Source organism: Ambystoma mexicanum, chromosome 3p, assembly GCF_040938575.1.
Source record: "Ambystoma mexicanum isolate Mex_15411 chromosome 3p, UKY_AmexF1_1, whole genome shotgun sequence".
Taxonomy (NCBI): Eukaryota; Metazoa; Chordata; class Amphibia; order Caudata; family Ambystomatidae; genus Ambystoma; species Ambystoma mexicanum.
Window position 1 is genome coordinate 451,905,461 of NC_090925.1, and position 72,089 is coordinate 451,977,549.

Here is a 72,089-nt window from a genome sequence, read left to right on the forward strand (position 1 = left end):
TTTAGAATTCCTGTGACTCTTGGCAAAGAACTGCTTGCATGCAATAATATCTATAAGGAGTGTCCAAAACTGGAGCCCAAATACAAATTTGCATTTGTCAGCTAGTAGTTTTTTCATCCTTCTTTGTCATTGATCATGTCTGCACATGCTGAAATTTGTATTCTTGTCTTGTTTCTAAATTGAAAGTTGGGGGTGGTATGGTCTCGCCAGCATACAGTTTTACGTCATTAAAATGAAGCCACGCTCTTCTGCCTTGGACTTTTACTGCTGAGGGAGTGACATTTTCAACACAAAAAGGAATGTTAAATCGTAGCTCATGCCACTTTCTGGTAACATTTCTAATTAGCATTGTGTCTCTAATAAACAATTTTGATGCCGATAATAGTTCAATTGATACGGTTACTGAATGGTTTTCATCTGTGTTCTCAGGCCGACCCCCCTGGTGCTTGAGAATTCTTCACATTTTTGTGGTCCTTTGGGCAACACTTCTACTTCAGGATGGAGGTGTAAAAGGTCTGTAGAGCTAAGTGCAGGCAATATAGCCACCCCTTTTTCAACATTAGCTTGGCAATCCTTTCCTTAAGAAGGCCATTGCGTCTCCCACATAGCCCATTTGCTTGCGGGAGATAAGCTGAAGAAATGTATTAATGTTTAATAAAAGCCCTGTCTGTTCAAATACTGCACTGACAAAATGGGTCCCATTGTCACATCTCAGCACTTCACACACACCCCATCTTGGAAAGACTTTGCACACTAAAAACTTTACCACCACCAGTGGCATCAGGGTGTGTACATGGATCTGACTCAATCTACCTGGAGAAGGGACACACCACCAGTATCAGATACCTATATCCACTACACACCTGCAGCATATCAACATAGTCAATATGTAAATGCTGAAAAGGACCATTACTCATCTAATCAATCTCAGTGTTTGCCCAGCAGTAAATGTTGACATCCGATGCAGTTTATTACATAAAATGCAACGTGTTCTAACAGATTTGGAATAAACCAGTCTTCCGCAATTGTTGCAGCAAGACTTTCCCTGGTTAGATGTGCAGGGTAATACAGCTGTTCAAGTGTGATCTTTAATAATGCTACTGCATCACCGGCTCTCCAGTACTATCTTGTCACCATAATGCTTCTGTGGGGACAAAGAACACCCCCTTCACTTCCATAATTCCTGCTTGTCCTGTGGTGCACTTCCTTGAATCTCTTTTTATTGGGTTATCAGTAATTTACTAAACCCTTCTTGCATCACCATAACTGTGACTACTTTTTCTTTAATATCTGGTGTGCCAAAACCCAAAAAATATCTGGACAATATTCAACTCTCTTGGCTTCACCCTCTGTGGCTTTGTTCCCACAAAAAATAAAGTCTGTTTGCTTAGTGTGAGCAGCACATTTAACGACTGCTATGGCTACTGGGAGTTCTAGTGCTTTAATAAGCCAGTCCAAAAGGATGCCATCCGCGGAGGGGTATCCCCTCCTTTTACAATGTACTAACCCTGTATGTACGGTTGATGTTACATCGGATGAGTCACTATATAGTGTCACTTCCTGCCCTTCGTGTTTCTCGAGTGTCACAATGAGCGCTACCAATTCGGCTGCTTCTGCCAAAAAGTGAGATGGTAGTCTTGCTACCACTTCAAATTCCCCATTCACTCTATGCCTCAGTACAGCTGCGCCAGAATGCCTTTCTTCACTAGTTTGATCAGTTTTTGAAGGAACATTAATAAAGAGCATTTTCCCTCCTGACAATACATTCTCTTTTACACGCAGTATATCATCATAGAATTCAACATAGCTGGCACAGTCATGTCACTCTCTGTCACTGGCTCAGCTATAAATGTGGCATGGTTCACAATTTTGATTTTGACAATTTTGATCGTCTGGTTCGAAATCATTACTTCATAGGCAAAAGTTCTCTGAGATGTCAATGTACCTTTGGGTTTCTCTGAAATGGCAAACAGAGCATGTTCCATGAATAGAGTCATAAAACAGCCCATCACAATGCTTGTAGACTTGTCAATTGGGAACGTGGTGGGTGCCAATGATTGTTCGCAATGGAAGTGTTCTTTCATAACTGGAACTAAAATCCCACTGTAATACGCTAGAGGATTGTACCCTAATGCGCTCCTCTGTGTAAGCACTGCAGTCATACTGTCTCATCAGAATGTCAGAATCAGAAAAACTCCTCAGCATTATTGGGAATTCCCAAAACAGGAGCTCTAAAAATTACTTTTTTCAACTCTTCAAATCCCTCCTCCACCTCCTCAGTCTATTCTATAGTAACTTTGCCTTTTTTAAAGCCTGCAAAAGGTGTGTTATGTATAAACTGCAATCAAACACCCAGGCTCTAACATAATTACATAGTCCCAAAAACTGCTGCATCTGTTTCACTGTGTGTGGTTTTGCAGTTTTCATGATTGCCTCAGCTCTTTCAGGTGTCACCTTCTTTCCCTTATGTGAAATCAACAGTCCTATCTATAACACCTCTTCTTGGCAATGCTGCAGTTTTCCTTGTCTACCTTGTATCCCTTGTCATCAACTGAATCGAGTCGTGTTTGCACTCATCTTCTGTAGTGCTAAAAATTAAAATGTTATCTAAGTACTGTATCACTGTGCTTTTCAAATCAACATTGCCTAGGTCCATCGGGAGGACCCTGTTAAAGATCGATGGAGACTCACAGTGCCCTTGAGGCAAACCAGTGTGTTTCAGACGAGTTTGGCAAAATGTAAAAGAAGTCAAGTCTTGTGAGTCCTTGTGCAACAGGATTCAGAAAAATGCATTTTCCAAATCGATCACCATGAAATATCGAGCTTCCACTGGTATACTGCATAGTATTGCCTCCACGTTAGGAACTAAAGGAAACTCAGCGTCTACAATCTGGTTAATCGGTCTCATGTCTTGTATGAATCTCCATGACCCTCCCTTAGATTTTTACACAGGGTACACTGCGGTGTTGCACAATGATTCTAATGGCACCAGAATGCCTTGTTCCATCAGTGCTGAGATGGTCTTGAATATACCCTCATCGGCCTCTCGAGACATGGAGTACTGTCTTGCTCAAGGTAAAATTGACCCTGGCTTCCGCATTATTTTAACTTTCTCTATACCCTTTAATAAACCTATATCATAGGGGCCTGTGGTCCAAAAGATGCTTGGCACTTTCTCCAAGTCTTCAACAAACATTGCTGGACATGCTGCATTATTACCATTCTCTGTGGGACTCCCCTTTTCTCTATTCTTATCCAGTATGTGATGCTCATAATGAACAACACTTCATTCTCTGTTGAGTCATCTCTAAACATGTCATCGTTAGTAATGTCGGTCAACCTATACCCTTCTTCGAGAGTTATCACTGTCCTCCATGGTCTACCCTTGTCATCCATTACTTCAAGCATTGCCATTTCCCTTTGTACTACGGCTGATTCTAATTCTAGAGGGAAAGTCTGCCCCCCCACTTTGTCCAGAGGTATCTGTGGTCTAAACAAGAAGTCATCAGGTATCCTCAAAGTCTTCTCCACTAAGCCAGGTAGCCATGTTAATGGAATGCTTCCCCCATAAAGGAAAAACTCTGGCTCAACTGGAATGCCTCGCAGAGCCACTTGGCCTGTGAAGACTAGTATAAACTCACCCACGTTTAAATAGTGTATTTCCCGGGAGTGGAACACACTATCACTTCATCAGTAAATTAAATCGTCATATTAAGTTTGGTCATCAAATCTCTTCCCAAAATGTTAACTGGTGTCTGTCTTGAATACACCAATGGAACAGACATATCACACTCTCCTATAAAGACTGGTATTTTTCAGTTAAAGGAACTCTACTTGTAGCTCCAGAGAAACCATGAGTATTCATGATAATTCCCGACATTGGATATTTTCCCTCTCGTATACACAAACGAGTAGCTCCAGCGTCTACTAGAAAAGAAGATTTGCCTCCTGTTGTCACATCAACCCTTGGTTCCTCTTGGGGGTCTGGTGTCACAGATAGTACTGAACACATCAAGTCACCCCGTGAGCGGTCCTATTGTGGGTATATGCATACCCCTGTACCTGTGAAAGGATTCCATCCCACTACAGTGGCATCTCCTTTTCTACGTGTTAGTAATGTTCCTGTGTTTGCATACTGTTGTGTCTATATGAGGGCATGTTGCGATTGCCCTTGTGGTGGATTCATTTGTACTTGCTCTGGTAGTGGCGTCTGTTGCATTCACAACATATGTGTTTGATACACTGTCAGACATTGGGCAAACCCTTCCCTAAGTGTGTGCTATATGGTGGAGTACAGGCTGTCCCCCTCTTGTGTATTGTCCATTCTGTACATTCCCTTGACTCCCACATACACATGCCATGTGCCAACATATGGGGGGAGACGGTTTGAGTAGTCCCCCTTGGTTAAATCCTCCTTGCACATTCTGATTCTCATTTTGCATATTTTAAAACCCACCTTGCTTGTTTGGAAATTCCCCCCTTCTGTTTCATCCCATACCTTTGCATCTTGGTATTAACCCATTTTCTCCTTGATCCATCGGGGGATGATTACTTGCCTCAGCCATTCTTCACTTGTGAATACCGCATCTTCTATGGCATATTTTGATAATTTCTTCTGAACTAATTTAGCTTCCTCAGTTTTCCTAACCTCATCTCTCTTCTTGTTTTTCTCCTGCAATAGCTGATAGTGATGCACTATTGTCAGCTGTATCTCAGCCCATGGCTTGGCTTCCATTCCCACCAGTTTCTTCATCTGTCTCTGTACTGGCTCGGCAACCCTTGACATAAAATGTGGTAAAATAATGCCACAGTTTTTTTCCACGGCTCTTTAGTTTCAAGAGTCCAACACTCTTGAATATCCTGAATGTAAGCATAAGGTCTTCATCTTCTTTCATTTTATGTGTCATAATTGCACCCATATCTGATGTGTCAGGATACTGCACTCTGAGAGCCGTCCACACATCTGCTCTACAATTATTAAATGGTGCTCCATCACGTGCAGGGTTCTGTGCTGTCACAGTTGAATAGCCTGCTCTCCTCCATATATCATCAGCTCTTTTCCCAAGAATAGCTGCCAAAACATCCTTAATGTCTCCAATGGTCAACGTAGTTCCTCCTGTCATTTTTTCTAATTCATGAATCCATTTTCCCACACCTGATGTCAAACTTGGGAGTTTACTTCTTAAATTATCATTATCCATCTGTGGGCACGGAATTATACAGTGGTCTTGCTCCCCCTTTTTCCAATAATGGAAACTGTGTGAACCCTAACCCGCAACCAGCTCCCATTGTCTGCCTATCAATGATGGGTACAACCATTCCTGACCATCTCCTGGCAACGATCTTGACCTGGTCACACATGGCGGTGATTCTCTTTTTTTATCTTATGATCATCATCGAAGACATTCTGCATATGGTATGGGATCTGGTGTCCTGTCCTTATGTTGTTCCAGATCCAACCACCTTACTTCCTTATCGGTCTGCAAACTACCTTTGTGGGTAAATGCACCTCCTCCTTCTACCCCACGGAAGGATTCTCTCTCCTCATCTGACATGTCTAGTCCCAAACTAGTGTGATTCCCGTCTCCTTCATCCTTGCCTATGCTCAGTCCACTTAAAGACAAAGCTCTATATTAAAAACAAAAGGGATTTTCTTCGTCGTTTCCTGGTTTAGATACTGGGGACACATCCCCTTTCCCTCGACTTTCATAACTGATACTTCCCTTTAATTCCTAATAGGCTTTATCATTCCTATCTCTGATACATCCTATGTCAAAGTTTTTCTCTTCTAATACTATTATAGATGCTCCTGGCGTTGCTACCTTCATTGGAAGAAACGCTTCTTAACGTATTTTTGGACTAAGCTCCATAACTCCCTTTGAATGTGATTCATATCAATTTCCTGTTGTCTCCTCTTACGTTCTAATTATTCATCAAATTTACTTTGTTTTCTTGCCTCCCTTCTGATTCTCTCCTCCTCTTGTCTTATCTCTTCTCTCCTCAGTGCTGCTCTCCATTCTTCCTCTTCTCTTCGTCTCTGTATTCTTTTGACTCTTAACTTCTGTGCGTCCTCCTCTTCTCACTTCCTTTCTCGTCTATCCTTATCTTCCATTGCTCTTTGCCTGGTGTCATACTTCTTTTGCTCCTCTGCCCGTTCTTGTTTTTTCTCTTGCGCCTCCTGATACATCTGTTCTTGTCACTCCTTGCTCTTTCTTTTAAGTTCATCTTCCTTCATGTTCCCTCTCTTTTCTATCCTGTTCACCCTTGTCTTCTCTTTGCTTTACTTCCTCAATGCTTTTCCCATCTAACTTGAGTAATATCTGTCCTTTCATTCATTCATGTATTCAGTCTGTACAAGTATTATCTCGTCAGCTGTATCTCTCCTTTCCATCTCTTGATCTCTTGTTCTATTTCTGTAGATATATTCGATCTCTCACTTTTTTGTTCTTTAGCTTGTATAGACTTAAAGTGTAATGCTTACCATGTCTCTGCAGAAGCGTCAGGAGCCTCTGGCTGATGGGTGCTGCTGGGGCATGCATACTGAGGCCTTGTATAGGGGCTGCACCTAAGGATCAAATATTAGCTTTTCATCCTAACCCATGACCCTTCACCACCTCCCTGTCCACCTCCTGGTTTCTAGTGTTCCCAAACATCACTCTGCTCACCTGGGAGTTTATAACGGTGGGGTCTCTGTCCTGCTGTGTCTTGCAGAGGAGCTATACTTCTTGCAGTTGTGCAATGTGGCTCCAGTTACTTCAATGGGGCTCAAACCAAGTCCAGCTGCAGTTTGAGGATGCACTTTGTCTGCCTTATATTGCTGAGGCTTGTTGGACCGCCCACTGGGGCTTAATGTCCTTCTTGAGGTCTTGTGAGCTGCTTTTACTGTCTCTGGAGTGGATAAGAGCGCTGTGCTCCTCCAACGCTGCCGTGACAATTCCTGTGGCATGGTCTGCAGTTGGATTGACTGCAGAATGCTGTCCACTAGGTTCGTAGTGAACCCGAATGATCAGCTGTAGTATGCGGCTGTTTGTGGCATACGTAGTGACAGTTGAGCATTGGAATGGTCAGCTTGGAATGTTTGTACTGGCAATGTTCATATCTCTGCTAATCTGCTCTGTGATGTTGTCCTTCATCCTTTCTTGCAGGTTGCTCAGGAACGGAGGTGGAATGTCAGTGTCATTGCAGAAATTTGGGTGAGATTGGGGACAGGCGAGGAACCGGGTGAGGGATGAGGTCCTGAACACCTGGTGAAGAAAAGCCCCCAATGCACTCGAGAACTTGGAAGAGGCCACCCAATGCAAGGTATGTCAAAGTTAAGGCTGGCTTAGATAATGCTGCCTTGTTCATCTTTAAAATTGTTTTCTCCCTGTTTTACAGGTCATAGAAACACCAACACGCATCATGCTGTAGCTTGCAGAGTAATGCAAAGCACGAGAGCACAGCTGGGCATGGCTTATATAGCCAGCCACTCCCAGCAACTAGCAATGAGCTCCCGTAAGAGACTCATATCCTGTTGAACGGCCATCTTGGTGGAAACCATGAACTCCTCCTATCTACTATGCCTTGACAATGTTCTTGATTGTGACAAGCGCCATGTGTGCCAAGAATGCACCCAACTAGTTCTTGCACCTGTTTACTTTGGCCAAAAGGTGACAGGTCTACCAGGATAACTACACTTGGATGGTGAAATGGTGGGTGTCTGTAGGGTCACACTGCTGGTGGTCATGACATAAAGATCTTTTTTCTTACTCTCTTCTTGGCTATCGTCACTGCTATAAGCGGATGGTTCATATATCAGATCACTGTACCCTGCTGCCGCCTTCAGTTTCTTTAACGGATACAACCCTACGTCTTCCATGTCAACGCCTTTCACTTCAGGCAAGGCAAGGGGAGCCGAAGGTTCGACACCTTCCTCCTTATGCTGGCTAAGCATCCACTTCTCAGGTGGCAGATCTTCCCTCTCTTCCTGATACATTTTCCAGAGCTCTAAAATAGTTAATATTTTCCCTAATTTCTTGCCCTTATACGAAGCATGCAAGTATGATATGATATGATATGATATATGGCATTTATAACGCACTTATACACAAGCCTTTCAAGGTGCAACGAGGCAAGCAAGGGGCACAGAGGGAAGACAGACAGCGATCCTACTAGCCCAAGTGTCATGTATGAAGTCATGTGTTGCAATACCACTTTTGACAGTGATCCCCCTTGTGGCCACGGCATGAACATCTTATCTGCCGTGCCTTTCACCTATATCTGTTTGAGCTTGGGCATGTGCTCTGGTAATGTTTTATATATATGCATCAGAGGAGTGACATCTCCCATTTTGATGAGTCTGAATTGAATGTCAATTCTTACCAGTTTTCACAAAATGGCTTTTACTGCTTTCAATACTTTAAAAACAATAAATATGAGTGCAATCCAACAATTGCAGCTCAAACCTCGTTCTATCTTTGGATTGGTACGAACCACTTCCCTAGATAGACAATATAACTCCTTGAATGTTATCTCAGTTCTTTCACAACTGTTTGTGTCACTCTTCGACACCTTAATTCAACACAATTACACAAACATGCAGACTTGTTGACTTTTTACATTTAAAACCTCAGTGATCACCCTTTTCACTTTTTGTCTCTAATCAATACTCTGATCACAGAGTCTAGCTCATCTTCTTATATGAACCTTTTCATATGTAGTTTAAGGACCCCCACTAAGATGTAAGACAACCTCTTCTGCAATCTCTTGAATCAGGACTCTTTAGGCACTATCTCCATTTCTTCACACAATATTTCCTGTTATTCCTGTTACTTTCATTTTTTTTTTAAATTACCACAAACCTGTTCCCTTAATTTGCCATTCCCCTCAATCTACTCACCGTTCAATTGTTTGACTCAAGGACTTCGGTATCGTCTACTCCTCCAACCGACCACTTTCACCTTCCATCCGCAAAGCGCCTGTGGAAACCAGGTAGGGATTTCATCAAAGACGGACCTTGTCCACCGTTTTGATTTTCTCGCAAGAATTCTATTTGCCCGCTCTGCACAGGAAACCCTGCAATATTCCGGCAAAATGGCAGAGGATGTCCGATCGTCCAAAACTCTGGAGCTCAATCGGTCAATGGGTCCGAACCATCTGACATTGCTTCCAAGTGAACTTAAGGTCCTTAATCAGTAACATGCCATGTCAATGAATAGGATGCAGAATAACTCCTACACCAAATAAAAACACCCACTCAGGAAGTTGGCAAAAGTCTCTTCTGACTGTTTTAATATCAATTGTCTAAAACAGGGAGTTACACCGGACATCAATGGACGTTCACTCGAGCTCTCAACGCATTTCATAAAAACTACATTGATATAGTAAAAACTCATCATACGTGACATCATTCTACGTGGCAAACAAGAGAAACCTATGGGGTGTTGTGGTTGGCTCAAGGGGAATATCTAAGTATACTTTCTATACAGGAACAGGTTGTGATTGTGTCTCTACAGTTAGGTGGACAAGCTATGCCCACCCCTAGTGCAAGTCATCTTCAACACTCATTTGACACACAGCTCATCATTGGCTATCAAACTGTAAGGCTCTTCCTTATATGGCCTCCTATAATTGGTTGGCATGCTTGTGCCATGTCTGGAACATTTGCCCTTTTGGCAGCACGTGAGACCATACCCAGGTTTTGGGAGGTATATATGACTTTTGCTTCTCACCCAATTAATCCCTCATCTGTCATCGCCCATGCCTTCTGCCATAAAAAAGGTCTTTGAACTTGGCCTTGCAGTAGATTCTCTTCTCTTGGGAATAAGAGGGAGTACAGGCACATGGTTATCACAGTTCTGGTCTGCACACTCAACTCCTATTTCCATCCTTGGCCCATGTGACAGGGGACCGCATTTCTGCCTGTTTTGCAGCATTTAATTATCTTGAATTAATAAATTTGGACCTCATGGTGTTCTTTCTTTCCACCTTAACACAAGATGATTCAGCATCTCACGGTTTCTGTTCTTCATGGATAGATAACCAGTTCTTGGCTGTTTCAGCTTTGATATCAGGCCAAACAGCTTCACCTTTCAAGTCTGCGATCTCCAGCTAATTCTTTGCTGCGACACACAGAGCTCTCACTCCCTCATTCTCTGTGGATTTGAACGTACTAAAACTATGACATCAATGTCCTGCCACTAATCAATGGCGGCTTTGCCCCCAGTCTATTCGCTACGTATAGGTCGTTTCTAAGATTCCTTGATCTACTTGCCTTGCTGCGTCTGTACAATTATTAAATGGCTTGCATTTTCTACAGTGCTCTTCATGAATGCAACCTTCTTCTTGCATAGAAATGTTCACTTGATTCATTTTTACGTCATCAGGTTATTTAAGGTCCATACATCCTCTTCTTCAGCCACCCTTGTTAGTGTCACTCTCACTTCTTGTGACGTCACCAGCTTCTTTTCCTCTTGTTTTCATATTACTTCAGGGACTTCTTCCAAAAGATTGTCATCTCTTTGGGCATACTTTTGGTATGGCTTTCTCAGTGGCTACCTTTCCATGAACACTTGTTGCGGTATGGCCATAACTACTGGTGTCAAACATGGGCCAGTTTCAGACTTCCACATACAGGCAGTAGGGGGTAGGACTTCCTGCAGAGGCCTTCAGATGCTCCTCTACACTTTCAAAGGTATAGGCCTTCTTGATGTGATGACTTCTAGTTGTTATAGTTTCCTGGGTGCTGTGCATTGTTTCATAAGCAGACAAGAGCCGGTATATACTTCTCTGAGCTTGTGTCTACAAATGAAAGTAAACATATTTACAGATTTAATGACCCCTACATGAATGCTGTATAGTGAGCTTTGTCAGTTAAGCATTGCAGAGACATTTATTTTTAGATTTTCCTAAATTTCAGGTGATCACGACGAGTGCAGACTTCCCATGGCACACATCCTAGTGTTTGCCCACCACAGTGGAAACAAGGAGACTCTCTATCTTTCTGTGCATTTGTTTTGGTTTCTAATAACCTATCATTTCTCATTCTCAGATCTCTAGCTGGCTGCTAGAATAAGATCGCATTTTGGAAGAATCCTGCTCCCTGAACTCCAAGATCATTTTGTTTTATTTGTAGACAGTGAAGCAGTCTGAGTGTCTCTTTCATATGTTCCTTACTGTTGAGTCTGTCTAGCAATTAGCTGCTCTGTGAGTTAGTCAAGTATGCCTAGGAAAATGCTGTTTGCATAGTCAATTTTTGAGAGAACCAAGGAGAAGACAGGCAGTGTTCTATGTGAGAATGAGAGGTAGGGTACAATATGTTCAATAGAGAGAAGGTGGTAGAACCAATTTTTGACTATAGCTTTGACTTGGGGTTACAATATGAGTCCGCTGTCCATTGATATGCCAGGTTCTTAAACACTTTGGAACGTTTAGGGTAGTTACTCATTTCCAGAGTCCATGGTAGAGGTGTTTCAGGTGCTACATGAGGTGACAGTAGCATTAGTTTTGCTTTGTCTGGGTTGATATTTAGGTTGTTGGCTGTCATCCATTTGTCCATTTGTACAAGGCAGTTGCTGAGGCTGGTGCTGAAGTATCCTTTGTAACTGAGTTGTGTGTCATCAGCATACTTGGAACAGGTGAGCCCAAAGAGATGTTGATCTTCATCCAAGAGGTCCTTTATATGTTGAAAACGAGAGTTGAGGATAATGATACTTGGGGGAACCTAATGTCTATTAATTGATCATGTTTTTTAACTGAAAGCGGGGGTCAGGCAATTTCTGTTTGGTCCATTAGGAACAATCTCATCCATTGAAGAGTGGTGTCATGGAGTCCTGTTCCTAGTTATTGTTGTTGTTAAAGGTGTTGAAATAAAGTGAGATGTCAAATTGTATGAATGCATAGGAATTGTTCTCATCCGCCAAGATTTTGAGATTGTCTCAAATCGAGACTCATTCCAATTCAAAACCTCTTATAGGCCTACAACCAACTTGCTGACAGTCGAGTAAGTTGATGGAGTGTACATGTTCCAAGATTAGGCTGCATATGGAGCTTTCATGACATTTGGCTTTATATGGTATGTTTGAGATAGGTTGAAAGGTGAGGGGTCTCCAGGGTCTACAAACATATTTATTAGAGGAGGTTTGATTTAGCAATCATTAAAGGTTTTTGGTATGATTCTTGTTTTGTACAAACATTTCATTGAAATTGTGAAAGACGAAAGATGGTGTTTCCTTATTATGGGTCTCTTTAAAGATGTTTGCAGGACAGTGGTAGATCGACTTGCATGTGTTGTGGCTCAGTTTTGCCAATTCATTAAAGTTTGGTTCAGTTATTGGTTTAAAACTGTTCATCACTGAGGGCTGAATTTGCAAGAGACTTGACTGTTTATTCCAGTTCTGTTTCTTATTGCATTATTGATGATATTTGTATGTTTAGTGCTTTGCTCCCAAGCTGTTCGGTAATATTTTGAAATATTGTTTGGGAAGTTACTGGTATTTTGATACAAGAAGCAGGGGTTTTCAATCTCATTAATGATCTGTTAAAGTTCTTTCTCTGGGTGAGGTGCATTATTGATTCTTTCTGAACGGTAATATTTCTTTACTTTAAGGATTTCTGTTTTGTAATGGCGGATCTGTCTTTGGTAAGCCACCTTGTCATGCAGATTGTAAAGTTTTCAACATGTTATTTTTAAGAATTTGATTTTTTTTTTAGTACATGTTGGTGGGGTGTGTCACAATTTGCTGATATATTTTTTTCAGAAAGTTTGATGAGCTTTGGTTATCCTGTTGTCTAAAATCACTAAAATGTCATCCACTAATGAGAGTTCAGGTTTGTTGGAGTTGACTGTGTCGCTTCGAAGATGCCTTTGAGTTCCTCCAGGTTTGGAGCTTTGCAAATTCTTCTTGTGCTTCATTATCCTTTGAGTTGGTAGTTAGCACATTGTTGTGTTGATAGTAAAGGGAATCAAGCAATAATCGCTTCATAGTACTTGGATGAGGATAGACGTTTTTAGGTCTACCTCACAGAAAATTGCCTAGAGGATGTAGCCAGCGGTTCCATGTCATTTCATCGCCTGTAATGTCATCCCCTGTCATTTTATCATGCACATTCCATCGAAAATGGTTGTTTTTTTTTGTTGGGGGGGGGTGGGCTCCCCATACCCCCCACACTTATTTTTGCTATTGCTTACCTGCCCAAAACCATATTTGCCCTTCCCCCCCCCCTAAAAAATTTGATTAGCACATTCGATGGAATGTGCACATTAAAATGCCTGGGGATGAACATTCAGGCGGTGAAAGGACGTGTACCTAGCCAGCAGTGTGTGTTTCCCCTTTGACCAATTGTTTGAGATAAAAGCTGGCCATGTATCAGCTAAAGTGTTTGGGTGCCGATTCTGTTTGTTCCTCGAACCAAATGTTGAAAGACCCCAAAGTCAATTAGTTGTTTGTGCTCTATTGCTAGGTTAGCAACTATGTTTGAGACGAATGACCATGGCGTGTAAATGAGTAGGAATGAGAGATTGTTTGGTGTTTGAAAGTGAGGTGCATCAGGATTCCTTCACTATCATGGAAGTCCCTGTGGAAAAAAGTTGAGATGGTTTCATGTTCCATGTTATGTTGTGTTAAACGACAATTGTACTGCGCCCATCAGAACGTTAATAGTCTTACAATACCTGACCTTATCCAAGAGGAGGCATATTCTGACCCTGCCTGGGTGTCTACAGGCCCTAGGGTGAGAAGGAAGGGGGTGAGTGAAGGAAGGATTTTGCAAAGGAGGGTTAGAAAAAAGACAAGCTGGTTCAGTGTGAAAGATAGTAAGGGATTGTGTTTGTAATAGTAGAGATTCAGGTTTTTTAACTGTGGTTACAGATCTGTGAGAAAACCTTTAGCAGAATCTAGCTTAATTTGAATTGAAGCTTTAATGTGATGCCACTATCTTACCAATATGATGCATGGTACTAGATGCATGTTCAATTTGGTTCAGTTGAGATCGCGTTTATTTGGCATAAACATAACAGCAGTGCAAATTAAACAGACAATTACAAGAGTAAATAGATGTCATTCACATCAAAAGAGTAATTCGCAATCCATTGTTGTATAAAGCGAACAGAGAATTACTGTACAATTCAATCAAGTAGTAGTTGATTTCAAATATGTACTTATTTTGTTCCAGGCACTAATTAGGAAATCGAAAGTTGCAGATGTTCTGAATAGATGTACTGGTGATGTGCAAAACAGAAAAGCTGCAGCCTAGATATTAATATTATGAGTCCTAAAAATAAAATATTATTTGTTATTGCAATTTACTTTACTTTTCTCACCTACATTAGTGTAATAGTACCTACGCTGTCTCTCTAATTACAATCACTTCACTTCACAGGATGTCACAGTTAAATTGAAGCAATCAGAGCATATCTCTCCAGAGTTCCAAGCCCTAAAGTGGTTGCCAGCAAAACATATTTGGCCCATAGTGCAATAATTGGTTCTGCTACAGACTATGACACATGTTTCCCCCTCTACCAGCATTCTATGGTCAGCATCCCGAATCATCGCCTCCTGCCAGGTCAAACACAAACCCTTTCATAGTGGAACCATACCCACAGGGCTACCCCATCGTGTAATGCCTAGCAATTCATCTCTGGTTCTAAACAGTTCAAAAGAAGTTCCCCAAAGGCCCCTTGTGTTCCATGGTGATAATGCCTCCTTTTTTCAGGTCCTGTGGACATAGATGAGTTACAAGTTGGTGGGTCTAACAAATTATATACTTTGTAGTTTTCTTACAAACACATTTCTGTTATAAAGTACAGGTCAGTTCCTCATTTGCTTCGAATTTTGTGAACCGCTTTTCTGTGTTTAGACATGGAGCAGGCTTTGATCAGACCCAAATGAATCATGTCTCTTGCCTCTTGGTCAAGCCTCAGCATAATTGGATGTGTTGTGCTGGTTCTAAATTCTGTTTGCAAGCCTGGGTCCGAGTTGTCAGAGGGTTGGATGGTTGTGGGAATAGGTGGTTGCATTGATTTTGATGTTTCATTGTTAAAAAGGTCCAGTGGGTTGCGGGTTGGATCATTTATTTCATCGGGTTCTCTCCATTGTGTAACTGTTGTGTGGTTTGTAGTAATGTAAAGAGTGTGTAGGTTCATGATTCTTCTCATGGTTGTGTGGTGTGGGGCGGCTGTGGTGTGATATGATTGGCTAGGTTTCTAAGGTTTGTGATATGATATTGTGTTCATGAATTTGAAGTGTGTAATGTTGACTGTGTGGGATTTTACAGAAGTTTGGCTCTTGTCCTTTTGTATCTCTTTGTCTCTGTTGTTTCTTGCAGAGTGATCCATGAATTGGATGGGGTGTGGATTGGGTGTGTCAATAAGTGGAGAAGTAACATGACAAATAACAGGTAATGGATCTGGTTTGTTCTTTGTTTCTCAGAATTAAGTATGCAAACCAGTCAGCAGTGTGAGAGTGTATGGTATTGGTGATGCATCTGTAGGTTAATACTTGTCTGAGTCTCTCGTCGTGTATTCGTTGTCCCATTGTTGCTGCAAACTGGTGTCTGCTTAGGCTTGGCCAACTAAAGAAGCTGATGTTGAAAATATGTTCTCAGTGTTGGGTATCTCTTACATGCGGGTGGTTTTGTGCATGGAGTGAGGTTGTAGACCACATCACACCCTTACTCAGAGATATTAAAGTTATGGTAGGCCATATTGTAGGGTAGTATGGTTTTGTCTGGAAACCTAGGAATGGCCAGATGGGAGAACCAAGAGGGCACAATAGGTTTCAAGGTAATAAGCCTTTTAGAGAAGCATATATGCAAGCACGGAGGAGTCTAGCATTAAATAAGTGGCATTTACTCCCAGGGACTCAAAGATGTGGGAATGTGTGCAGCACACCTTATGAAAGGAAAGGAAACGAACAGAGAAGCACCTAGGTATACTAGAACATTTGACATGATCAGCTGATGTTCTTCTTTATAGTTTTCATGCTACAGCAAGGAGCAAGGGTCTAGTGGATGAAAATGTGATTGACATCAGCTATGAATAGGGGTGGGGGGGTAATTCAGCCTTAAATATTTATCCAGCTCTCTTGCTTGAACTCCATAACATTAAGTATATTATCTTGCTAATATCAAATACATCACATCATAGTATTATGTTTAACAGAATATAAGAAATTAATTTGTAACACACAACTTCTGAAGCAGATGCAGGTGTATCACATCTCCCACAAGGTATGAGGTATGAAAACAAATTATCTGATGCCTTCAGTTAGATGGAAATATTTACAATGAATCCTAATACAGATAACTCCGCTACTTACGAACATTTTCTTATCAACATTGTACCTGTGGTAAATGAAGCATGTGGGTAAGTATGAATGACATATGTGTAAAAGCCGTACCTTTTTGAATTGTAACAATAACAACATGATGCAGGGAATTCCAACTCAGATATGTTAGACTGATAACCACACCCACCTTCCATCAAACTCCATGCAGAATGCATATTATGTATTTCTACCCTGATGCACCAGAATCCTGGTATGCAGCACCTGATCTCCAATGGGACAGAACAGGTTCAGAGATTACAGGTTCCGAGATTACAGGTTCCCTGCTTGATAGCTGGGGTGACAGCAAAGTCACAGAAGTTGCATAAAAATATGTCCCAAAACCACATAATTATGATGAATTACCATCCTGGTGGAAGTTCATCTACAAACAATAAGGCATACCTGAGATGGGGCATGGTGGCTGGTAATTCACATATATTTTTTTTTCTTTATTGTATATTGGTTTAAAAAAACCTTTACAAATGTTCATTATCAAAACATATCGTGATAAAAATACAGTTATCATTTAACACAAACATAGAAAATCATCATTTTACACATAGAATAAAATTCATTTCAAACAACAATACCAATTTCTTCATAAAAAAGACTTACAATCAAGTCTTCAATTCATTTCTTTCAACTAAAAATAGTTAGGTTTCCATATCTAGCAATGATTCACACTTTCCACAGACCAAAGTTAAAAGCATATACAAGCATGTCCTCACATGCCTGTCCTAACTCCTTTTATGTAACTTTGCAAACATTTGCCAGAAACGCTATAACCCTTATTTTCAATATGATATTACGACCATGAAGCATTTCGAACCATATTTGCTCTGTGGATACACAAGAAGTGTCAAGTACATAGTCGGCAAAGTAAGCAAGTCTTTCTTTCTTTAGCATGGGACAGCCTAATAACAAATGTGAGAGTGATTCCGGGAAATCTTCGTTCATACAGAATCTGCACACTTTCATATTCTCAGGAATCAATTTCCTAATAGCACCTATTTCATTAGTATTCATCACATTAAGTCTAAATCTCAAGATGCTATTCACATAATTATTAAAGCCACATGTGGTGTGTATCATAAATATGTCAACACTGTGAGCCCAGGCCAGCCATGGACAGGCTCTGTGTATTCTCCATAGTACTGTCTGTACTGCAACCAACAGGACAAAAGCCAGTGTTAGCTGTTTCTCTTTGATCCTTTGTGAGGCTGTGTTAAACCACTCTCCAGCAGGGCAGGGCAGGCCTCAGCAGGAGCTACACTAGGAAACATAATGAAAAGGGCACACACAATCAAAATAACTAGCCTCACACCAGAGTTTTGCATACCAAATGGCCTTTTCTGTCATGGGTCTGAGAAGGGTGTGGGGTTAGTGTAGCAACAGGGAGCTAGCATTGTTGGGGAAGGATTTGCCTATTTGTTTTTCTAAGTACCTCTCCTTCCTTCCTGTCTTCTACTCTTCCTTGGGTATGATGCAACCAAGCAATGACCACTTATCACAAGGCCAGGGGTTGGACCCCTTAAAACAGACTTGTTTCCTCCAATACCGTGGAGCCCTTTGCCTATAAAAGAAGTTGTCACCCACCCATTCTTTGGTTCAATTTTGGACCATCCATGACTTAAGAAATAAATTGTTTGGATCACCTTTGACAGAGTTGATATCTTCAAAGCCCTCACAATTGCAATGAAAAGGGAGAGCTCCAACTGGGAGGAAAACTCCTCTTCCTACCAAGCCCGAAGGCACATTTTGGGTAAATCTTGCTGATGGCCAATCCCAACCACTCAGTTTGAAGACTTCCCTAGACTGGGACAGAAGTACCTGAATGGCCTCCTCTTGTTCTGGATCCCACTGCAGTGGGTCTTGTAGGGTATTTTGTGGAGATTTGGGGCCTGACGGTATTTTATTACCGCCGAGAAATAACTTAGCAATAATCACTCTTTGTATTCAGATTTGGCCATGTGCAACAATAATACAATGGACATGCATTATTTCAGCACCCAGACCTGCATATTTGGTATACGTGGTTGGTGGTATTTTTGTGAGCATAATTCCCTTGTTTTATTTGTGGCCCCAATGTCCAGAATCCCTTATCTTCGCTTAGATTTTTCGTGTGATCACTAAAGAGACCTCAGACCTGCATTCTAGGGAAACCACAATTTCCAGGGATAGTGTTGGTGCGCCACCATGGGCAAACTCACTGACTTATTTACGACAGAGAGCTATATGTGGTAGTCTTGTGGTAATTTCCACTACCTTATATACGGTAGGGAGCTATGTTCAGAGAGTCTCTCTTCCCGTTGGCTCATGTACCTCCAACAAGTTATACTACAGTCACTCACAATTATTCATACTGATTCTGACATACACACATCTGTCTTAAAATGACCATTGCACTTTTTTAAAAATCTCCCCACATCATTGGCATTGTAATGGTAAATAGAAAATAAACCACCCGTCTGTTTTCAAATATTTTCTGTATTATAAAATTTGCATTTAGGCATGATCTCATTTTTACAGCAATAAAAGGGAACAATCAAAGCATTTTCAATGACACACTGCAATTATAGTGGCGAAGAACAGAACTTAAATTGCAACATTAGCACTTGATAAAGACACGCACGGGACTTTCATTTTTCTAAACTGACTGCATACTTTCGTGCACACACACAGCTCCCCCAGTTAGGTAATTACCTTATCTGTTCAGATTCTTCTCTCTGTGAATGTGGCTCTCTTGGCGTAACTCCAATAAAAAGGAACGCTTGCCTTCTCAAGCCGGGGTCATTGCCTGGAATTCTCAGCTTTTTCAGATAGGACTGCCTCTGCCAGTGGAAAGGTAATTCTTTCAGCTTTCCCCAGTCTCGACTGCAGCAGGACACCCCCACAGCCAGGTCTTCTCCCCAGTAGTGCAGAAAGATGTCTGCCTGTCTTTTTCTCTGCTACTGCCCACTAAAACTTTCCTCTCAGCCCTCTTTATGACGTGTTCCAATGAAATCCATCATCTCTCATCCTCCTACTTTTCAACAATAGCTTCGCTTATACATTTGCAATTGTTGCAAATCTGACTTCCTCCTTCCTGCCGTTACTGTGCACAACAACACGGATAATCAGGCAGAGAAGAGAAAAATCTGCACACTCATTTAAATGGTTTTCAAAGTATGCCTAATTCTGCAGTAGAGAACACATTTTATTAGTGGGTTATATTAAAATAAGGTTTTATTAGTCAGGTTAATTGTTAATATGTTAGCTGTTAATTTTCAAATGTGTCTCTAGCAATATAGGCATTTCAGGTGAAAAATAGTGTGCATTTTTAAATGAACACGTGTGCTTTTAACTGTAAAATAGCTTTGCATCTTATATATTAAAATCGTTTTTTGACTGAATAGCCTGTCTTTCCTTGTTAATCTGCTAACCCATATAGCAATGCACCGCACCCTTGTGGTGGTGCTGCAAAAAAAAAAAATGCTACTTGTGCAGTAGTGCTGTAATGCTACTTGTGCAGTAGTGCTGTAATGCTACTTGTGCTGTAACATGCCAAATATCCTTACATATACCCTCCTTTTGTTTTTAGAACTTGGCTATAATCCAAGCCAATTCCTAAAAACAACTTGTTCTATTTTTATTTTTACAATATAGCAATCCAACAAAATGAATATTCATGTGCATCAATGAAAATTTGCAATTAACATTTCATCTGAGTCCATCAGTTCATAAAATGTTCCACATTTGCCTTCTCAGTGGAAGTGGCATTACTTTAAGTTTAAATTTTCCAAGTCAATTAAAAACAATGAAATAAAACAACTAACTAAAACAAATAAGTAATATAACAAGTTAAAATAAATAATTAAAATAATAAATACGTGGAACTTCATATGCCGGAACTTTTGCTTTGTCTCTTTTGGTATGTCCCGACCAGCGATGTTATTCGGTTCATTCGAGTACTCTTTCATCTTGGCAATCTTGAATCCACAGTATTCATCTCTTTTGGTATTCCGGTTATTTTGTCTTCACCTCCACCTGGAGGCAGGCATCTTTTGGTCTTCATCCAGGGGACTCCAGGACTCCATCGTCTCCCGTGGCCTCTGATCCCGGAACCTCCGATCAAATAATGTTAATTGTCTAAATCAAAATAGAAAATAAACAGATTAAGTACATAGCACAATACTAATTTCCACCTTTTTGCCAAAAATAAAACATGCTTGGTAAAAATACTTCTTTTTTTTTTTTTCTTTTTTCTGAAATTAAACACAAGTTAAAAGAAAACAAACACATATAAAACAGCATTCAATATTTAATACACTTTCTCTCTGTACACCAACCACGAGCTTCCGTTATATGTGCATTTATTTATTTATTTATTTATATTATATATTTATTTATTTATTTATTTATATTATATATTTTCACATATATTACAGTGTTTATGTGCCATCATAACAATCAACTTTTTTTTTAACTTCTTTGTCACTGCCTCCTGATTACACCCATTTATTTTCTCAATGGACTCTATCCGTTTCCACATGCTCAAGCTGCCTGATCTCATGTCTGGGATGGCATGGTTTGATTTGATTTACATGGACAAACTGCTCTATTGCTGTTTCACCTTCATTTTTCAAAATTTTATACACTACAGGAGAGACTTTATCTATAATTTGAAATGGCCCCTGCCAGGCTGCCAGAAATTTAGAATTTTTCTGTTTACTTTTTCCAAAATGAAACTTGTACACCTGATCCCCTACATTGTATTCCTTTACTGATGTCTTTTTGTCATAATATGACTTAGCACTGTCAGCAGCTCTTTCCAGATTTCTCTGCACAAAAGCAAATGCATGTTGCAAATGCCTCCTCAGTTCATCAATATATTCATGAACTGTGGATGCACTCACTAGAGTTTGCTCATGTGTTCTGTATAGTAGGTGTTGTGGTAACACCATTTTCCTACCTGTTAAGACCTCATGGGGGCTAACACCTGATGCTTTGGCAGGAGTCGACCTGATTGCCATCAAAACCAATGGTAAACGCAAATCCCAGCTGGAACCTGCTTCTGCCACAAATTTCTTTAAAATGTCCACAACAGACCTATTGCTTCTTTCAACTGTACCTGAAGACGCCGCCCGATATGCGATATGTAGTTTCCTTTTCACACCTAGTATTTGCCATACCTTGCTCATTAGAGTACTTGTGAAATGACTTCCTCTGTCTGACTCAATTCTTTGTGGCAACCCAAACCTTGAGAACACATGGTTCACCAGCAATGTGGCTGCTGTTTGCGCACTACAATCTGGTGCGGGAATGCACTCAATCCATTTTGACATCAAACATACCACACTCAGAATATAGCGGTGTCCCCTGCTCGACCTTTTTAAAGGACCTACATAGTCTATTTGCAAATCTGACCATGGGAGAGTTAGGCCTCTTTTCATCAATGGTGCTCTATGCATTGGTGAAGCAGGTTTAAATTGGGCGCATACTAGACATCCTCTAGTATATAATTCCACATCTTGGGACATATGTGGCCAGTAAGCATAATCTTTTAGTATTTCTAATGTCTTTTGTGAACCTCTATGGCCTGCAGTTATGGCATCATGTGCATGGTGTAGCATTAGTCCTCTGAATGAAAGGGGTACTACCCACTGTATTTGCCCTGTTATGGACTCTCTAATCATGAGTCCATCCTGTAATCTAATTCGTTTTTTGTTCTTTAATAGCACCCTCAACTCTTCTTTTCCCATACAATCATTTTCTGTTAAAGGATTTTGTTCAGGATCCATCAAATGATTATAATAGATTCCCAAAATTTGATCATTCTTTTGTGCCTCAATCAAATCTTGGTCTGGCGTGTCATGACTCCACTGCACCACCGGTTGATCTACCTCCTTTGGTGCTTTAGAACGTGTGACTGCATCAATTTGTATTTCACCCATTAAATAATCAATAGGTAGCAATTCTCCCATCACAGCCCCAATCTTAGCCAGATGGTCTGCCTTATCATTTCCCTCCTTATCCTCTCCTGGTGTTTTTAAATGCCCACGAATTTTTCTCCAGTATATTGTCAAATTATTTTTTGACACCAATTTGTCTATGGCTTGTATCATTTTTCCATGTTTAAGTGGCTTTTTGTTGTATGTAACCATGCCTCTTGCTTTCCAACCAGGCAAATACTCCACAAAGCTATTCCGTGCATAGTCAGAATCAGTCACCAGGACAATTTCACTGAACTTTTTATCAACTGCAGTAGCAATTGCTTTATATATGGCTGCCAATTCCGCCACCTGACTGCTCCTATCTCCAATCCTCATCCCTATACTAGGAACGCCTTCACATTTCAACCAGACATTTCCTATTCCTGCCACTAATTGTTTATTACTGTCATTTTCAATGTGAAAAGCACAACCATCCACGTATACAGTTGGCAAATCCTTGCATGTTTTTTCATCAAAAGCTTTGTGTGGTGATTGTTCAAATTCCTGTAAACTAGCTTCCACATCCATTTCATTTGTTATTTGTTCAGCTGCACAGTCATGTAAGTCAGCTAACCCTTGAGCAATTGGGCTCTTTTTATTTTGTCCATATCTTACTTCTACGGGAAAACCTTGTAATGCCAGCGTCCATGAAGTGATTCTGGATTGCGCTAGATTGCCTGATCTAATTCTTTTACTTTCTAAAAATTGCAAAGGTTGATGATTTGTTTCAATAATCACCTTTTCTCCCTGAACAATGGGGCGAAAATGTTGTAGCGCCCACACAGTGGTTAATAGGGCCTTCTCACATTCATTAAATTTCATTTCAACTTGGGAAAATGCCTTACTTGCATATGCAATGGTTTTGTGATTCAAATCGTGTTTTTGTGATAACACTGCTGACATACAATGTTCAGAAAAGCCTATTTCTATAAAGAAATCCCTATCCTTTATGGGGTATGCTAAACATGGTGCCTTTACAAGACATTCCTTCAATCTAGCCACTGCATCAGATTGCTCTCTTTCCCATCTCCAGGGAGTATTTAGTTTAAGCAGTTTAGTCAATGGTTGAGTGATTTCTGCATAATTCTCAATGAACTTTCTGTTATAGCCTGTCATCCCTAATAAACTTTTTACTCCTTTCACATTTTTAGGATCTTTTAATCTTTGTATGGCCTCTATTTTCTTCCTTTGTGGATTTAGCCCATGTTCAGTCACTTCATGCCCTAGAAAGTTCACTTTTTTCTTGCACCATTGTGCTTTTTGCAAAGATACTTTGGCGCCTGCTTTCTGCAATTGGCCAAGCACATGTCTTATTTCATCAAAATGGCTTTTAAGGTTTTCATTTTTTATCAAGACATCATCCACATAAACTATTGTCCCTCTTTCCGCTGCATCCGGCATGGCCTTTCTCAAAAATATGCCAAATTCACTCCCACTATTGATGTACCCGAACGGAGCTCTAAGCCAGGCATATTGAGTCCTGTCAAATGTAAAGGAAAATAGGTGTTGTATCTCCTCTGCCAATGGCACACACCAATATCCAGATGTGAGATCTAACGTGGTAAATACATTTGAACCATGTATCTGAGCTAGGCCCTGATCAATGAATGGTAGTGGCCATCTAGATACTGGTACTCTTTTATTTAACTCTCTTAAGTCTGCACACAGCCGCCATTGACCATTTGGCTTTAACACACCTAAAATAGGCGTATTGGATGTGCTATGAATGGGCCTAATTATTCCCCGTGATTCCAAATTTTTAATAATCTCTGCCAATGATTCTAAACATGCCAGCGGTAGTCTATACTGGCGTACAAACACTGGATTTCTGCTACAACCTTCTGGTAGTGTGGCCACATGTAAATCAGTTAAACCACAATCATAAGCATCTTTTGCAAATACATCCTTGAACTCCATAAATATTTCCCTCAGAGTGCGTCGATCCTCATCGCTGTTACATGCATCCGCTAAGGAGATCTGCTCTTCTACCATTCTGGAAAATTCTGGAAACTCTTCTGGTAAAGGAATCTCAGCGCTTTCCTCTAACTGTGTGGCTGTGTCTTTTTGTAGAGCTGCCACTTTCAAATATTTTGGCATATCAGCTTCCACTTCAATGGGCTGATTTCCTGTTTCATTTTCATTTAAATTAAATATTATGCAATCCTCTTGATGGCAGCACACTGTCTCATTTGAATCATAAGGATACACAGAATGAATTTTAAACATTCCTTTGGGCTGAGAGTCCAGGTGTTCTGGCAACTCGCCCTTGGCATCTACATATTTTTCAGGAATATTCCCAATCACCATGTTATTTAAATCTGCCGTATAATGTGATTTTTGTATGGCCATTCCTAATGGGAAGTTTTCCTCTAAATGAATATCCTGACAACCTTTATTATTCACCATGATTTTTACAGATCCCTCACCAATGTCTACCAATGGAATGTATTCATAATCCAGGCCTTGCTGTTTTATGGATTCATTCAGGCATACAAATGCATCAGAGCCTTTCATCTGCTGTCCATTTTTGCATTTCAGTATTATTGCAAACTGTTTTGTAAATGCAGGAACAATAGTATTTTTCCTCATCTGTAATTCGACTGCATAAGGAACTAGTTGTGCACAATGATAAGCCCTTCTTTTGTCTTCAAATTCAGGCGCCGGCCCACCTAGGCGCGACCATATTTTTTGATTAAGGAAATCTAACACCATACACATTCTGTGCATGATGTCATTGCCCATGTAAAATTCATTTTGTGCTCCACTCACTATCCATACATTATGGTAAATTGCTTTCTGCCCAATGCTAATTTTAAGCATGCATCTGCCTGTAATTCGGTTTTCAAAGTCTGGACTGTCCAACCCAGAAACATATTGGTTTTTAATCCTAAATTTCGGGATTTCTTCCCTCTCCATAATTTTTTGCAACAATTTCTCATTAATGAAACTCCTTTCATGTTCAAGCGCTAAAGTGGCTTTTATTGTTTTAAGATAATCATTTATACCAGCGTGAACCCATGGTTGCTCATCTTCCATGTGTATCTCTGCCAGAGTGGTAATGTGTTTTTCTGAATCTGTTTTAGGAACAATATTCTGTTTGCATGTATTCTCTTTTAAATAGAAACGTAATGTGTGTTCGTCTATGGCAGTCTGCCAATCTTTCCTTGGGTCCAAGTATATTTGTACAGGTAGTTTTTCATTGTCGCCCTGATCTTTGTCTTGACACCTTAATATAACAGTGACACTAGGTATGCAGCTATTCTGTAGATATACCTCCACAGCATCCTTTGTTTTGGCAACGGTGTGACATTCTTTTATATTGCTGTTTTGTGATTTTAGTTTCTTAGGCCTCAATGGTTTTTTGGTTAAGGACCACAGCACTCCATTCACCCCATCTATGAGAGGAGACAATCTTTTCAGGCAATCTGTCCCCATCAGAAATGGAATTTCACTAATAGATGTGATCAATACCTCTTGTTTCATTCTGTGCTTTCCTATTTTTATGTCAACCTCAGTTACACCTATGATGGGCACCTCCTCCCCATTAAAGTTATGCACTGGGCCTTTATTTGCCTTCACTGTGATCTGACTCTGTGGAGGCCTCCCTTCATTGATACTCTTTACCAGCTCCTTGGACATAATTGTGGCCTGCGCGCCAGTGTCAATCATAGCAAAGGTGTGGCATTTTTCTTCTACAGTGATGGGTGCATAATATCTGTCCTCAACTTCCTCTAATACACATAAGAAATGTGAATTCTTACTGATTTCAGGGCTCACCTTTCTCAGGCCTTTTTCACTTTTGGCTAAGCACATTGGTAAATGAAAAGACATTTTTCCCTCCTTTTTACCCATTTCTGTGCGAGATATTTTATTCATTTCTCCATGTTCAGAGGTTTTTTGGAGTGTGGCCACCGTTCGCCCATCCATCTGGGTAACATCAGAGACCACATTACAACCTTCCAACTGAACATGTGTCACAACATCATTCAGCAATTTGTCATTTTTTAATTCTGTGCATTTGTGATCATTTAGTGTAATACCAGCCCTTTCAGCCTCTTCAAAAATATGTGGCTCAAAGAATTTTTCAGGTGATTGACTTGTACCCTCCTTGTGAGTATTTCCTTTTTCTGTCTGTGTTTGGTAATTGTTTTGCTTGCCCAGGGAAGGAACTATGGCATCCCCACTTACTCCCTGTTCACTGGTATTCCCCATGCATGAGTCAATTTTCTTAAATCTGTCCCTTTGTTCTTTTGGAATTCCTAATGTTTCTTTTTCATTTGTGCAAACCTTTACTGTTTTATTTAGCTCTAAGTTAAACCGTACCTCTTTTTTAGAAGTATTTGCACTTTCTGTCACAATTTCATTTACTGGTACTTTCATTTTTAATCCATTAGACATCTCAGAGTCGTTATGCAAAATTATATCAGAGCAATCTGTCATTTTGACACTGCAGTTATCATGAGTACTTAGTCACTTTTCGGAAGCCCCCCGGTCATTGCTATGGCCATCAGCCCCCTCTTTGGAAGGTTGTTTTTGCGCTGTATAGAGCTTTCCTATTTGCTCAGCTAACATTTTCACTTGGGCCTCAAGGCATTGGAACCTTTCCACCTCTCTAGGATCCTCTTTCTGTGGCCTAGGTCGATATTGGTTGTTTTCCCCCTGATTGGATCTATTCTGATACCTCTCAGGTGATTGATACCGGTTGGGATGGTTTCTGAATTCTTGATTCATTTGTGGAGGGGAGCGGTTTGCACCCATCCTTTGATTATAGTCCCCTGGTGGGGAATCATTGTACTGGCGTGGACTGTAGTTCACGTTTTGCCTCATGTCCTGTCTCTCAGATTGTGGGTACTGGCCCCTATATTGATTTCCATTATCAGTAAATCGATCCACATATCGGGGCCTATCCTGATTACCATATATCATGGTGCTGGGATCAAATCTGCTCTGTGTCCCCAATGACTGGTAGGGACCATCATTTCTTTGATCTTGATTTTGTCTCTGGTTATTGTTCATACCTGCCATATCAGACCGGTATCTTACCCGGGGTCTATCTCCTAAATATCTAGGGCTGATGTAGCTCTCTCTATTACTAGGATCATGTGATTGGAACATTGGTACAGGCAATGGCGATCTTTGTTGATTACCCCTTTGTTCAGGTGTCACATTATTTTTACCTTGGCTTTGAGCAGACTCAAGGGACATTTTGGCTGACCTGATTTCCATTACTGTGGCTGAGGGTTCTTTAGATTTAGGCCTAGTATCTTTCATTTTATCACTTTCTCTACCCTGACAATAGAGTACCTCATATAGCTTGGTGCTTTGATGTACAATCCATTCAAGGGACTTGTCACGGTCAAATTCACGGACCAATTGGGATATGATGTCTTTCTGTAGCCCATAGAAGTATGCGGTTTTAAACTCATTGGAATTTGAGTCAAAAGATACATCAAAGCGAGAGAATGCTCTTTTTAAGTCTTGTAAAAATTGGCGAGGTGATGTATTAGGTCCAGCAGTAATAGTGTACGCAACTTTCTTTGCCTCTTGCAATGACTGAAAAGGAGAAAAATGACGCCTAATTTCTTTTTCAAACTCCAGCCATGTCATATTCTGCTGTTCATTTAATCCCCTTATGATGCTGGCCGTCGGGGCATCTAAAGTTAAATGAAAATATTGTCTGTACTGTTCCTTAGGTATCTGGAGCGCTTTAAAAATGTCATGCACCGCTTCTAAGTGATCCTCAATGCAGCATTCACCTCCCTTTTTAAATGGTTTGATCAGGGCTTTAATGGATTTCATTATTTTTATGGGGCTACTTGTTGCAATGCATGGAATTGCACTATTTTGTGATTCAATCCTGTTTTCAGGTGTATGAGATTGGTGGCTGCCCCCAATGGGAGTATCAAATCCCCCAAGGGCGCTGCAACCAAGTTCAGTCACCGGCCCAGTCACTGGGGCACTAGCTCTTTGGGCAGAGCTAGAATTCACCTCCACTCCATTGAATGTGGTACCCTGCCGCCTCTCCTGTGACCTGGGAATGCACATTTGCTGTTCTAAGTCCTTACACTTTTTAAGGAGTCTGTTGGCTTCATCATGCAAATAATTATTTTCATCACTCATTTTATTAATTGCCTCCTGCATGTCACACATTTGAATTTGGCATTCATTGAACTCTTTATTTCTTTTGTCTCTTTCTTGAATCATTTTAATCATTTCTTGTTCTACACTCTGGAGATCACCTTCTTTTTCACAATGTTCTTTTTGTAAAATCTGCATTTCTGAAACAACCTCATCTTTATCCTGCCTAATGTGATCCACTAAGGCTTTTAAGTGTGTCAATTCTTGCTCACTATCTTCAAATTGTTTCTTGCTTTTGGATAACTGAGTATCAAAGTCTCTGCATTTTAATTGCATGTCTTTTTGGCATACATCCAATTCTGCTCTCAACATTTCCTGATTTTTACTTGCCCCATCTATTTCAGTCTTTAACCTGTTAATTAGCTGAGTATCATTCTCTTGCATTCGCAGTGACTTGTTTAAAATAAACCATATTTTGCCGCATAGACGTATTAAACAGTCTTTCTCTGCACTTTTATCGGCTGCATTCAATAATCTCGTAAGGCAGACCTGAATTATGCTGCCTTCTGCAAAAATATTGTCTAGTTTTTCTTTCTGCACCTCACCCTGAATGCGGTTACTCCATTCTAAGGTACTGTTCGAAGACCAATTCCCATGTGCAAATAACTTTGCCTCTAAATATTGCACTAGATCTGAGAATGTGGTTTCCCTTTGTGACATTCTGAAATTCGTTTTTAGTGGCACACTGCTATTATAAAATGGGTTCCCTTTAATGTGCAAATGGCAGTGTGAGACACGCTTGCCACGCCCAGTAGGTACTCTATGATCACTTTCCCGGCCTGCAACGCACCATAAATATGTAGGGTATTTTGTGGAGATTTGGGGCCTGACGGTATTTTATTACCGCCGAGAAATAACTTAGCAATAATCACTCTTTGTATTCAGATTTGGCCATGTGCAACAATAATACAATGGACATGCATTATTTCAGCACCCAGACCTGCATATTTGGTATACGTGGTTGGTGGTATTTTTGTGAGCATAATTCCCTTGTTTTATTTGTGGCCCCAATGTCCAGAATCCCTTATCTTCGCTTAGATTTTTCGTGTGATCACTAAAGAGACCTCAGACCTGCATTCTAGGGAAACCACAATTTCCAGGGATAGTGTTGGTGCGCCACCATGGGCAAACTCACTGACTTATTTACGACAGAGAGCTATATGTGGTAGTCTTGTGGTAATTTCCACTACCTTATATACGGTAGGGAGCTATGTTCAGAGAGTCTCTCTTCCCGTTGGCTCATGTACCTCCAACAAGTTATACTACAGTCACTCACAATTATTCATACTGATTCTGACATACACACATCTGTCTTAAAATGACCATTGCACTTTTTTAAAAATCTCCCCACATCATTGGCATTGTAATGGTAAATAGAAAATAAACCACCCGTCTGTTTTCAAATATTTTCTGTATTATAAAATTTGCATTTAGGCATGATCTCATTTTTACAGCAATAAAAGGGAACAATCAAAGCATTTTCAATGACACACTGCAATTATAGTGGCGAAGAACAGAACTTAAATTGCAACATTAGCACTTGATAAAGACACGCACGGGACTTTCATTTTTCTAAACTGACTGCATACTTTCGTGCACACACACAGCTCCCCCAGTTAGGTAATTACCTTATCTGTTCAGATTCTTCTCTCTGTGAATGTGGCTCTCTTGGCGTAACTCCAATAAAAAGGAACGCTTGCCTTCTCAAGCCGGGGTCATTGCCTGGAATTCTCAGCTTTTTCAGATAGGACTGCCTCTGCCAGTGGAAAGGTAATTCTTTCAGCTTTCCCCAGTCTCGACTGCAGCAGGACACCCCCACAGCCAGGTCTTCTCCCCAGTAGTGCAGAAAGATGTCTGCCTGTCTTTTTCTCTGCTACTGCCCACTAAAACTTTCCTCTCAGCCCTCTTTATGACGTGTTCCAATGAAATCCATCATCTCTCATCCTCCTACTTTTCAACAATAGCTTCGCTTATACATTTGCAATTGTTGCAAATCTGACTTCCTCCTTCCTGCCGTTACTGTGCACAACAACACGGATAATCAGGCAGAGAAGAGAAAAATCTGCACACTCATTTAAATGGTTTTCAAAGTATGCCTAATTCTGCAGTAGAGAACACATTTTATTAGTGGGTTATATTAAAATAAGGTTTTATTAGTCAGGTTAATTGTTAATATGTTAGCTGTTAATTTTCAAATGTGTCTCTAGCAATATAGGCATTTCAGGTGAAAAATAGTGTGCATTTTTAAATGAACACGTGTGCTTTTAACTGTAAAATAGCTTTGCATCTTATATATTAAAATCGTTTTTTGACTGAATAGCCTGTCTTTCCTTGTTAATCTGCTAACCCATATAGCAATGCACCGCACCCTTGTGGTGGTGCTGCAAAAAAAAAAAATGCTACTTGTGCAGTAGTGCTGTAATGCTACTTGTGCAGTAGTGCTGTAATGCTACTTGTGCTGTAACATGCCAAATATCCTTACAGTCTTCCAGCATCATGAGGGCCAGAACAGCCAGGATTACTGTTTTCACTGAATCAAATAATCGAAGCTCATTTTAGTCATGTTCACAACATTCAAACTACTAGTATATGCAGGTGCTGCTTTTGGCACTCAGTCAAACTCCAAACTGCTGCTGATGGACTTTTGAACCAGCTTGCCAAAGCTTTGTACCAGGTAGAACACGTAAGCCTGCTTGGCTTGCTTCAAACGACTTTGAATAGCCACCGCTCAGACACTGCACCAGACCATCAGTGTCGCAGCTACGCCCTGCCAGATCTTGACTCGATCTTCTGGAGCACTGCCTCAGAAGTCAACCCCAACTAGCAGTTACCAAACATCTGAAACTGCTGTGACCTTAAAACCGATCCTGTTAAACCATCTGAACTGCATTGCTTCCTTCAAACTTCACTGAGTACATGCATGGAACCGACTCGATGCCACCCCTCCACATTGACACATATGCCTTGCCACACCTGAAACTGGTTTGACACGCAGATGCCACATCTCTCAGTCAGTTTCAATGATGTTCAACTGGCTACACTTGGAAACATGTGCTTTAAAGTGACCCTGTCTCCTTGTTTCACATCTTGGGGCCCTAGAGACTGGCTAATTTACTTGTGCACCTTTTTCCTGTAACTACATGTCCTATTTGAAATTCTTATTGCATTTCTTGCCCACCTTTCCTCTCTGCAAAGTATCCAAAGTGCATGCATCATTACATTTCACATTTCTCGTTCTTGCTTTACAGGGGTTAATTTTTATAGAGTTTTTGATAGTTGAGTCTGACATTGATTTGTGTAAAGAAAGTACATATATTTATATAGCCTTTGTTTAACATTCTTTTGCTACTGGTTCACATTTACCTTCCCTTGGTATGCAAGGATGATATACCTCTTAGTTGTGCCTGTTTTACCTTCATGATTGGCATTATTGTTGGTTTGTGGTAGTGTGAGGGCACAGTAGATTGTGACAAATCTCAGGATCTCGTTGCTGCTTCCATAGGGGGAGCCCCTTTTAATGAGGCCAAGGAGGTGAGGCTGCTGGCTGATAGTCCCACTGGGGGTGGTACTCACAGGGAGGATCTCTTGGGGAGGAAACCCCCCCTTTGGGACCAGTGACAACCATTCAGAGAGAGTGCGGAATGCCAGCCGTACCGTACCCCATTGCTCATCCACTTACCCAAATCAGGCTTCACCTATCTCAGAAACCTCCATATGTCTCTGTAGTGTAGACAGTATCCCTTCCAATAAAAGTACTGAGACGAGGGAGAGTATGCTTTAGCTAGAGATAAAACCTTCAGAATGTGCGACAAAGAAGATCACTGACAACTCAGTACAGAGTACAACCATAACTCCTGAGAAATGGAAGAGGCACAAAGCCATGAGGATTGCACCACAGAACCAAGGCGAGCAGACAAGACATTTTAAGCAAATCAACTACATACATACAATAAAAGGGGAAGGAGGAAAGTGTTTAGAGGCTGATCCTTACTTGAGGAACCACAGAGGCTTGAGAAACACAGAGACTGATCTGGACAATGAAAGAAGAGCAGAAGGAGCTGGATCTGGTCAGGAGAGACAGTTCGACCATGCAATCTGGTAGACCAACGCTCCTGGTACTCCAGAAGCCAGTGGCACGAAGATAAGTAGAATCCAGCGACCGGGGAGGCTGCAACAAAAGGGCCACACCACAGAAGTCCCTGCCAGCCCCAGAAGTATCATGGCTGCATCAAGGAGCCTTGCGGAAGCCAAAGCACACGCATACCACAGAAGAGGGTACATTGGTGTCCAAAGAGTCTATTGGGAAGCAAGAGTGTCATTCCAAATCAGAGAAGGCAAGGAAGATTTCCCACACCGGTCCGGAACCCAAAACAGAGAAACGAGATAAACCAATCAAGAGAGAGAAAGAAAGTTTACCCACACAAGGTCTGGGAACCCATAATTTAGAGTAAGAGAGGGCAAGGAAGATTGCCCACACAGGGTCTGGGCCCACAATTCAGAACCAAGAGAAACCAAATAAGAGAGGGCATGGAAGATTGCCCACATGGGGTCTGGGACCCACAATTGAGAATAGGAGATGGCAAGGGAGATTGCCCACATGGGTTCTGGGACTCAAAAGTGAAAAATTATTGAAACCAAATAAGAGAGGGCAAGGAGGATTGACCACACAGGGTCTGGGACCCACAAATGAGAATAGGAGATGGTAAGGAAGATTGCCCACATGGATTCTGGGACTCAAAAGTGAGAGATAATTGAAACCAAATAAGAGAGGGCACATAAGATTGCCCACGTGGGGTCTGGGACCCACAATTTAGAATAAGAGATGGCAAGGAAGATTGCCCACATGGGTTTTGGGACTCAAAAGTGAGAAATAATTGAAACCAAATAAGAGAGGGCAAGGAAGATTGACCACACAGGGTCTGGGACCCACAAATGAGAATAGGAGAGGGCAAGGAAGATTACCCACACAAGGTCTGGGACCCAAAATTGTGAATAAGAGATGGCAAGGAAGATTGCCCACATGGTTTCTGAGGCTCAAAAGTGAGAAATAATTAAAACCAAATAAGAGAGGGCAAGGAAGATTGACCAGACAGGGCCTGGGACCCACACATGAGAATAGGAGAGGGCAATGAAGATTACCCACACAGGGTCTGGGACCCTCAATTGAGAATAAGCGAGGTCAAGGAAGATTGGCCACATGGGGTCTGGGGCCCACAATTGAGAATAAGAGATGGTAAGGAAGATTGCCATCATGGTTTCTGGGGCTCAAAAGTGAGAAATAATTAAAACCAAATAAGAGAGGGCAAGGAAGATTGACCAGACAGGGCTTGGGACCCACACATGAGAATAGGAGAGGGCAAGGAACATTACCCACACAGGGTCTGGGACCCTCAATTGAGAATAAGAGAGGTCAAGGAAGATTGGCCCCATGGGGTCTGGGACCTACACGTGAGATGCCAAAGTAAAGCAGTTTGGGACCCCAACGGAAGAAGAAATATACATAGGGTCGGGGACCCAATGTAGTCCCTGGCAGGGGAGTACAACAGGGCTATCTAATGGACATTATAAAAACCAATAGAAGGGAGGTATTCTCTTGGCATTGCAAAGATCTAAGAGAGAACTAGGAGAAGGGGCTCAAACATCCCGGTACATGAAAAGCCAAAAGAAGGGAGACATTGGGCCTCATTATGACTGTGCCCGTCCGGAAACACCAGTGCCAGTAAGCCAACCGGCACCGGTGTCCCTGGACCTGCACAGTACGACTCTGCGAGTGGGTGCCGTCCCACCCGCAAGGTCAGACCTGGGGGGTGGAACGGCACCTGCCCACAGAGTTTCACGGAAGCACTGGCACCGTTGTTAATGGTGCCAGTGCTTCCGTGGTACCCATTTCCATGGAGTCCTTTGGGACTCATGGGAATGGGGACTTACAAAATTATCGGCGCCTGACTTCCCGGCTGCCGGGGTTATAATACCCCGGTATTACAGGGAAGTCAGGCGCCAGTAATTCATTATGGGTCTGGCGGCAACCTGAAGGTTTTACCGGCACGGTTACCGTCGGACCCATAATGAGGCCCGCTCTCTTGGAAGTGCAATAAGCTAACAAAGCATCAGGGGAAGGGAGCCAATCCCCTTGGTGTACTTTCATACATTGTAAATAGCCAAGAGAAAAGAAGCATTTTCTTGGCATTCCAAGAAGCCTGGCTAAACCCAGGAGATCCACGAGAAGGGAGACATCCTCTTTGCAGCGTGAGGAGCCTAGAGAGAAACAGATTAAGAGAGTTACTCACCCTGGCTTTAGTTGAAAGCATTAGGGTTTGAAATAGGATTTTTGACAGAGGACAATGGAGTCTTTTTAGTTCTTGGACATCCTGAATATTTATTTTCGGTTGAGGTATGAAAACCCATGTTAGGATTAGGGCGAGGTGGGGTTTACCCTTTCATTTCCTTAGTTAATAAACGTTTATGCTAACCACCATGTCTCCGCTGTGTCAGAGTCATAATTCTGACACAGTGCACATCCTTATGCTCCTTTAGGGCAGAGGTAGTTTAGACACAGAATCAACAGCAGACATATGTTCCAGTGACTGTTTCTACTGAGTTTTGTATGAGGGCATCGAGATAACTTAGCTGAAATACGCCCCATTTTGAAAGATATCCATCTGAAGTTTTATGTTGTCAAGCCCCCTGCATCCCATTTCCGCCCCGTAGTTGATCCAATGGATGTTCACTGCAGGGCTCGAATGGGGTGGGGAGCAGGGATGTACATATATCACATTGCAAATGCCATGTTCACTCTCCACAAATATGAGAGCACAATACCTATCTGAGAAAATGCTGAATACCACCGTCTGCAATTTCACTGCAATTGATTAAGAATTCTGCAATCCACCATCATGATTTCAAAGTGGTAAGATCCCACGTTAAGAAAGGAACATATTTCGAATGCAATGCTCATGTCAGGCAAACAAATTGCTGTTCGGTGGGTAGCACTGTGCAAGCAAACTCCAATAAGTATCGCTGTATTTTATATTTTATAATTGCAAGTTAAGGCTCACCTACACACAAAACTAGGTGTTGTAGAGAATAATAAAGAAATAGGCTGAATAATTCCATCTCCATGTGTGTGAACATTTTCATTGATATTCAACTGCAAACCTTATATGTATGTGTACCAGCTAACGTTGCCAATATGGCTGCCAGGGTTAGCTGCCATCAATGCAAAATTGCCAAGTAAACCTGCAGAAACTTATATGACCCATTCATGAATGTATGGATTTCAGGTTCATCCTTTTAATCTTCTGCTTTTGGAATGTTTCAGTGTGTCCTTAAACAACCTATACTATTTTAATATGTAGAGTGATGTTTATTAGTTTCACTTTTAATTTGATGCTACATCATTGTGACATACTCACAAAAATAATTCTACCCTTAAAAATCAGACAATGAAAGAAAACGAATACGATCCTGAATTGAATTTAAATGCAAAATAAAACATGGATAGATGTAGCAAAGTAGATTATTGATTTTTATCATAACAATGATATAGCGACATAATAAGAAACATTTCTCAAGACGCAGGGCACATCACAGAATATAAATGCAAAGCAGGAATTCTTATAAAGTGATCATATTGATTAACTTTAATTGATTCATTTTGCATTCATTCTCTTGTTGAAATTTCCCAAAGCAGGCCAGTTGACCTTCACTGGTTACATTAAACTTGAATTGCATGCAGAAATATTGTTTTGCGTGCTTCGATGCTTATGTATGTTTGCATTTGTCATCAAGATTTTATTAAACCGAATCGTACATTTTTACTTGAGCCAATGTGCACATTTCTTTTAGATAGACAGGCTTAGAGAAAGTGGGGTAGTGTTTGTAATGTTTTCACAAAAATATGTGTCGGATACTATAGTATTCCTATGGATTAAAATGTGTTTTTTGACCAATGCTGGGTTCAGATTTCTTTCTGATTTTAGAAAAGGACAGATAGCACGGACATTACAAGACTGTCAGGCAACTTTAAAGTAACCTTTTTTCCATCGTGGGGCTGTGGACATCTAAGTAAACTCATGACTTTGACCTGATGGGACTACATTGAAAATATGTATTGTATTCAGTGCCGTCCCTCTCTCCCTGACCACTAGATAGCATATTCTGCAGGGCAGGCCGGGATAAATGCGGGTGGGAGCCAGGTCAGGGCAGCCAAGCATGGCATGCGGGCAGTCTCGGATTGTCTGAGGTCAGAGACTGAGAGGAACGGTTCAGTTGACTATTCAGTCTACTAAACGGTCCCTCTCTCCCAGCCTCAAGCAACAAGGCTCAGTGGCGCCCGAACGTAATCGTAATTAAAATGACATATTTGCACTTCTACCACATCCTGCCTTATGGGTAAGACAAGCTTCAATCCATTTTCAGAACACATCGACAATACCAACACACAGTGCAGGGTTGCCACCTACCACATCTGAACGGAAATTGCGCTGGAGTTGTGCAAGTTAATGCACATGTGATGTCATCAATGACATTTGTGATGTCATCTTTCATGTCCTGGGTGTTAATCTTAGCAATTCACGGTGGTGGCACGAGTAATGGTTGCTTAGTTTACCATAACTGGCAAATTTCAGGGGGTTTTCAGTTTTACTTGGAACCATAACGTCCCTTTAACTAAGTTTTTTTTCTGAAATTCATAGATTTTTGGTAGCGCAACTTAACCATAACCTCCCTGACTTATACACATGTAACATAGAACATACTGAACCCCCAGCTTGTGATTTTGATGTCTGGGGACTGTGCGTATGTCCGTGTACAGACGCGGACAACAGCAACACTACCCAAAAACTCAGGGGGTATCTTAAATTGTTATATTGTGCAATATGAACAGTGCACAAGTTCAAAAACCAGCACACAAACACATTATATGTAGTAATAAATAAGAAGTGGAACCTGTATATCTAACACATCAACAATCCATTTGAATACCATATGTACTAAAATGGAATATACCAAAAGAAGAAAGATAGGCTTCCAACATAATTACTTCACAGAAACTGCACAACTAGGAGCAACAGCAGAGCTACAGACCAGTAAGAACACAACTTACCAGAAGCTAGAAAGTGTACTTCATTTTCCTTATATATTTCTAAAATTTCTGTATTAGATACAATAAAAGTAATATATATATTTTTTTCACAGAAATGTCCAGTACTTTGGAGTGGCTTGACGAGAATTTTCCACGTGAGGAAATGTCTGAAGATAGTGATACTAATGGTAGACACTTTTCTATATAACCAAATTAATAAGCATTACTTTATGTACACTTAACATATATATATTATTTTTTTTTAACAGACCATACAAAGATAGAAAATAATACATCAAAAGACACATTGGAAAAGACTCTCCAGCGCATGGAAGAAAAAATGGACATGCTCATGGCAAATTTCAACCATTTGAAAAACTTTGTGGAGGACCACATAAAAGAAAAAATAAAATACCATTGTCCCACATGTACCTGTCCCCCCTCACCATATCCCAGTCAATTATCCCCAAACCCTCTCCATGAAGAAAAACTTTTTTTGAAACTTCCATCCCTTCATCTCCTCCTATCCATCCTCTTGAAACCCCCAATTCCCCTGTGCTTCCCCTTCTCTTTCATAAATTGTACATCTATATATAATAAAACAAAAATATTATATGTGTTTTAATTCAGTTCTTTTTTGTGTTTTTTTTTAAAAAAGGCAGTTGGGGTGTCCGTGGACAGCGCGGGTGTCCGGGATGTCCATAATTAACCAAAATGGGGGTGTCCTAAGGACAATATACCTGTCCGTACTGTCCACAATCAAAATGGAACCGTTCTTAGAACACACTCGGTGTCCGGGATGTCCGCAATAACCCAAAATGGAGGAGTCCTAAGGACACTATACCTGTCCGTAATGTTCGCAGGCAAGTTGAAACTATTCTAAGAACACACACAGTGTCCACGATGTCCGTAATCAAACAGAAATGGAGGTGTCCTAAGAACACTATACCTGTCTGTACTGTTCGCAGGCAAGTTGAAACTGTTCTAAGAACACACTCGGTGTCCGGGATGTCCGTAATTAACCAAAATGGGGGTGTCCTAAGGACTGTATACCTGTCCGTACTGTCCGCAAGCAAAATGGAACCGTTCTTAGAACACACTCGGTGTCCGGGATGTCTGCAATTAACCAAAATAAGGTGTCCTAAGGACACTATACCTGTATGTACTTTTTGCAGGCAAGTTGAAACTGTTCTAAGAACACATGCAGTGTCCGGGATGTCTGTAATCAAATGAAAATGGAGGTGTACTAAGAACACGTTACCTGTCACTACTGTTCACAGGCAAGTTGAAACTGTTCTAAGAACACACTTGGTGTCCGAGATGTCTGTAATTAACCAAAATGGAGGTGTCCCAAGGACACTATACCTGCCCGTACTGTCCGCAAGCAAAATGGAACCGTTCTTTGAACACACTCGGTGTCTGGGATGTCCGTAATCAAACGAAAATGGAGGTGTCCTAAGAACACTATACCTGTCTGTACTGTTCGCAGGCAAGTTGAAACTGTTCTAAGAACACACTCGGTGTCCGTGATGTCCGTAATTAACCGAAATGGAGGTGTCCTAAGGACATTATACCTGTCCGTACTGTTCGCAGGCAAGTTGAAACCGTTCTAAGAACACGCGAGGTGTCCGGGATGTCCGTAATCAAACAAAAATGGAGGTGTCCTAAGAACACTATACCTGTCCGTACTGTTCGAAGGCAAGTTGAAACTGTTCTAAGAACAAACACGGTGTCTGGGATGTCCGCATATATAAAAAAATGGGGGTGTTCTAAGGACACTATACCTGTCCGTACTGCCTGAAGAACATCTGCGCACATGCGCAACACACCGGTAAATTCTCCGAACATTGCGCCTGTCTGTAACTGTTCGTCTCACTTGTGTTGCACTTTTAATTAGTTTCAGGACCCGAACACTGTCTGTTGAACACCTGCGCGCATGCGCACAACCGTTCCCGTGCATTTGGTGTCCTGCGGACAGCCGTTCCCATCGCGGATATGTCATCATGTGACCACACACACGCTGAGCGTGTGTCCTGAATTGCGGACACTGTCCGGGTCCCCGAACATTTTAAAAGTACCTTTTCAGGCAAGCCACAGTATTTTATAGTAAAAATTCACCATAGCACATGTCCCAGACAATGACCCTGACTTTCTACATACTTTTTGGAACTTTCTGAGCCTTTTTGGGGTGTTCGATCTATCCGTGGACAGCGCGGGTGTCCGCGAAGCGTGCACCAGCACCCCTATAAAATGCTACACCCCAGAGCTCATCCTCATTGTGTTTCTGGCTATCTGACAGAACACTGTGTACTTTGGCTGCCAATCTTCCAGATTTTGCTGAAACCTGATTGCATCCATGGCTCCTCTACTTCCACCTAGTGCTACATCTGCCTCAGCACAACCCCCAACCCCTCCACCACCACCACTTTCCCAAGGGCCTGTAGAGGGGAACAGGCGTGAGGATGTAGAGCAGGATGAAGAGGATGATGAGGATGAGGTAGTGGAAGTCCCTACTACCAGCACTCGCAGTGAGTCTTGGGTGTGGCGGTTATTTACCATTCATGGTAAAGTGCCCAAGGCACGTGCGAACAAAGTCACCTGCAACCAGTGCAAAATGGTGCTGAGTCGCGGGAGGCTTGGTTCTTACAGCTTTGGTATGACAACTATGAAGCGACACCTAAGGTTGTTCCAGGGTGGGGCCATTCGCAAGTTTGTACCTTGTGAGGAGCGTAGTAGGTTGAGTTCCTCAACTTCTTCCTCCGTTTCCACTCCTCTCAACACAAGAGACACTCCTGTAGGAGAGCGCATCCCTCCAGCTGCCTCACAGGCCATTCACAATGCTGATGACCCTTACCTTTCGAGGGTCACAGTTTTGTGCATGTACTGTGACACAGTACTCTGCAGGGGGGAAGAGACTTTGAAGTGCTTTTGAGACTACGGTCTCAGAGCACGAGAAGACCTGCCCACTACCTAACTAAGGCCACCCTACATCTTCCGCTCTCCACCCACCCTTTCTTATCCCGATGGTTGGTGACCCCCTTACCCTCCTTTCCCCTCCTCTCCTAGTGTGTTGTGTGTAAAAAAAACAAAAAATATAAAACAACAAAAATCCCACAAATTTCACAGTCTAAAAATAGAAGTGACAAATAAATGGAGCAGGGCCCTCTGCATTTTTTTTTTTAGAAGTCTGCGGACAGTTCTCGACCATCTAAAATTTGGGGTGCTGCCCTATCAAAATCATTGCACTTTTCTCTGGGAGGAAGTGGTGGCTCTGAAAAGTGCCTTTTGGTGGTGTGTTTGAAAAACTTTAAATAGTGAACACCTACTGCAAAATAGATGGCTTTAATTCCACAAAAGGACACAATGCATTTTGTATATTTCTCAGAAAAATCTGATTACCAGCATAAGAAAGATGGACTCCATCTCTGTGAAACATGTATGTGCTACGAAACATGCTCCTAGAAAGGCACAAACAGCCTTATTAACATTCCGCCTTGCTTTCTCCATTTGTGGACCAATTTCTGCGCATACGAGAAAATATTACTTGGGAATTTGGAAACATGTTCATGACCTTCCCAAGTCCTTCTTTCATCGCAAATTGCAAAGAAATTCCTGACACATGTCCTAAACTGTTCCCTCCACAATGAATTATAATTATGTCTGGATGAAGTTCTGTCTCCAAACTAGCACAGAGAGGTACCAAGTCCAGCCACTTCATTCCATGCACTCCATGCCAGTGCACTTCTACATGAGCGAATCCAAGATCTGCAGCTACTCCACAGTGTTGTGCATGCACCTCCAACTAATGTATCCATGAGTCTCCCAAAATCCAGACAATGGGCCTGATTACGAGGTGGGCGGTAAGGGATTACAGGCACCGGTAAGGGCAACGGTAAGGGCACCGGTGCCGGTAATCTCTTACTGCCCTATTACAAGTTCCATTTGCGGGTCCTTCCTTAACACCTGTTTTTTTCAGGCGTTAAGGACGGGACCCGCAAAGGGACTCTAGAGCTAATAACGGTACTGCAATTTGCGGTAACGTTATTAGTGCCTTCCCCATTCCCATTGAGACCTATGGGGGCTCAAATTGGAATGGTGAATGGCCCTGGTGAATGGAGAATTACCGATCCCTCCGACCTCGGAATGGACCGGTAATTGCTCCATTCACCAGGGCGGAGTCGGAAGGGTTTTGGAGGCAGCCATGGAGCTAATAGCTTCATGGCTACCTCCAACCTTATGATGAGGCCCAATCTGTTTTCTGAAACACACAGCCATAGCTAACTTTTCTTCTCTCAGGAGAAAGTCTTTCTGACAAACTCTCTCCTTACACAACACACCGACTGAACTTTACTGACCAATCAATTGCTCTGCTCATTCTCATTTGCATTCCTCTCCACCCCAAAATCCCTGTATGTAATACGCGATGTCCGCGTACTACTGCCATGTCCGCTGACATATCGTAACTTGGACAGCCCTTCTACCATTTCCACTTCACTCTCTGTGCCATTCCCTCATTGGATACAGCTAACCAGTCACACAACCATCCACAAATCACATCCAAGACCTCTACATCTAACTCCATCATCAGAGTTCAGCACTTCAAATGTACTGTAGATCACTCTGAGTACAAGTCTCATATCATTGGAAAGCACCTACTACAAAAACTACTGTACAAGTCTTCAAGATTTCTACTTGAAGCTGCATGCATATCCACATGCATGAATAAAAACTACAGGTATGCATATTTTCTGCACAGTACATGTACAACTCTTATAAATGAATATAAACAGACCAACTGCCATTTAACCTGTATGGCCTATAAAATGAACTTATTGTCATTTTTCCATCTGCTAAAATCAACTATTACTTCCAAACCTGTCTGCTATCTATTTTTTTTTGTTTTACACACACACCTATCTAAAAAATTATAATATTAGAAGATGGAAGAAATAACAATATAATTGTGGAAAAACACTTAGTAGTGTATCATAAAATTACACACAGCCAGTAAAATGTTATACATCTTCATACACTCACACACATAGGGGGTCATTACGAGGTTGGAGGTAGCCATGGCGCTATTAGCACCATGGCTACCCCCTTACCGCATTCCGGATTCCCGAAATAGGGATTTACCGGGTCATTCCAAAGGACCTGGTAAATCCCCATTCTGGGAACCATTCCCCATTCCCATTCAAGCCCCCATAGGGCTCAATGGGAATGAGGATGGAGCTAATAACGGTACCGCAATTTGTGGTGCCGTTATTAACTCTGAAGTCCCTTGATGGGTCCCTTCCATAACGCCAGGTAAAACCAGGTGTTAAGGGAGGGATCCGCTAAGGGACCTCGGAATAGGGTGGTAAGGGATTATCAGCACGGGTGTCCTTACCGGTGCCAGTAATCCCTTACCACCTACCTCATAATGACCCCCATAGACACTTTCATTAAAATGCTCTCACCTGCAATAACACCACTACCTGTAAATCACATCCTTCTACTCTATTACCCACAGCTTCACAAATACATATATCCATGCTTTTCTATGCAGTTTCTGCCATTTACCTAATAAAAATTGCAAAATAAATATAACATTATTTCTTCTTTCTCCTAACATTCTATAACACCGCTTTAAAAAACCAAGTGAATTTCATACACTTAATATTCTACTAATTTACAAAGCATTTTGAACTAACATAATATAAATAAAATATAAAGGCTGCACATAGTCAAATTAAATTGCATGCAAGCACTTTGTTCAGAAATCAATCAAGACTACTACTACAAAGACATAAAAATGAATCTCTCAATTAACATCACATCAATTAACATCATTGCTATAAACACACAAAATTACTGACTTCTGTCCTTTACAATTGCAGTGAAGACCATTCTCTTGGAAAACAGCAACATCTGAACTACAAACACCAACTACAAAGAAACCTGCTCATTCCACCAAAAAAGGGTATGTTTCTCAGCCTAGTCTTTAAATCTCTCCACAATCTTGCTCCCCCTTATCTCTCCTCTCTCCTCTCTTTCTACACTCCCTCCCACTCCCTTCACTCTGATGACCACTTTTTTCTCACTGTTCCTCCTTCCCCTTGTGCCATATCCCATTTCCGCTCCTTCCATCTCCTAGCCCCCCTGCACTGGAACTCCTTACCTCTCTCACTCCGCTCTATTTCTACCTTTTCCTCATTCTACACTTTCCTCAAATATCTCCTTCTCCATTCCCCAACATGAACCCCCCACCTTCTTGCCCCCTCCCCTTGCCTCCCCCATTCATCTCCTTCCCCTTCCCTCCCCCCATTCTCACCTTTAACCCCATCCATTTCCCTCCTCCTCCTCTTCCCCACCCTTCCCTCTCTCTCACTTCTACTGCACTACTCTCCTTCTCCCCTTCAGTTTAATTGGTCTACTTACTGTTTTCTTGGCCTGATTCTCAATTTTAAATTGCTTCCACTGTTACTGTTATAATGTTAATTGTTATATGCATCATCTTGTTATTAAAATATATTACTCAAACACACTGTGCGGGTGATTCATGTAATTTGTGCACCAAAAAAAAATGAAGATTTGTGTACCATTCTATCCACAAATCACCATTTATTAAACAGGGATTAGCATGCAGAATGGCACACAAATCCCTGTTTTTCAGAGCACAAATAACATAACTCAGCCCCTAGAATATTAGTATTACAAAACAAAGAATAGTTTTAATTTTATACCATTTGATTTACTATTAGTGCTTATCCTCACCACTAGCTCACTTTCTACTGTCATCTGAACTGCAGTATAGTAACACACAAATAGAAGAATAGCCTTCCCAACTAATTGTAGCTGCCCAATGCACAATCACACACCACCAGATACATCTTTACCATCATACTCAAACACTGATGCATACAACACACATACATTGCACAACAGCCCAACCCATACCTTCTATTTTTTTGTTTCAACAGACCCCACAGAATGCCTACCGGAAAGCAAGTTCACAGAAAGCAACACAGAAATAGAGCAAATGAAAATAAAAATGTCCAAAATAAGCATCCATCTCTAGAGAGTCTGTACAAAAAGTTCAAACAAAACAGCTAATACAGTCATTTAGCAAAACTAAACAATCTTCCAGTACAGAAACTTTACCCCTCTATCGAAATGTAAAAGAAAACAGAAAATGATTAACAGAAATGCAGCTACCACTACTGCTTAAACTGCTCCTATACATCTTGATATAGCAGGAAGTAACCTTACCAAAAAAAAGTATATTAGCAAAAATGTTCCGCCAGAGAGTCCTTCAGAATCTTATAAAAACAGGAGACAAATCATGCACTGAAAATTAATCTTAGAAGCTTTGTTAGACAGTGCAATCCTTCTCGAAAGAAAGTTATTTATTTTAGTGTTAAACAGAATGAAACCATTAGCAAAACTAATTTCTAAATTACAAAAAAAAGGCTTTTCAATAAACGGAATGTCAATAAAAATAACTTCTTAAATATCTGTGGAGGTAAATGGAGTCACACCACATGCGCAGAACCATATTTCAATGAGGAAGCATACAAACAAAATCAAACAAACACAATTGCAATCCATAGCAGTGGACGAGGTTATGAAAAACGTAATAAAACCATAATGGAACAAGAAATACTGCTTACAAAAATATCCCCAGAAAACTCAGAATCAATTCTCCATTCGACTGAACCAGAACGTCCAGTATACAAATAGTCATGCACATCAATGTGTTACATTGCCAAACAATCTTTCAAATCTTTACGCCAGTTCCTCAATCAATGTGTGAAAGGCAAACACAAAATCAAAATAAAACTGCTGCAAAATATGGATACCTGTCCAATGCACAAAAACACAGGACTGCAAGGAGATTCATTGGCCTGCATTTCAGGACCTATTTGCAAAAGCAGCTTCCATCATATCAAAATGATATCAACACACCATTCAACTATAAGAAATCTAGTCTATAAACTGTACTATGCTAAAAGTCCTGCTTTAGCACTAGTCAATTTAAATAACAATCTTCTACATGGTACAGCCAAAAACCTACTCAAAGAAATCAACCATATCCAGAGTAAATATATTGGAAGTAAAAATCACTTACAAAATGCAATAGCTTTACAACAGACTAGCAACATTTCTGCACATGGCAACCTTCTACTACACACATACAAAAAAGAAATACTAAAATTCAAAAGTACATGCGCTGAAGTACCACACCATGTGTGTGTCTGTTGCCGCAGAACTTTTTATAAAAGTAACACAAAAACTATAGACATAACATACAAAATAGAAGACAATGAAGATTCCAAATGGTTTGAATTAGCTCTCTACCTTATAGCAGAAAACAAATATGAAATAGCTGACCCCTTAACACTTTGCAGTTACTGCACTACAAAACTTGTCAACAATCAAACTCCTTCACGTGCTATCACAAATAATTTGGAAGTATTCCCTCTACCAAAACCCCCGCAACAACAAAATTGATATGAGAGCATCATAATTCAAACAGTGCACCCATTTCAAGCAATAATACACCTTCAACCAAAAACAGCTAAATTACCTCCCTCTGAATTGGTGAAAGGCATTCGTGGCAAAGTAGTATATTTACCATTATATCTAAAAGAAAATGTGCACACTCTGGGAGTGCAACGTCCAATAGATCAATCTTTAAATGTCTTAGTAAATGGTGTACCTACAAAAGACAAAAAAAATTGGCAACAACTGGTAGACTTACATAAAGTTATCCAAGCCTTGCAATATCTAAAAGACAATAATGAATACTACAAAGAAATAAATATTGAAGAAACAACTGAAATAATTCAAGAATCACCAGAAACTGGTCAATTTGAACTTCTAGATCCTGCTACAGTATCCAATATTTTAGACCATTATACAATTCATCCATTACACTCTAATGTCACCATAGAAGATGCACTAGAAACGTACCAAATGTGAAAACCAAAAGGATCACCAATCAGTATATGGGAAAAATGTATAGAAGCATGTGCTTTTCCTCTACTCTTCCCTACTGGCAAAGGAGGGAGGTACGATGATAGACCCACTCATATAACAGCATCAGAATACCGCTCATTACGAATGTATTCTGAAGAGCCCAGATTTAGACAAAATGGCCCTGATTACAAGGTTTGAGGTAGCCATGGTGCTATTAGCACTTTTTGTATTAATTGTGTAGCTGACATATTTTGAAACTGGGTTCCTGATTTTAGTGTGTGTGCAACTCCGTAACATAGAGTTGCTAGTTCACTTTCAAAGAGTGGTGAAATATGTATTCCACATTGGGCCTCGTTACGAGGTGGGTGGTAAGGGGTTACCGGTACCAGTAAGGGCACCGGTGCCAGTAATCCATTACCGCCCTACTACGAGGTCCCATAGTGAGTCCCTTCCTTAACACCTGGTTTTACCAGGCGTTATGGAAGGGACCCGTTAAGGGACTTCAGAGCTAATAACGGTACCGTTATTAGCACCTTCCCCCTTCCCATTGAGCCCTATGTGGGTTGAAATGGGAATGGGGAATGGCTTTTTCAGTGGGGACCTACCGGTCCTGCAAAGGTCGGAATAGACCGGTAAGTCCCCATTGAATGGGACCGGACACAGTACCGGTATTGGAGGTAGTCATGGCCCTAGTAGCGCCATGACTACCTCTAACTTCGTAATGAGGCCCATATTGTTAAAGGTAAATCACCTAAAAATACATATTACATAAAAAGAACAGAAGAAGCAACATATATCAATAATTACAATGCAATCATTGCCCTACTGTGGAATGCAAACATAGATGTGCAGTACATTGCAGACACTTCCACTGCAGTTGCACAATATGTTAAAACCTACTTAACCAAAGCAGAAAAAAACAGAGCTTCAAGACCTCTGGAATGACCTGTCATCAGACAAAACACTGTCTCAGAAATTGTACAGCTTGGGCATAAAAATGTTCTCCGATGGAGAATGTGTCTGCTCTGAAGCTGCAGATCGCTTAACCGGTACTGCTTTGTATGGAAAATCTGAAAATATAATATGGCTAAGTCTTGGTCCTGCTAAATCTAGAAAAAGAGTTCTCAAATCATACGACAACATAGAAACAATATCACAAAAGGATCCCAACAGCCAAGACATTTTGAAAAACAATTTACTAGACACATACTACCCAAACAGCAGTACCACCTTGGAAACCATGTGTCTATACCACGGACACGGGGCATGAGCAGGGGGTGGGGGGAACAGGGGAGACACAGGGCATGAGCGAGGGGTGGGGGGAACAGGAGGGAGACACGGAGCATGAACGGGGTGGGGGAACAGTGGAGACACAGGGCATGAGTGGGGGGTGGGTGGGTATGGGAGGGAGACATAGGGCAAGAGCAGGGGGTGGGGGAACAGGAGGTAGACACGGGGCATGAGCGGGGGTGGGGGAGAATGGGAGGGAGACACTGGGCATGAGCAGCGGGGTGGGGGGTACAGGAGGGAGACACAGGGCATGAGCGGGGATCGGGGGGAAAGAGGGAGACATGGTGTATGAGCGGGGGGTGGGGGGGTACAGGAGAGAGACATGGGGCATGAGCGGGGGCTGGGGGGAAAAAGGAGGGAGACACGGGGCATGAGCGGGGGTGAGGGGCAACAGGAGAGAGACATGGGGCATGAGCGGGGGGTGGAGGGGAAAAGGAGTGAAACAGGAGGCATGAGCGGGGGTGGGGGGAAAAGGAGGGATACACGGGGCATGAGTGGGGAGTGGGGGGGAACAGGGGAGACATGGGGCATGAGAGGGGGGGTGGGGAGAACAGGGGAGACACTGGGCATGAGCGAGGGGTGGGGGGAACAGGAGGGAGACACTGGGCATGAACAGGGGTGGGGGAACAGGGGAGACAAGGGGCATGAACGGGGGGTGAGGGGAACAGGAGGGAGGCACAGGGCATGAGCGAGGGGTGGGGGGAACAGGAGGGAGACACTGGGCATGAGCGGGAATGGGGGACAGGAGGGAGACACGGGGCATGAGTGGGGGGTTAGGGGAATGGGAGGAAGACACGGTGATGAGCGGGGTGGGGGAACGGAGGAAGACAAGGGGCATGAGCTTACTATGCAGGCGGCAGATCTCGCTCCTCGGCTCTCATGCAAACGATTAACAAAGATGGCGGGCGTCTTTTAAAATACGATGCACTGCACACTTCACCGCAGCCAATGGGAGAGCACGTCACATGTCCGCGGACATCACACAAGCCGCTTGCCCAATCCCTGTCCTGTCCGCGGAGTGAACAGGGAAGTGTGTCCACGAAGTGGACACAGATATCACAAATATTTTTCACTTACATTTTTTACATTTTTAAAAAAATACTGGATGGATTTACACCAAATAAAAAAAGCACACTTTCGGGACCAAGCCACCGCTCCTGCTGCAAATTTGGTGTAAATCCGTCCAGCGGTTTGGGCTGTAGGCGTGAGCAAATATTTTCTCCATTATGTCTACGGGAAAAAATAAGTTTTGGGACCCCCCCTATAACTTTGCCCCCCTGGACCAAACCTCACCAAACTTTGCAAGCTGTGCCATATTCTTTTTTTGCAAAGTTTGGTGAGGATTTGTCCAGGGGGAGCGAACTTATAAGCCACCCAAAAAGTGCTCTTCCTATGGAAACAGCAACTTAACCATAACTACATATATATATTCAGTAAAAAAACTTTGTTAAAGGGACGTTATGGTTCAAAGTAAAACCGAAAAACCCCTGAAATTCGGCAGTTATGGTAAGATAAGCAACCATAACTCGCGCCACCGTGCACTGCTAACACTAACATCAAAGATGACATCACAATTGTCATTGATGACATCACTGATGACATCACATGGCTGGCTCTCCCCTTTTTCAGTGATGTCATCAATGACATTTGTGATGTCATCTTTGATGTCCTGGGTGTTAGTTTTAGCAGTGCACGGTGGCGCGAGTTATGGTTGCTTATCTTACCATAACTGCCGAATTTCAGGGGTTTTTCAGTTTTACTTTGAACCATAACGTCCCTTTAACAAAGTTTTTTTTACTGAATTTGATAGGTTTTTAGTAGCACAACTTAACCATAACGTTCCTTTTAACAAAGTTTTTTCACTGAATTTCATAGATTTTTAGTAGCGCAACTTAACCATAACGTCCCTTTAACAAAGTTTTTTCATTGAATTTCGTAGGTTTTTAGTAGTGCAACTTAACAATAATGACTTTCACTTTATATACACATCATATGGAACTGACTGAATCTCTTCTACTGTACTTGATGTCCGCGAACTCATTTAATGTTTGCGGACATGTTCGAAGAACAGTACCACTAGCTAAAAAACTCTGGGGGGGTATGTTTGATTGTTATATCATAACATAGGAACATTTAACAAATTCAAAAAAAAGCACACAAACACATTATATGTACTAATACATAAGAAATGTAACCCATATATACAACACACTAACCATTCATTTAAATGCACTATATTCTAAAATGGAATATACCACAAGAAAATAAATTGGCTTCCAACATAATTACCTCACAAACACAACAGAACTGAGAACAAGAGCAGACCCACTGAATACATAGGACATATCCTACCTGAAATAGTAAGTGTACTTAATTTTATTCATATATTTATAAACTTTCTGTATTAGATGAAAAAATATATTTTCTTTTTTTTTTTCTCTCACAGAAATGTCTAGTACTCTGGAATGGCTAGAGGAACATTTCCCACATGAAGAAATGTCACAAGATAGTGAAACTAATGGTAAACACTTTATAATATAAACCATTTAATTATTATTATTTTATATACATTTAACACATATATTTTTTTTTCTGTACAGAGCATACCAAAATAAAAAATACTTCAGAAAAACCTGTTATGGATAACACTTTTCACAGTATAGAAGAAAAAATGGATTTATTGTTGACTAATTTTAATAATTTGAAAACTTTTGTGGAAGATCATTTTAAACCAAAAACCTCGTACCATTGCCCCCACATGTACTTGTCCCTCCTCACCATATCCCAGTCAATTATCCCCAAACCCTCTCCATAACACTAAATGTTTTGATGAGACTTCCATCCCTTCTTCACCTAATAACAATCATGATGAAACCCCTAATTCTCCTGTTTTTGTTTCTGTTTCTGCCTCACCTTCTCTGTCATAAATTATTAATATATGTTAAATAAAGTTTAATTTTTATATTGTGTTGTAAATAGTTTCTTGTTTTTTAAAAAAAAAAACAATGTAGGTGTCCGCGGACAGTGCAGGTGTTCTGAAATGTTCATAAATAAACGAAAATGTAGGTGTCCTGAAGAACACTATATCTGTCCTTACTGTTCGCTAGCAAATTTAAACTGTTCTAAGAACACACGCAGTGTCCTGAAATGTTCGTTTCACGTGTGACGCAATTTTAATTAGTTCAGGACCCGAACAGTGTCCGTAGAACATCAACGTGCATGCGCTAGTCAATCTCCATGCATTTGGTGTCCTGCGGACATGCTCTTCATTCGCGGACTTCTTCGCGAACGGATCATATGACCGCGCCCACGCTGATTGCGTGTTCTGAATGCAGACACTGTTCGGGTCCCCGAACAAATTAAAAGTACATTTTCAATTAATCCATAATATTTTTCAATAAAATCTCACCATGGCACAAGTCCCACATAGTAATCCTGAGTTTCTACATACCTTTTTAAACTTTTAAAACTTTTTTTTGTGTTCGATCTGTCTGCGGACAGCGCGCATGTCCACGGACCGCGCACAAGCACCCCTATAAAAGACCACGCCCTAGAACTTATTCTCATTGTGTTTCTGGCTATTCTTCAGAGCACAGCTATTTCTCCAGCAACTTGCTGATTACACCATCGAGATGGCATCCCTGGCTGCAGAACTGCCACCTGGTGCTGCACCGGCTTCAGCACCACCCCCACCACCACCACCTCCCCAAGGGCCTGAAGAGGGGAACAGGAGTGAGGATGCGGAGGAGGAAGAAGAGGATGATGAGAATGAGGTAGAGGAAAACCCTACTACCCGCACTAGGAGTGAGTCTTTGGTGTGGCGGTTATTTACCATTCATGGGAATGTTCCTAAGGCTCGTGCGAACCATGTTACCTGCAATGAGTGCAAAATGATACTCAGTCGCGGGAAGCATGGGAAGTACAGCTTTGGGACCACTACTATGAAGCGACACCTGAGGTCATTTCACTCTGGGGCTATTCGCAGGGTTGTACCTTGCGAAGAACGTAGCAGGTTGATTTCCTCTACTTCATCCTCTGTTTCTGATCCTGTCACCACAAGGACCACCTCTGTGGGACAGCGTCTTCCTCAAGCTGCCTCACAGGCCATACAGAATGCTGATGACCCTTACCTTTCGAGGGTCAAAGTTGTATGTATGTACTGTTACACAGTACTCTGCAGGCGGGAGGGACTTCGTAGTGCTTTTGAGACTATCGTCTCAGAGCACGAGAAGATCTGCTCACTACCCAAATAAAACCCACTCTACATCTTCCTCTCTCAGCTCGCCCTTTCTTATCCCTGTGGTTGGTGTCCCCCCGTTACCTTCCTTTCCCTCCTCTCCTAGTGTGTCATGTATAAAAAACCAAAAAAATACAAAATATCAAAAATCAAAAAAAAAAAATAAGGCTCTTTTCAGAACCGCCTTTCACAGTTAAAAAATAGAAGTGAAAATAAATGAAGCAGGGCCCTTTGTATTTTTTGGAAGTCCGCGGACAGTTCGCGAACATTTAAAAAATTGGGTTGCTACCCCATCGCAAACATTGCAATTATCTCTGGGAAGAAGTGGTGGCTCTGAAAAGAGCCTTTGGGTGGTGTTTGGAAGTCAAAAATTATAAATGCTTAACACCTACTTCAAAATGGTTGTTGTAATTCCAAAAAAGGTTGCAATGCATTTTGTACATTTCTCAGAAAAATCTGATTGCCAGCAATAGTAAGATGGACTCCATCTCTGCGAAAAAATGTATGTACTACGAAACATAATATTTTCATTGTGAAAAGAGGACATGCCAAAATCTCTTAGAAAGGCACAAACAGCCTTATTAACATTGCGCCTTGCTTTTTCCATTTGTGGACCAAATGAAGAAGAAAGAAGCCACATTTGTCTCTACGCAATACGTGGAAATATCACTTGAGAATTAGGAAACATGTCCATAACCTTACAAAGTCCTTCTTTCAAAGAAAATTGCAAAACAATTCCAGTCACATGTCCTAAACTGTTCCCTCCACAATGAATTACAATTATGTCTGGATGTTGCTCTGTCGCCAAAGTAGCACAGAGAGGTAGCAAGTCCAAACACTTCATTCCACGTACTCCATGCCAGTGTACTTCCACATGTGGGAATCCAAGATCTACAGCTACTCCACAGCTTTCTGCATGCACCTTCAACCAATGTATCCACAAATCTCCCAAAATCCAAACAATCTGTTTTCTGAAACACACAGCCATAGCTATCTTCTGTTCTCTCAGCAAAAATAGTATCTGAGAAACTCTCTCCTGGCACAACACACCCACTAAACTTTCCTGACCAATCCCTTTCAGTAATTATTCTCATTTGCATGACTTCTGAACCCAAAAATCCTCGGATGTAACTCCCGATGTCCATGAACTACCGCCATGTCTGCGGACATATCGTAACATGAACAGCCCTTATACCATTTCCACCTCCCTCTCTGTGCCATTCCCTCATTGGATGTAGCTAAGAAGTCACATGACCATGCATTCAAGACCTCTGCATCATCATAGATCAGCACTGCAAATGTACTGTGAATCTCTCTGAGTACAAGTGTCATATCATTGGCAAGCAGCATCTACCAGAAATACTGTACAAGTCTCCAAGATTTCTACTTGCAGCTCCATGCATATCCATATGCATGAACACAACATTCAGGTATGCATATTTTCTGTACAGTAGATGAACACATTTTCAAACAGACTTTTAGCTTGTGTAATCTGTAAAATGAATTTATTGTATTTTTTTCAATTTCCTAAAATCAACTATCACTTATAAACCTTTATACTATTTACTTTCTTTATACACACACACTCAAATCATGTTAAACTAACATTTTTTAAATGAAATATATAGACTACATATATTCAAACAAAATTGCATGCAAGCAGAATCTATGTTTAAATTTTTTTTAAAAATACTTATACAATTTCATATTTTTTTGTTTTTATTTATTTATTTACTTAATTACTTTAATTTAGACATGACATTGAGGCGCTATTACCTAGAACAGCTTACTTACAGAAATAGTGGTATTCACTGGTATATTATAAATTTCACAAGACATAGTAAAGATATTTTTTTTGCTACAGTTAGTCATTCAATACAATTTGTTCATTAAGAACATATCATATGTACTGAACTGATGCAATGTATCTTATGTAAATAAATTAGTTTAATGGGTTTAAAGAAGGCACTGAGGATTTCAATTAACAAAATCAATATCTAAATTAAAAACAGCGCAATATACAAACAAAGTTACTAATTTGAAGCTTTTACAATTGCAGTGAAGAACAGCCTCCTGAAAAGAAGCAGCCGAATTCGAAGAACAAAGAAGTACTAAGAAGTTACCTGTTAATCTAAGAAAAAAAGTAAGTAGAATATCACCATATTATTTGTATTATTAATCAAACATACTATAACATTAATACAAGCTATTTCGGTGCCTAAAAATAGAGATTGTGTACCATTTTGTCAAAAAATCTCATTGTCTGAAACAGCGATTTACAGCCAGAATGGCCCACAAATTCCTATTTTTGGACACACAAATTACCCAACTGAACCGCTACAATGTTCATATTATAGAACAAACAACTGTTTTAATTGTATACATTAGATTTACTATTTGTACTTTTCCACACCACTAGCTTACTTTTTTTTGTCATCTGAACCCCAGTTTAGTAACACATAAATTCAAGAATACCTATCCCTACTGGTTGTAGTTCCCAATGCACAATCACACACCATTACATACATCTTTATCATCTTACTCAAACACTCATGCACACAGCACACATACATTCCAGAACACCCCAACCCATATCTTCTTTATTTTTTTCAACAGACCCTAAAGAATGCCTACCAAAAGTCAAGTCCGTATAAAGCAACACAAAAGTAGAGCAAATGAAAATAAAAGTGTCCAACATAAGCATCCATCTCTAGCAGAATTTGTAAAAAAAGTTGAAACAAAACAGCTAATACAGTCATTTAGTGAAACACAAGAAGTTTCAAGTACAAAAACTTTGCCTCCTTATCAAAATGTAAAACAAACCAAAAAACAATTAACAGAAAATAAGCTATCACTACAGATAAAACTACTTCTTCAAATTTTAATATAGTGCAAACTAAGCATACCAAGAAAAGTATTTTAGCCAAAATGTACCATCACAAAGTCCTTCAAAATCTTATAAAAACAGGAGAGAAATCAGGTTCAATGTTTAAAACCTATTGTAGGAAATTAATCTTTGAAGCGTTGATGGACAGTGCAAATCTTCTCAAAAGAAAGTTATTTATTTTACTGTTAAACAAAATGAAACCACTAACAAAACTAATAACTAAATTAGAAAAAAGACTTCTCAATAAGCGAAATGTCAACAGAAAGAACTTCTTAAGTATCTGCGGAGGTGAATGGAATCACACTACGAGCACAGAACCATATTTTAATGAAGAAGCGTACAAACAAAAGCAAACAAATAAAAAATGCCATACATAGCAGCGGTCGAGGTTATGAAAAAGTGAATAATACCATAATGGAACAAGAAGTACTCCTTACACAAATATGCCCTGAAAACTTAGATTTACCCCTCCATTCAACTGAATCAGAACGTCTAATTTACACATGGCCATGCACGTCAATGTGTAACATTCCCAAAAAAATGTTCAAATCTTTACGCCTATTCCTCAATCAATATGTGAAAAGCAAAGACAAAATCAAAATTAAAATACTGCAAAGTATGGATGCTTGTCCAGTACGCAAGCACACAGGACGGCAAGGACATTCGTTGGCCTGCATATCAGGAGCTACTTGCAAAACAACCTTCCATGATATCAAAAGGATATCAACACATCATGCAAGTATAAGAAATCTAGTTTATAAACTGTATTATGCAAAAAGTCCTGCTTTAGCACTAGCCAATTTAAATAACATTCTTCTACATGGTACACCAAAAGACCCACTAGAAGAAATTGAGTATATACAGAAAAAATATTTTGGAAATGAAACCCACTTACAAGATGAAATAGCTGTCAACCAACTTCGTAACAAATCTGCACATGGCAACCTTTCACTACACACATACAAAAAAGAAATACTAAAATTTCAAAGCACTTCAGCTGAAGTACCAAACCATGTGTGTGTATGTTGCAGCAGAACGTGTTATAAAAGTAACACAAAAACTATAGACCTTTCATGCAAAATAGAAGACAATGAAGATTCTAAATGGTTTGAATTAGCTCTCTACCTTATAGCAGAAAACAAATACAAAATAACTGACCCCATAATACTTTGCAGTTACTGCACTACCAAACTTGACAACAACCAAAGTCCTTCACGTGCTATTTCAAATAACTTGGAATTACATCTACTACCAAAACTCCTTCAACAACATAATTTATATGAGAGTATCATAATTCAAACAGTTCATCCATTTCAAGCAATAATACGCCTTCAACCAAAAACTGCAAAATTACCTCCCTCTGAATTAGTGAAAGGTATTCGTGGAAAAGTAGTGTATTTACCATTAGATCTAAAAGAAAATGTGCACACTCTAGGAATGCAATGTCCAATGCAACAATCTTTAATTATCTTGGTAAATGGAGTACCTACAAAAGACAAAAAAAATTGGCAACAACTGGTAGATTTACATAAAGTTAGAGAAGCCCTGCAATATCTTAAAGAGAATAATGATTATTACAAAGAAATTAATATCGAAGAAAACTTGAAAGATACAACTGAAATAATTCAAGAGACACAAGAAACTGTTCAATTTGAGCTCCTAGATCCTGCTACAATAGCAAACACTTTAGACCATTATACAATTCACCCATTGCACTCTAATGACACCATAGAAGATGCCCTGGAAACAAACCAAATGCGTCAAACAAAAGGATCACCAATCAGCATATGGGAAAAAAGTATAGAAGCACATGCTTTTCCGATACGATGATAGACCTGTTCAAATATCAGCATCAGAATATCGCTCATTACGAATGTATTCTGAAGATCCCAGATTTCGACAAAATGTGTAATACATATTCCACCTACTCTTTGAAAGTGAACTAGCAACTTTATGTTACGGAGTTGCACACATATTAAAATCAGGATCACACTTTCAAAATATGACAGCCACACAATTATTACAAAAAGTTCAACAAAAAGATGAGGTTTTACAGACAAATCTTACAAATCTATTAGCAAATATGCTAGGTACTAAAGAGTACTGGTTTCGACGCCATGGAGATGTACGTTGTATGATCAGAAACCTTGGCCCACCCACTTGGTTTGTTACATTAGGTTGCGCAGAATATGCATGGGAAGATTTACATGCTTTCCTACGGATATCAAACGAAAACAAAACAAACATAGATATACTAACACCTGGAGAACTTTGTTCTCAGGATCCTGTTAATGTTTCTAGATATTTTCACCATCGCTTCATTGCTATGCTACATTTTATTTGTAATAAAGCTGATCCTCCCCTTGGAGAAGTGCAACACTTCTTTTGGAGAAAAGAATACCAAGCCAGAGGAGCGCCACATGTCCACATGCTTTTATGGATTAAAGATGCTCCTAAATTTGGTCAAGACAGTGATGCCACTGTTTTACAGTTTATTGAAAAATATGTCACTTGTGAAATTCCGTCAGAATCCACAAATAGTGATCTTCATGCAAAAATCTTACAATTCCAAAGACACAAATGTGGCAAATATTGTCGTCGCAAATACAAAAACAAAGGGAAATACTACACCAAATGCCGATTTGTTTTCCCTAGACCAGATACAAATACTGGTCAAGTGAACAACCTCATGTCTTCAGTTAGACATAGTGTTAAAGGTAAGTCACCTAAAAATACATATTGCATAAAAAGAAAAGAAGAAGAAAAATATATCAATGATTACAATGCAATCATTGCCCACTTGTGGAATGCAAACATAGATGTGCAGTACATTGCAGACAATTCTACTGCAGTTGCACGATATGTCACAGCATACTTAATCAAATCAGAAAAGACAGAGCTCCAAGACCTCTGGAATGACCTGTCATCAGATAAATTCGTGTCTCAGAAATTATACAGCTTGGGCATAAAAATGCTGTCCCATAGAGAATGTGGATCCTATGAAGCAGCTGATCGATTAACTGGTACTGCATTGTATGGTAAATCTGCAAATATAGTATGGCTAAGTCTTGGTCCAGCTAAATCTAGAAAAAGAATTCTAAAATCATACGAAGATATAGAAACAATAGCCAAACATGATCCCAAAAGCCAAGACATTTTAAAAAACAATTTATTGGACACATACTACCCAAACAGGAGTGCCACTTTGGAAACCATGTGTCTATACCACATAGCCCAAAAGTACACATACAAATAATATAAAACCTGATGAGCAAAACCGTAAATACAAAGTGACAAACTGTGATGGCAGCTTAGTAAAACTCACCAAACCAAATTTAATTAATCATATCAAATTGTCATTAAAGACTCCTCAACATAAAGAAATATATTACCTGTCCCTGCTACAACTCTTCAAACCATGGAGAAAAGAAGAAGAAATATTAGATACCTATGACTCATATGAAGACGCTTTCAAAGCCAATGAAAGCAGTATATCTGATGTAAACTTTGCACAGTACAAAACAATGTTGCACAATGAACAGCAACACAAAGAGGAACTCCAGGCCAAAGTAGATAAGGACACTCCTGACAGTATTCAACTTTCTGTCACAGGAAGCCAAGAACTACTGGGAAAACCACTAATAACAAATGAGGCAGAATTAGCTATGATAGAAGTAGAAAACACCATGTGTCACTATGAAGATAAAGACGACTTAACTACACTACAATCAAAACTAAACAAAGAGCAACTTAGCATTTTTCAAGAAATAACAAAAGAAATTGCACATCGTGTGCAACATGAAAACAAAGAATGCACCTGCCAAAATTACAAACCTATACTATTGTATGTCAGTGGTGAAGCTGGTTCTGGCAAAACATTCCTAATCAAAACCATCAGTAAGTTCCTTCAACAATTGACAAACAACTAACTGTCAGCTGTTGTCACTGCCCCCACAGGTTTAGCTGCCTACAACATAGATGGTGTCACTTTACACTGATTACTACACCTGCCAGTAGAACACCAAAACAAGTTAGATTATTACAAACTTTCTGCAGAAGCTGCAATGGAAGTACGCAGAGTATTGAAACAAATGAAAATGCTACTAATAGATGAAGTGAGCATGGTGTCCAACCTAATGTTGGCTTTGATTCACCTCAGATTACAAGAAGTACTCAAAACAAACTATGAAGAGCTCTTTGCAGGAAAACACATCATTGTTTTCAGAGATCTTCTTCAATTGACACCTGTAAAAGGTGAGCCTATTTTTAAAACATTAGGACACAAACTCTGCCGTGAAACTGTTGGCAGCATTGGAAATGTCAACCTTTTGCAACATTTCCAATACAGAGAATTAACAAAAAACATGCGCCAATCTGCAGATCTCACTTATGCCAACATCTTAAAAAGTATCAGAGTTGGTATACTTTCTGGAGAAGCAGAAGCAATATTGAAAACCCGGCACATTCATGCACGTTATGGTGATAATGCATGTGCTACAGATGTTATGGAACAATTAGCCAACAAAAATGTCAATTGTATGGCCTTAATTCCAACTCTTGCAAGCTGTTTCAAATTCAATGAAATAATGTTAAACAAAGAAATGCAACCAATTATGGAAATTAGCGCCACAGACAAACTAGATGTACATGGAATGACACTACCCATGTGTGACCAAGCCACAGCAAGACTAAATAGTTTAGAAAAATCAATCTCAAACACAGCAGGCTTGGAAAAGATATTAAAATGATCCTTAAATTGCAGAGTAATGCTTAAACGTAACCTTGACGTGGACCAAGGACTAGTTAATGGAGCACTGGGTACAGTTGTTGGCTTTCAAACATACCCACGTGAATACAAAATTCAGTTTGTCAATATTCTCTTTGACAAACTTTAAGAAGTAAAAAGAATAGGACGCTCAACAGCTCGATTCCTTCTCTTCAAAGACATGTATGTACGCAGAGAACAATTTTCTCTAACTCTTGCATATGCAGTCACCATTCATAAATCACAAGGTCTTACTCTAGACAAAGCAATCATATACATTGGTAACACAGTCTTTAAAGAAGGCATGAGCTACATAGCACTGTCACGCCTACGTACTATTGACGGTCTATTTCTAATAAACTTTGATGCAAGTAAAGTAAACGCTGATATTCCTTGCATTTTAGAATACAATAGACTTTGTTCACTATACACCCCCCATCTACAAACATATCCTGTTCCACAAAAAGGAAAATTTTCGAAAAGAAAACTAAATCAAACAGAAATGCAACAGGATGTCACTGCAAATCCTCCAAAGAGACTAAAAGAAACTAAAACTTCATCAAGTACCACAAGCAAAAAAGAATCAATTAGGGAAAGTAAACCAGGTACTTCTTTAAAGAAGGAAGACAAACTCCAAAAAAAGCGGTTAGATACAGAACTACCTGGACCATTTAAATTCTCAAATATAGCTGGTGTAAGTTGCTACGCAAATGTAGCTAATGCTTCTACGTTACAATGCAGATGGTACGAAAAACAACTGCAAGCTGACTGGATTCACACATGGTCAAATTTCACTTGGTAGGAAAACCTTCACAACAATAGGTATAATCTACCACGCAGGAGCCACAACCAACTCAGGGCATGTGTAGATGGTTTGAATGTAATGATAGTACCGTTGCTCTAAAGCAGAGATTACCAGCTAATCTTACAAACGTGTATTTAATGTTCTTAAAACCAAAATTTGATAACTGAACTCTACTTAAACCTTAAGTACACTTGTAGTAAAAAATATAAACTGTCACAATATTTCAAAACCTATGTAACTGCCCAAAGATTCTACAACAACTAATCAGATAAATTAATACCACTCAAATAGAGCAAAAAATAGACAGTTAGAATACGCCAATTGGTATCTACTGTCCCAAAATTTACAAATATGCAAATAGATAAATCAATACCACGAAATTATAACAAAACATAAACAGTTAGAATACACCCACTGGTATCTAACTGGGCCAAAATTTTACAATTTTCAAACAAATACCTAATATCGTATTGCTCACAAAAACTGGAACAATCCAATGCATAAAGCATTAGGCAGAAAGAACAAGTACACACGGAAAACAAACAAATAAATAAACGCATAACAGAAAAAGGGTTTTTTTTTAAATCCAACATGGATTCTTTTTCTCCCACAGACCCAATGATTTTAGCAACAAACACAGAAACTTTGCACATTGCACAGTACTCTGGTTTGTAATCTACTAAATATGAGGGTCAATAAAAAGAAGAAAATGTTGATTGTACAATGTAATAAGTCATTATAAAATACTAATACTAACATGCTATTTTCTTTTATTACAGAAATGAACAAGAAAATCATGGACTCCCGTTACTAAACCATATAGTACGTATAACAAGATAAATACAACCATCGCAGCATATCACACCCATACAAGCTTATAAAATTGTTCCTTATAAATTAGTTTTTAACCCAAAGTTAAAAGCCACTATGGGTGTGATATGCTGCAGTGGTTGTGGCCAGGAGATACGGGAGGGAGAGCCCTACCAAGACTCAGGAGTCTGGGCCATTAACAATTGTGTACAAAGAGTGGGGGTGTCCTGACTGGAAAAGTCTAAGCCAACTGCCGCTTATTGATTGCAGTCTAGGTTTAAAGACAATGCGTTATCCTTGGGTGTCACCATTTGTATATTTACCAAGGATAGCAGTACATAAGAGAACCTTAATAATCCACTTGTACTAAATCATTAGTCTGCAAAGGAATAGTTTTCATTAAGTGGCTGTCCTTGTTCTTTTACATATTTTTTTGTAAAGAAATTGTAGATACAAAATATATGGGTGTACATTTTTTCACCAAAGTCACACATAAAAAATGTAAACAAATATAGAAAAAATAGAAAAAAGAAAAAAGACATGTAGCAAAAGATAAGACAAAGTCATACATGTGCATACTGACAGAAGTATAACAACATTCCATTGCTGCTAATACATTTTGTTTTACAAATTGTAGAAAATTATCCTCGAAAGTAAAAGTCCTTGGATAGGTCTAACTAAGTCAGGCTAAAGGGTGACCAAAAAGTAGTTGATCGACGTCACTGAAATGAATCTCTGCTTGAATTTGGGAGGGACCCCACCACACCACTGGAGTAGGGGAGTTCCAGGACGTTTCGGCTTTAGTGGGTCACAGCCTTCTTCACGGAGCCAAGGAAAGGAGTCCCCTCGTAGTCGCTCGTGTGTACTCCACGGTCATTCGATTACTCCCGTGTGCGTCCCTGCTGCGGGACACGATCAGTTCAGTTCAGCAGCAGGGACGCACACGGGAGTAATCGAATGACCAGACTTTTTTTTTGCAAAGTTTGGTGAGGATTCGTCCAGGTGGAGCGAAGTTATAATCCGCCCAAAAAGTGCTCTTCCTATGGAAACACCAACGTAACCATAACTACATGGCCGCTATATATCAGTGAAAAAACTTTGTTTTGTTTGTTTTGTTTGTTTTATATATATATATATATATATATATATGTGTGTGTGTGTTTGATCTTTATTTTTCTATAACCATGGTTACATTACAAGAAAGTAGAGCTACATGTGGTTGTAGTCTCGGTTATTTGTAGTAAGTTTACCCTTGGTTATTGTGGAAAATAGCAAAAATAAAATGCTTCCCTGCCCTCCCAGACCCTCACCAAGTGCCCCCCTCATGTGTTCCTTCTCCACCCTCAACTTCCCTGCCCTCTCCCAGTCCACCCACAACATTTGTCATTTTCTGTGACGCAGTTTCAGTTGAAATGTTGGGTATCCATGGTTATTCCCCAGGTTATACCCTATGATATGTGAAAAATGTTTGAGCATCATGTTGCAAACTTGGTCCTAGCCCACCTTCTACTCCAAAATGCCACTTGTGTCCTCTTGCTTCACTGCCACGCATACTCTATTTTTGGCAATATTTATGACAAGAGCTTTGCTATTTGTCCATATTTATTTTACAAAATACTGAAGATTTTCACTTGTGCTACTGTGTACATGATGACAGGGTAACTATTAATTTGCAAGTGTGCTGGCACTAAGAATGAGTAGGTGCAATGAACCTTGTGGTGGAATGGATGCAGACCTACACAAATAGTGCAGCGTCTGTTTAATTGCAAGATAAACCTCTTAGGAAAAATATATAATGGCTGAGCTCAATCAGCCACCAAATACCGTAAATCCAGACAGTTTAACTGACCAGCACGTATACAAATAATATCCACTGGCAACTATTATATGCAAATAATTCTCATATGTAGGCATCATGGATATCCTGAAAACCTGAATGTATTCCGCTCTTATATAATTATTATATGTGTTAACATAATGCTATTTAAATCATATTGAAAAACACAAGTAATTCAAAATTAATACATTGTACATGTAAGGTTAAATATATAATTAATTGTGTGTTCAGCCAATAGTCAAACTAATAAATACCAACTCTGGGCTTTTACAACGGTGTCTTTTTTTTATTTGTGTGTTTATAACATTTGCTGGAAAAAGTATCCTATATCCAGGAAATACAGTCATGGTAGTTTTGTACGTGCTCTTAGATTTAAAGGGCAAATCCCACGTGTGAGTGAATTACTTTCCTTTTCATTGCAAGATATATATTTTTTTCTTTCTTCTTATATTTCATTTGTCAGTAAGCAACTGTAGGATTGCCTGGCCTTGCCCTTATCTTGACCAGGTGTCTACTAAGATATATATCATGCCTTTTAGTTGGAAATAGATTGCTAGAGAACCTTTTCACATATCTCGCAGGGATAGCAGTTGGGAAACTGCCAACTGAGTATTAACCATGCTGTTGACACACACGAGCAGAGTTATCATGTCAGCATTATATTGCTTGCCTCGTCTGACCGTGGAATAAATGGCACTGCAGCATAAGGAAGCCTTGCATTAAAGCGGCCGAAGCTTTACAAAACATGCAATATATTGTGAATCTGTCCTGAGAAAGTATAGTTAAAAACAAAAAATGACATTGTGCTAGATAATCCAATAATACTGGTATTGTCATAGCAACATGTATTAACTGTTAGAGTAAAAGAAGTTCAGTATACCTCTTTCACCTCTATATTGGTAGCATGGTCTCAGCAGGCAGGCTATCCTCTTCAAAGAGGTGAAGCAGCAGCAGAGGCATCCAAGTAACAATAGCATTGTAAGTTATGTATTCTCTCTATATACTCAGCAAAAAAACGTTGTTAAAGGGACGTTATGGTTAAGTTGCACTAATAGAAACCTATGAAAATCAGTGAGAAAACATTCACCAGATATGGTAAGCTTTGCAACCATAACTCACGCCACTACCATGCACAGCTAAGACTAACAACCAGGACATCAAATATGACTTAACAAACGTCATTTACGACATAACTGATGAAATCACATATCTGGGCCACTTGTTTGTGTTCACTGACATATCTAGGCCCGTCCTCGGAGGATAGCTCAGTGACAATGTGCTCGCCTTGGAAGCAAGACAACACGAAACAACACAAGTTCGATCCTCGGATTTAAGCGTAGAAACCTCTGGGTATTTAAGCGCTTTATAAATATGCAACTAAAACAACAACAAAACAAAAAAAATCTTTAACAGCTCCTCAATGCCCCTGGGATGTGTGAGCGCTTTAAAAATGTAAATAAATAAATAGGCCAGATGGTTTTGTTCACTGACAATCAGAATATGAAATTGTAAAAGGTGCTATATATCTAGATGCCAATGCTGTCATATGTTGTTAAAGTACTTTCCTTAGGGTTTGGCCTCAGCTCATGGTGCACATACCTGGGGCAATAAGCAAGCCTCAAACACACAATTCATTTTTATAAATGAAGATGAACTTCATCCTCAGTTTAGTTTCCATGTATGTGCCTCTGATGTGTATGCATTGTGGGTCTTATATATGTATTCGTAGTACTAACACAAGTCTTCAATTATTAGCTGTTCATTCCAAGTTTAACATTACTCAAAACTCTGATACAGTAGCATTCATTATTTTGCTATCCAATATTACCAGATTAAAAATTAAAGCAGTACTCAATTAATCAATTTCAGTGCAGGTGGGTAAATGATGTATCAGCCAGTTGGGGGTAGCATATCCATGGCACACAACATTTCCTTGTCCCCAGGGGAAACATGTTACTCTTCAGCCATCCTCCTAAGGAGACTAACAATGCCATTTAGGGCCTAATTCAAAGAAGTGTTTTATAATGGCAAAACCCAATTGGGAAACGCCATGTGATTCAGGAAAATATGCAATCATCAAACACTCAGAGCTCATTTCAGTGCTTAGATGCCCAATGGACCATTTACACTTTATAAATGGACTGCGACAATCATTAAACTTTTAAACTTAATTTGGCCTTACCCATCATGGTGAATGCCAAATTAAGTTGGGTAGTAAAGATGTGCAACAGGCTAGGTAAGGATTTGATAATTTCTTGTTAGAGGAGTAGTTGATCTAGGCAGAGGGCTGGCAGGGTATAGGACACAATTTGAGGAGGAGAGCTACTGTAGACAATCTGGGCAGGGTCTCGGCAGCAGGATTAATAGTGATATATAAACAGACGCATGGTGATTGGATGGCAAGGGGTAGAACAGCAATCTGTGGGTTTCCAATTCTTAGCCCCAGGTTACCCAGTTACAAAAGGTCCAAAACAGAAGGGTTAGTTGTTCCCGAAGTCTTTTCCCCAGTTGTGCAATTTAGGAGTATCCCAACAAAGAGGGCTGTTTCTTCTCAAATGCTTACCCTATGCTCTTTATTAAGGATGCAGTGGATGAAGGGTTCAGGATCAAGCCAGCAAGTCAGCAGTACCCAAGTAGTCTGGAGCCCGTCTCCATCTTCTCATCTGCTCTACTAGGGATTCTGCTATTTCTGTAAGTTCAGAGATCATTCTCCCCCCATTTCTGGATCGGGACTAGGGATTGCTGAACCAGCTTGAAACGATTCAAGCCTATCTAAACAAGGGAGGTATGACTCCATTCCAAAGCTGCAAACTATTTGGAGCTAAGGCTTGAAATGTCTTGAAACCTTTAAACCGGAAATCAAGCCATTCGTACAGATGTGAGTATTTGATGGTTCAAAATCTTTGCTAGAACTAAATTCTACAAAACTGGACCAGTATTTGCGAATTCATTCTTAGCGGTGGCTAAGAAAATCATACAGTTGGGAAATTAAATAGTATGCACATAAAAAAAGTCAGAGGTTGTTAAAAATATATATTCCATTCTATGTTTAAGGGATAGAAATACCAGTGGGACAGCAGTGGTTTACATACTTGCTGCTCTATCTACGCACTATCTACGCATTCAGCCAGCCCGTACGATTATCGTCGTGCCATGCGTAGGATCCACATAAGGCTGGTATGTCTGTATAATGCTTATACTGATTTGTTTAGTGCTTAGCAACCTATAAGGCATACTTGCCCCTACTAGGACCTCATTGTAAATGCAGTTAACAATCCGCATTTATACCTGATTCCCGACCGATACGCACAGCTGCTATGGCCACTGCTCGATTTTGCCTATAGCACTCATGCCCAACCGGCCTAGGATATAATGTTCTAACCATCTTATTGCACTTGCTCAACATTAAGTTTACTTCAACTAGCTTACTCCACTTGAGGCCATTTGTACCCATCTGATTCAGCCCATGCTGCTCTTGCAATCTTGCTGGCACTTGTGCATATCTGTAGCAGCCCCCGCCTCTTTGCAAATGTACTGCATATTTTAACAGCCTACTGCTTATAATTGCATTAGTTTACTGTTCACCAATTGAATTGGTCTATCGCTCACATATTGTATTAGCCCTTTGCATGTCCATTTGAATTAGCCTACTGCCAACCTAGCGATACAGCTTACTGTTGGTGTATTTATTCTGTTGACGTATTGTTCTAGCCTACTGTTCCACCAATTGAATTAGCCCGATGCATATCAAATTGAACTAGGCCACTGTTGACCTTTCAATCTAACCTAATGCTAGCCTCTTGATCCAGCCTACTGCTGACCTATTGATCTAGCGCACTATTCAACAATTGATTTAGTCCACTAAATATTTAATTGAATTAGCCTATTGTTGACCCCTCGATCTAGCCTACTTTTTGATCTAGCTAACTGTTGACCTATTGAACTAGCATCCTGTATGGCCAATTGAACTAGCTCACTACCAACTGAACTAGCCCATCATTGACCTATCGAACTAGCCCACTGCCTTACCAATGGACCTAGCCCACTGACTAACAATTGACCCTTCCTACTAGCCTAGATTGCTCAGTAACGATCCAACAACAATACCTGACAAATGTATCTGAGACTGTGCAAGCTTGTAGCCACAACTCCAGGCGTCCTGATAATACTACTACTATCCATAATGAATGCCCAACAGCAATCCCACTCTCCCAGCAAACCCACCACAGCCTGGGATCCCTGACCACCCACCTCCCCAAAGAAAAGATCACCCATACCACAGACTCCACCCTTTTCTCTAGAGGCAACTTCATCCAAGTAGGCTTAGGCCTTGCACGCATATACTGCCCCAGACACCACCCACTACCATGTCTCACCCCATTCTTACCCAACACACCAGCATTTATATCCTCACCCACCACCACTCAAATAACACCCATTACCATACCCATTACAAGCTCACAGAGCCAAACCAGGCTTTCTTCCAGGACACACAACTTCTTAACATGCACTAAGCCCATTCTAGGCAGCCTGAGAAAAATATGACTCTCCACCAGTACTACCATTAAACATAATACCTTACACCATCCTAACACTCCAAACACTCAACATGTGACCAGCACATTCAAAACCTTAATTCACAGTACACTGACGCCCGCAAAATTTAGCTGCAAGGAAGCTGTTAGACATATCCCTATTTCATCGCCAACACACGAGCACCCCCCAACACGCACAGCACAAAAATCCATAACCCACCAGAATATACCACTGCTAAAAGGTGCTCTACTCAATGTAAGACCATTAGGAGCATATGCTATCGACATACTTGATCTCATTCTCGAATTCAACCTTGACTTCCTAGTCTTAACGGAAACCTGGCTACACAAAGCTTCAGGTCCTCTACTCACCATCGCTATTCCACCTGACTACACAATTATCAGAGCTGACCGGCATGAGACCACAGGTGGCGGAGTAGCCATCCTCTCAAAATCCTCACTCCAGTTCAGAGACTGTAATATCGAAACCATACCAGGGTATGAACTCCTAGCACTGAAACTAGCAACAGACCCAAAAACAACCATCAACTTCCTAATAGTCAGTAGAGCCCCCAGCTCTACCAGTTGTCGAGATACAGAACTTCCTCTCCTCATCGTCCCTACTCTGAAACCCAATACTAAATTCATTCATCCTAGGAGACATTCATTTAGGGTTCAATTACACTTCCAACCTCAAGGCCACCGTCTTCCACAACGCATTACTAGAAATGCAATTCTCCCAAATCGTCAACACCCCTACCCACTCGAAAGGTCGAATCTTTGACTGGATCCTCTCACTAAATACCACAATTCTAATAGAAGAGATCCTAGCGATCTCTTGGACAGATCACTTCCTCATCACATTCAACATTATCCTTTCCAAAAGACCCAAACCACCCATTACACCTTCTGCCCCAATACTAGCATGAAACACCAAGAAACTCACCAGTGACAACCTGTCCCCCATGCTAGACAAATTACTCTATGCTCACCCCATTGACAATGCTAACCCTGCCAACATCTCGACACACTATGACATCTGCCTCAAAACAGCCATAGATGGCATCGCTCCACTCAAACTCAAACACCCCAACCTTAAATGTAGCAACACATGGTTCAATGAGGATCTTATTGAACTTAGAGGAAAAAAAAGAGCTCTTGAACACCTCTTTAGGAAAAATGCCACCAATGAATCCAAAAAACAACTTGAGCATATTTCTAAAATATATAAAGCAGAAGTATTTACCCAGAAAGCCAACTCCCTTAACCTTCTCATTACCAATACCAATTGCAAAGAGCTATTCTCAATCATCAGAGAATTAGAAACTCCCATCCCCCTCCCCTCCTAGTAATGCAAATAAGGAATGGTGCACTACCATTCAAGATGCACTAGCATCTAAGATAAACACTTTCCAAAATAAAATAGAGTCACACAGAAAACTCCTATCGCCCACCACTGAACCATTATTACCAACAACAATACACACCACATCCAACTCTCCTGTGAACACTGACTTCATAGTACTCAAAACCATAGCGTCTCTTAAACCGTCCAACTGCAAAGGTGACAGCTTCCCAGCCAAACTAGTTAAAGACTGTGCACCCATACTAGCTCCCATTATCACAATTTTCGTTAATGCCTCTTTGAAATCCAATACTGTCCCAGCCAACATCAAAGACGCCTGGGTCACCCCACTCCTTAAAAAACCCACACCAGACCCTACTATGCCCACCAACTACAGACCCATTACCAATCAGGTTCCCGCCCTAGACAAAGCATGGAGACTGCTCTACTGAATCTAAAAAAACAGATGGATGCCATTAGGGACTCAGGTAAACTAAGCATTCTACTACTCCCAGACCTATCCATGGCCTTCAATTTAGTAGAACATAATAAACATTGTCTTACGCTTGCTAACAATTTCCACTTCTCCAAAGATGCCACTGGTTGGATCAAATCCTTCCTGGCAGTGCACACCTCCAGAGTAGCAATAGGGGATGTTGCTGCAGACTCAATCACAGTTCCACTGGGAGTCCCTCAAGTCTCCTGCCTCTCCCCGACACTATATAATGCATATACAAAATTACTCTTTGCAGCACTTGACACCATGGGAGTAATATATACCAACTTTGCAGAAACACACAAATACGTATACCCATCTCTGGCAATCTCTAACAGGACATCATTAACACTAAAAAAAATGTATTCAATCATCCAGAATTGGATGGCGACTAACAGTCTTTGCCTCAATGGAAATAAAACTGAGATACTTATAGTAGGATCTCCAGACCGCCTAAGCAAACTTCACCCAAACTACACAGGATTAGTCATTAACGACTCACCAATCAATATTTCCAAACAAGTCAAAACCCTAGGGATTTAATTAGATTCTAGCTTCACTATGTTCAAACACGCTAGTGCTCTCTCCTCATCCATGGCACATACGCCCAAACTCATCTCCCTAAGCAGACACTTTCTCACACCGCAGAACTGCACCACCCTGGCTAGAGTCCTTATTCTGGCCAAAATGGCAATATACTACTACTGTGGGATGTATTGGCCCACTCCACTATGCTATGCGGCATCACCCTGATAGTATGGTGCAAGGAACTGCAACAATGGCGGCAAAACTCTTATGCGCCCCTAAAACCTACAAAAAACCTTAAAAACCGTGTGCTTCAGCACACAAAAAGAGGGATGCACAACCTGCCACCCAGGGCGCATGTGTGATGGAATAGAGCACACACGGCAGAAAATGTGCTAGTGGGATCCATGACCAGCAAACAGAGGGCAGAAAAAGAAGCAGCGCTTTGCAAATGAAACTTCAAAAGGTGCCTATAATGACATTTGATTTGTGCTAAAAATTCCAAAATGCTGATAACACAACACTTCTTAACATCCAAATTCTTGCCTGGAGCTAAAGTTCATGTAATCTAATGAAGCATTGCAAACATACAAAGTCCTAATGTGAAGAACAAAACATTCTTCAGAAAAACTGGGTTGTATGTAAACTGACAGCCCATGTCAGAATATGGGTGCAGTACCCTGGGCTACCTGAATGACAGCTGTCAGATGATTTACTGATGAAACTTTAAAGTGATCTAAACTAAAAAGTCTGAAGGATCAGCAAACCTAAAAAGGTTTGCCGCTAAAAAGAATACAGATCTCAGTTGCTTTTTATCCCACAGAGTTAAAGCTGAGAAAGTAGCATATTTATGTTTGATGCAACAAATGTGGTTTTACCTGGTTTTTAATTAAGAATAAATTAGCTTGGTTGAGCTGCAACCCTTTGGAAATGGACAAACAGGTTTGTCCCAAGAGGGGGGCTTCCTCTCAGCAGAAACTCACTGGGAGATGCTAATTGCGGGGTAACCTAGACTTGTCTACAGAAAGAAAATGAACAATAGCAGGCCCTATAGCCCAGGAATCGGAGGTGTGAGAGGGTTGTAAATGGCTCCTGCAAGGAACAAACAAGGAGGGGGATGCTCCTAGACTCCAGGGAGAGAAAAAAGGGGTGTACCATTTGCTGTTAAGCATGAACAAAGAACAGTTTTTAAAGACTCATAACTTGTGATTCAAAATGGTGAAAAATATAACAAGGACATATCTGTTAGTCTAATTTTTGGCTGCACGTTTTAAGAGGCGGCAGAACTGTGTAATATGTTCTGGACAGGAATGGCAATAGATGTGCTTTTATGTGAAATGTATGAATCCTAGAATTGTTTACACATACATTCCTATGTTAAACATACACATTTGTGGACATTTGCATAAAGTTTGGAAATTGTGTTCACAGCAAAAAGGACAGAATTCTGTAGAAAGTTAAAACTAGATCTTACAGCTGCAGGATTTTGAGGAACAGATGCTGCATAAAATATGGCATCTTTGTGTGTAATTTGTGTAAAAGGGACCAATGTAGAAATGCGTATTTAGTATAAAATCCGATTTTGAGAACAGTAGCTAAAGAGAGGTTTCTAAGAACTGTAAAGCAAACCATAAAATGTGACATCATCCGGACTTGATCCAATCACTCAAATGCAAGGCGGAGATGAAAGTTCAACTCCTTGTACCTAGCATCCATAGCTAGCCATAGAACCCAAAACCGCATTGCAAAACAGTGTGATTCTCCCGTTATAGCGAATATCGCGTAAGGAAAAGTTTACCGCAATTTTACATTCTGAGAAATTTTACACGTGTGAAATAGCTTTAAATTGTTTCCGACTTGAACTTTGAGATTTCCATTGTTTTCTTTTGACTAAACCATTGCTTGTGATTGTGTGCAACTGTTCAAAGCAGCTCTCATAGGAATTAATAACAATTTAGGTATTTTTTACCACATTTGGTGTTTTTGCTCAGTCAATTCCAAAGACAATTTCAAAGCCATTCTGACAGCTGTTAAGTCAATTACGTTTTTCTCCTGTGTTTGAAGGGGGAGGTGTGACTGATATCTTATTTGATTTGTGCT

General features: G+C 40.5%; 1 long non-coding RNA gene across 1 annotated transcript; it reads right to left on the reverse strand.

Annotated features, from left to right (window-relative positions):
- Window positions 1-18,773: 18,773 nt before the first annotated feature.
- On the reverse strand, window positions 18,774-30,868 carry LOC138580521 (uncharacterized). Its single transcript, XR_011304279.1, has 2 exons — window positions 30,043-30,868; window positions 18,774-20,432 (listed from the first exon to the last, which is right to left on the reverse strand). It is a non-coding gene; the product is annotated as an uncharacterized lncRNA (long non-coding RNA).
- Window positions 30,869-72,089: the final 41,221 nt, after the last annotated feature.